Below are 61000 nucleotides of genomic sequence, written 5' to 3'. Positions count from 1 at the left end.
TTTTATTTAATATTGTCATTTATTTTGGTCCATATTTTACGATGTTTAAAGTGTTAGATTTTTGTATATACAAAAACCAATAAATATATGTCTAAAAATACATAATAACAAAATAATATCATTTATCAATTCATTGTATTATTATTACTACGTATTATTAATGTGATAACGGAGAGTGATATTGTGGGGGACATAAGACCTGGCTCCGTTTAGGTCAACTCGATTTTTTTTTTTACGCGAGTCAATAATCCGGAAGTGCAGTTCTGTGTGGTCAAATGAAAGATGCCGTCATCAGAGGAGGCAGCAGCAGCAGCAGCAGCAGCAGCCTGTGGACACAGCTGGAGTACGAGAAACTGAACCAACCGAGGAGGCAGCAGCAGAGCAGAGGACGGGACAGGAGGACTTCTCTCTCTCTCTCTCTCTCTCTGCAAAGCCTCTCCGTCCGTGGACACGCACACGCACACACACACACACACACACACACACACATACACACACACACACACATGCCCGGTGGCGGCGGCGGCAGCGGCGGCGGCGGTTTAACGGTCTAACCACCACCAGCACCGGCGGAGCTCCAGCAGCACCACACCGTAGTAGCCTGCTAACGGTAGCAGCAGCAGCGGGCTACACTGGTGGAGGGGAGGGGGAAAAAGGAAGAGCCGAGCCGAGCCGAGCCGTGCCGTGCTGAGCCGAGCTGGGTGCACAACGTGAACCCCAGAGGTGGAGTGGAGCTGGAGCTGGAGGTGCAGCAGCAGGAAGAGGAAGAAGCGTTTTTTAGTTAGTGGACTGGACCCCGCTGTTGTTGTGGAGAGGATGTGCAGTGAATGTGACACCGAGGGAAATGCACGGGTGGCTCCGGTCCACTAGCTACCGTTAGCGAGAGGTGAGTGACCGGCGGCGGCTGCCACATCCACCACGTCTCCGCTCAGGGTGGAGGAAAATCTACACACAGCTGCTTTTTTTTTTCTCTCTCTCTCATGCTCGGTGTTAGCCAGCCAACCAGCCAGTGTGCTTGCTAACTAACTAACTAGCTAACTCAACAGCTAGCCTGCTCTTGCTCTTGCTCTTTAAAGGGGTGGTTCAACATTTTTTTTTTTGCAGACTAGCCTATTGCCATAATCCCTATAGTCATAGCAGTAGGTTCATTAGCTTTGATTATCGGTGCATGTTGTTTTGAGATCAGCGGGGCAGAGACGTGAGCTGCTCAGTGAACACAATGGAGGTGAATGGTACAGGTCCCCTGTCCCTCATCAAACTCATCAAATACACAATCCAACAACTCCAAAAACACTGGTGGAGAAGTTGTGACCTGCACATTCACCATGCTATGAAATAATCATGTTTAATTCTGTAACATTACAACACATTTATACTCGGAACTACTTGCGCTTCAAGTCACTCCGCTGGGATGTAGTTCCGGCTACGCATTTGCCTAGAAAACAACTCTGTCTTGTAATGTTACATGATTATTTCATAGCGTGGTGAATGTGCAGGTCACAACTTCTCCACCAGAGAGTTTTGGAGTTGTTGGGATGAGTTTTATGAGGGACAGGGGACCTGTACCGTTCCCCTCCATTGTGTTCACTGAGCAGCTCATGTCTCTGCCCCACTGATCTCAAAACAACATGCACCGAATGCACTGAATCTACTGCTATGGCTATATGGATTATGGCAATAGGAGAATTTTACCAAAATGTTGAACTATCCCTTCCCTTTAAACATCCTCCCAAGTGCCCTGACGGCTGAGAGATGATGGAGGTGGAGAGACAGTGACGAGGCTCTGGCTGCATCCGACGTCCATTGTGTCCTGTGTTGTTGTGACGTAACTAATGGTCAGTTTGCTGTCAGCCAGCTCGACACCTTCAGAGAAGAAAGTATGCAGCAGGGCTCCAGACAGACGGCCCCTAAATGGAGCCATTTTGCCCCTAGAAATTTGGGATAGTGCAAGTAAACTTTTCATGTACTTGCACATGTGCAACCAGTACATTTGCTGTTGTTTTTTAACACTGGTGAAACTTGTAAGAGGGCGACTGTGTGTGAGGATCATGAGTGAAAAGGAAATGTGAATATTTGCTTTGCAAGTTGATTCACGGTGTGCGCCCCTAAATTTTCTGCTTGCACTCCTAAAATTTTAAGTTAGGGGCCTCTAAGCTCCTCCTAGTAAAAAAAAAAAAAAAAAAAAGTTAGTCTGGAGCCCTGGTATGTGAAGCGTAACAGCTGGGCTTCATCTCCACTAGTAGACCATACAAAAAATGTTATTATTTTAGTGTTTTGCAAACTTGGTCCACTCCACTGCCTTGGCTGAGTGGGTCGGTGGTGCTGCCGCAGGCTCCTCTGGATGTCCCTTCCCCTCCCCTCCCCTCCCCTCCCTACCAGTCAGTCAGCTCCACGTTGTCTGGTCGAGGGAGGGAGGAGGGGGTTAAAGAAGAATAGAGTTTCAGCTGGTACAGTTTGTTAAGAGGAGCAACAGTTCCCTCCCTCTCTGCCCACCACCACCATCTCTCTCTCTGTCTCTCTCTCTCTGTGTCCATAGTCAGCTCCGTCCTCTTGTATTGTCTTTTTAAACTCACTACACCGCTGAAGGGGGGAGAGGCATGGCAGGTTTGTAAAGCTGATCTGAGTTCAGGTTAGTTTTTTTTTCTCCCCTTTATATTCCTTAATTTACTGATAAGAGCATAAGAGTCTCTTTTACACGTTCGGTTTTCTTCTGTCCCTGAGGACTTGAAGTGTCCTGGCTGTGTCTCTTTTCCTTTTTTCCCCACACGGTTTTGACCTGTCTGCATTCATCGAGCCATTGTTACTTTAAGGTTTTGTTGTGTGTTTTCAGGGTATAAGTAACAACTTTTTAATTAAATTAATTAACAGATTTTTAAAATATGCACCCACTTGCCACAGCTGTAACTCCTACAGCCTGATATAACAGTCCTGCAATAAATCCCACTTTCATGAAGGCTCAGTTTTTGTTGAACTTGTTTTTAAAGATGTTGATTCATCTGCATGGTCAAATTAGATGTAGATTGTTCTCCTGTTGAATTATATGACGTAGATTAACACTTGTGCCTTCATTATACTGAGTCAGGGAAGGATCTATTAGACTGCACTGATCAGGTGTACCTAATAAACTGGCAACTGAGCGTACTCTATTTAGAAAGTAGAAACATTGAACACTTTGTCATGTAAATTTTAGGAGATGGTTTTGTGAATGAAGCCGAGCAGGCAGTCTGTCGATCGATCAGTCATTGATAGATATATCAATAGAACTTTATTCAGCTGTGATTGTGATTAGTCTTTTTATTTGTCTCATGTGAAAGTTTTGACATTTGAAAGGCATTTTATAGACCGAATGGTTGTTACTGAATATCACAATCAACAAATCAGTTGATTATCAGAGCGGTGCTTAGTTACATTTTTGTAAACTATGTTTTTTAATTCTTTTAAATTGTGTGTTGGTTGTATGCATATGAGTAAAGGTTAGAAAAAGTTAGAAAACGAATGGCATTTGTTAAAACTAGAGCTGAAACAATTAGTCACTTGATTAGAGTGAAGTCAAGCTTGGTTGAAACAATTGATTTTCTGGTGTTTGATGGACATAATGATTGATTAAGAAAAAAAAAAAACATTCTCATCAATAATGCAAATAATTGTCAGCAGGAAAAAACACACTTTATTTTGAAAACTGTGTGTGAAGACCCGAGTTGAAGGCTAGTTGTGAATATTCTGCAAATATTCTGTAAATTTTGACTTTGTTTTTTTTAAACACTCTCTTTCTAATCGTTCTTTCTCCAACTGAACTTAAGAAGTAGATAAGTATAAAAGTGCTTTTGTTGCTGTAGTGTGAGCACAGCCTTGGCACCACTTGCATTTGGTAAAACATATTACTGCTCTACAAAGTTTATACGGTGATGGTGACAGAAAGACAAACAGGCCTGATATGTTAATGCCCTGCAGAGCAAAGTCTGTCCTGTCCTGTCCTAGAGCGTTGAAGCGCGGCCAGGAAGACGCTCCTAATCAGAGCATCTGTTCCTCGTAGTCAAACATCCATCCTTACAAGATTATGGAGCACCGCCTATATTTATCGGCACTAATTGGTTTAGGCTTTTCTAAATCTGAGAAGCTCCGGTAGAGGAGTTTTTCTTCATCCCTCCGTCGGTTTACAACAACAAAATACAAAGTGAATCTTTTTTTTTCTTCTGTTGACACTGTTTGACTGGAGCAGCTCTGTTCAAGCTTTACTGGAGCCTTGTTTGTTCACGGGAAGTTGGACTTTGACTGCGCGGTGAAATGTCAGGTATTGGCAGACATTTAAATAGAGACCTTCTTTAAAGCAACCGCTCAGCCAGTTTGTAGAAAAGCTATTGTTTAGCCAGAGTTTTACGATATTTAGTCTCAAATTCCTGCACCCTCTGTAATTTAACAATCCAGCTCTGAATGTGTTTGTGTGTGTGTGTGTGTTTAGTACAGTCCTGTACCTGTCTATCCAGAATGTGTCAGTCGGGGTCAGGGGGTCAAATCAGATGTCGTCAAGAGATGTGCAGATCATTCCTTCTGTGAACATGTAGATAGAGATAAAATGCTTGCAAACAGATTTATGATGCTGAACCCAGAGTTGGTGTAAACTAAAGGCTGAAGATGTTGGGATCCATCACCGCAGCTTTTGATTGGCATTAAGATGATCTTGTCCAGTCAAATCACGTCCCTGTGACATGATGGGGTATGAATCTATTCCCTTAGTTAGCAAGGCGGTCCGAACTATTGTGATCTTACCAGTAATCCCCTCTTATGAGAATCCCCTTGATTAATGGAGAGTCACACATTCATAGACTCTACTTGTCCCTCGGTTTTCAGTCTAAGTAAATCTTAGAGTCTGGGACTTCATCTCCCTCTTTTCAAACTGACCAGTGTTGGCCACCAGCCTGTCTGAGTCACTTCAAGATGCACAGGACGTCCTGTCAGTCCTCAGTAGGCCTCTGGAAATAACGTTTCTTGCTGTTTATCTCCAGTTAAGAGGAGCAGCACTGCAACACTGCTGCTGCTGCTGCTGCTGCCTGATAACGTCGTGAGTTTTTGGATTTGGTCTCTGCAAAAAAAAAAAATCCCACAAACCTGAAAGTACCACTGAGATAAAGAGCTGATGTGCTTGTTTGATATTAGCCATCCTCGCCATGTAGGATAGGATGAGAGACTGTTGCAATGATCTATAACACTGTTGTGTCTAATACTGAGTGTTGGGTTTAAGTATTTGGATACCAGTCAGTGCCAATATTGAAGATTTGATTGAGCATACATTTTATAGAAAGTCTTAAACCGTCACTTTTTTTCCCCATTTTCATGTGTTAAGTTTTTGGCGTCATACCCAGAAAGGATTGAGGCCGTTATCACTGCAAATGTGCTTCAGCGGAGTCCTTAACTCTGTTTTTACTTTGTGATAACTTAAATGGTATAAGAGCAGCCTGGAAAAAAATGAAAATGTTGCATTAAACTACATCATGGCAAAATATGAAAAAGGAGGAGGTGTTTGAAGTGAATTATTTGTGAATATAATAAATTATTTGCCTGCTTCAATATTTAAGTTCATATGAGCTGCATTCATTGTGCTAATGGTTTGTTTTCCTGCTCTTTTCAGGATGATGGCTGAAGGATAACATACAAGCAGTGACATTCCCTCAACCTAAACTGACCCCATTTCCCCCTCCCTTTTTTTTTTTATAAACCTCCATCTGCACTTTTACAACCTCCCTCTGCTGAACTTCTTCAAGACCTGCCCCGTCTGTTTGGGATTTTTGATGGAATTCACCAAATCATTTTGAAATTGACTTTCCTCCTGATGCCCCTCTTTCCGAAAGACAGGATGATCCCAATGTTGAAGTGATTAACAATGTAACTGGACGTCAGATTCCTGCCCATCTGAGATCGCCTCCTCGGTCTGAAGGATTCTCACTCTGCTCCCCCTTTTTTTCCAGCCTTTTTCACAACCCCATCCCTTTTTCTTGTGTCATTGGGCCATGGTTCGCAAGAAAGGTTCTCTTATACTATGTGGTGCTTTCCTGTTTGTTGCCTGGAATGCTTTGCTTCTGCTTTATCTTTGGGGTCGCCCACCCATCGGCCGCCTGGGAGAAGGTGGTGGAGCTGAACCAGGAGGAAAGGAGGAGTGGGGCCTGGGGAGGGGGAAAGGAGGCCAAGCCAACCTGGCCGGCGAGGTGATCCGGCTGGCGGAGGAGGTGGAAGTTCAACTGGAGACCCAGAAGAAGCTCCTGAAGCAGATCGAGAGTCACAGGGCAGTGTGGATTCGGCAGAAAGATGTCGGGAAACGAGAAACGGATGATACGAAGGTCAACGTTAAGGTTGTCCACCAGACGACGAAGCCTCCACTTCCTGTCAAAGATGGCGGGGACGAGCGGCCCCAAACGGAGGCGCAACAAACAACACAGAAGCCTGTTCATACAGCAGCTCCAGACTCTAAGTCGGAGCAGGACCGGGCCATTGAAGTGAAGGAAGACAATGACGATAACAATAACTTGGCGACCACCGTTTCCATCCCAGAGGTCGTCATTCCCATTCTAGTCATCGCTTGTGACAGAGTGACGGTCAAACGAAGCCTTGACAGACTGATACAGTACCGCCCCTCCCCGCAACTGAACCCAATCATCGTCAGCCAGGACTGCGGCCACGCCGAGACGGCTCGCGTGATCGCCTCCTACGGAGATCAAGTGACGCACATAAGCCAGCCGGACCTGGCGGACATCAGGGTCCGGCCGGAGCACAGGAAGTTCCAAGGCTACTACAAAATCTCCCGACATTACCGCTGGGCTCTCAACCAAGTGTTCAACACCATGTCCCAGTCTGCCGTCGTCATAGTGGAGGATGACCTAGAGGTGAGTGTCCTTGGACTTCTACCTCACTGCGGTTGCATAACCATGCGTCACCGTAGGCCTCATCAGGCCAGATAGCCGGCTTTTATTGGGCTATGTTGCTTTTCATTGGACAGTTTCTCAGTAGAAACACAGGATACCCAGATAGGTACACTGGTTAAGACACAGTGAGGACATCCCAACACAGAAAGCCAGTCAAACCAGTGTTTGTATTTTTCTCTAGTCTTGTCATCGGTGGCTGTGACAAACTTTGAGTCATCTCTGGTATTTTCAGTCGGGTAGGCGCTTGTGGTTTGTTGGCTCATGCTTTTTTTTCCTGCATATTTCTCTTTTTCTAAACACTCAATGTTTGTGGTTGATGCCTTCTCTTCATTACACCTCATCTACAAATAAGCACATCACATGTCGTGATTTATGGTTAACCTTAAAACTCAGCGTGGAGCTACGCAAACCATCAGTTGCTATCAGGATGAGTTTCTGAAGTGCTGTATTTTTCATCCTGCTGAATGTCAGAGATGTGAGCATGCATACTAAACGGGTTTACAAATACAATGTTGTAAGACGCCACATATGGCTGGGAAGAATGAATCAAAGTGTCGACTGGTGAAGCTTTTATATTTGGGTCTTTGGATGGGATGGAAATGGAGAACCAGGCAAATGCGAGTCATCAGAATCATAGTATACATAGTATAGTATACTAAAATGATCATTCCAAGTAAGGTTAGAAACACCTATGTCCATTAACAAGGGTACATAGACTGTTGTAAATATACAGTTATTTTGGGATTGAGTGCTTACTGCCATTCTGTCCACACAGAAAATTGATCAAGAATCAATAGATCTGACCGATAAGCAGAGTTGATATTGGCAATAGTATCAATAAAATCTCATCAGTTCACACATCACAAGTGGTGATATTGATTAACTTGGCCAAGACAAAGCATTTTAAACACTGCCCTGAGGTTTTTTAAAAACCACAACAGAGTTACTCATCACTGTTTTCCTGATTCTTCACTCTCCTCTCAAGCCATGTTTCCATCAACATGCAGTCTAAAAATTATTTTAAAAAAACCAATCGCACATATCGTTTAAATAATGACATACGGTACATGTTTTTTTGCATTCAAGATCATTCAAAAATATGATGGCTCATATTAAATTGTGTAACTAATCGAATGTTTAACAGTCACTCTGAAGTCTGGGATCCACAGTTCTTGTATAAAATCATTGCAGACTCTAAAAAAATAAAATAAAATAAAAACCCGACACTCACTAATCATCAGAAAAGTTCTGTTTGGCAGGTCTGATGAGGTTGTGCAACCTTTCCATGGTCAAAGTGCAATTACATTTGGCTTACAGCGAAATGTGGGTTAATGATGACTGAAGCTGCTTCCACAGGTTCCACATTTGTCTCAAGTTGTCACCGAAGACTGTTTCCTCATTTGGCTGCAGCAGCAGCAGCAGCAGCAGCTTATTCAGACTGTGACTGACTCTACCCAGGATCCTTTTAGTGTGTTGTCACAAAGCCCAGAGTGGATGCTAGTCAGAACTGTTGCACAACTTGTATATATCATTTTAACTGCAGAGGTTTGTGTGTGTGCGAGTGCGTTTTGAATCACAACAGAAACAAAAACTCTTTCATGGGAGAGAGAACAAATACCAGATGATGACGATCATCATCATCATCATATGTAATCATCTTTAATCCCAGAACATTTAACTGGTGATACTATTAATTATATACGCTACTGCTGAACAGACGGGCTGTAGGCGGATGTGTGTAAAACTTCACCAACCAACCAGAGGTGGATAAAAAAAAAAAAAAAAACATTTTTAGTCTGAATATTCAGCTGGTAAAAAAAAGTGCCTCAGCAGCAAGAACCAAGTTACAGGAAATTCAAAGTAATTTTGACTTGAACCAGGAGCTAGAGGGGAAAAAACTGTGCCCTGTAAATCAGCAATTATTTTGCCAGTGAGCAGGGAAAATCTGGGTTCACTTATGTAACTGTTCTCCACTGGTTTCCTCTTTATATTACTGATAACTCGCTGTTTGTTTCCGGCTAATCTCTCTTTAAGTTTGCATTAAGGTTTATTTATTTAACCAAAAGTGGGCTCAACATACAGAGTCCTTCAGTCCTTCATGTATTTTTGCCCCTTTTTAATAGCTAACAGCACAGATATGTATAAAGGGAGAGGAGGAAAGGGGGGGTGACGTGTAGCAAATGTCCATGCATTTAAAAAATAATTCTTCAGGAAAGTTTTTTCTCCAAAACTAAAGACATGAATTCAATCCAGTTTTATTTGTGTAGCACCTAATCAACATAATCAACCAGCCTACATACATTATTTCAGAGTATTAATATTATAGCGCAAAATCCAATGGTTTCTGCAGTGGACAAGGACTTGGAGACTGGGTAGAGGAATGATCTAGGTGTAATTAAAAATGATAAAAGTCTTAAAGTGCACACAGATTTATCTAGCATCATTTTTTAGCAGACGTTTTTCCCTCTATCTTGGCCCACTGGATTTATTTTGTCATCTTTTTGGGGAACGCTTGTGTTTCCAATTTGAGTTATTAACTGATTTTTATGATCATCACTGGTAGGAATGATGGTCAAAACTAAGAAAATAAGAGACTTAAAGTGCAATTAATCTTGGGGCAGTGTTTAGCTCAGTTGGTAGAGCCCCCGCCCCATGTGTGAGGCTATAGTCCTCACTACAGGCGGCCCCGGTCCTATCCTGCGTGTCATTCCCCCCTCCCTGCCTCCCATTTCCTGTCTCTCTCTCAACTGTCCTGTACATTAAAGGCAAAAAAGCCCCCAAAAAATATACTTTAAAAAAAGTGCAATTATTTATTTGAACTGTATCTCTGCAGCAGCACAAGTGTCTCACCTCTGTGCATCTCTCTCCTCTCATGTAGGTGGCACCAGACTTCTTTGAGTATTTCAGAGCTCTGTACCCGATCTTGCGCTCCGACCCCACCCTGTGGTGCGTTTCCGCCTGGAACGACAACGGCAGAGATGCCTTGGTGGATCCGTCCAAGCCCGAGCTCCTCTACAGGACAGACTTCTTCCCCGGTCTCGGCTGGATGCTGCTTAAGGACATGTGGGCCGAACTGGAACCCAAATGGCCCTTGGCCTTCTGGGACGACTGGATGCGTCAGCCGCAGCAGCGCAAGGACCGCTCCTGCATCCGGCCCGAAATCTCACGGACTATCACTTTTGGCCGAAAGGGCGTGAGTTTAGGTCAATTCTTTGACCAGTATCTTCGATATATTAAGCTAAACACTCAATTTGTGCCTTTTACTAAACAGAATTTGTCTTATTTGCTAAAAGAAAAGTACGATGAAACGTTTATCAAAGAGGTTTACAGCGCACCACTGGTGAAAATTGAGGAACTGCAGCAAGGGGGCATCTTAAAAGGTCCCGGACCGTACAGGGTGCAGTACTCCAGCCGGGACAGTTTTAAAGTCTTCGCTCGAAACCTGGGAGTGATGGACGACTTGAAATCGGGAGTTCCTCGTACAGGCTACAGAGGAGTTGTCAGTTTCCTGTACCGGGGCCGGAGGGTGTTCCTGGCCCCGCCGGAGGGATGGATGCAGTACGACATCAGCTGGAGCTGAGAGACTGATCCGGGAAGTACAATGCAAATGGGGTTGAAGAGGGGAAGAGAGCCTTACTCAAGAGGAGCACCCTCTCAAACCAAAGAATATCAGCAGACGCAGTGGTTCGTGAAGGAGAGAAAGCAGCACGGGTGGTGGCTGCACATCAGTGGAGCTGTGAGATTGAGTGTTGAGTTGACCCAGGTCCTGTTGGTAGGTAGGGAGGCTTCGGAAAGCCGGGGTGCTCAATCAGGATCAGCAAGTTCAGGGCCGTACAGATTTCACATCGAGTTAAACCTTGTGGGAAAGGAAAATTCCACCCTTAACCACTGTTTCAAAACAGCTACTGGCAACGTGCCTTGCTTTCTGGGCCCTTTTTTTTTTCCTTTTAGTTTGTGTTTTTTATTCCTGTGAGTATCGGCCAAATGAAGACGTACGATCACTTTGTTTGCTGCAGCTGTAAATGGAGGTTGGTAGAAGATGAAGAAGAGGAAGAGTGTTTTTCAGTGTTAGTGAAGACCACACACAAACAGAGTCACTATATCAGAGAGATAAAAAGTCTAAGGATTAAAATCTTGGGTGATCTTTTTTTTATTTACTTTTAGGAAAGTTTTCGAAAACAGTTTTGACACTGACCCAACTCTTCGGATCGCGTTAGTGTTCAAGTCTATAAAACTAATCCGAAGCAGAGTTGTGTGCAAAGGAAAATGAGAAGCTTCTACTGCTGTGTCTTCGAGTTGGTAAACAACAGGTCATATCCAGCACTGAGCAGAGTCTCACGAGTTAAAACCACGTCAGTCACGGTCCTGATGGTTATCATTAAAGATGAAAGGCTTCTTCATCGATGATACAGAGAGAAGGAATTGCAATAGAAGCAGAGACACTAAACCTCCCAAACTGTTGTTGAGTTGATCTTGGACAAAACAAACAATCACTGAGACGTTCAGACTTTAGTTACTGAACCATTTCATGTATCGACTGTAGAAGGAGAGAGCCTACAGGTTGCTTAGAGCATTACCTAACCTTATGGTAATAAGGTGAGTATGAAGTTTTAAAATTCACCCCAAGGCAGACATAATGAGGTACGGGTGGAGCTGATGGGGTCCAGAATCAGGGTTTCACAAGACCAGATCTGTGAATATCATGCCCCAGATGTCGAGAAGTATTGTGTCTCCACAGGGGATTCAGCTTTGGTGGGAAAGTCGATAAAGGTGAAGTCCGAATTAAGCAACAACCTCAAAACTGAATGACACTTCCTAGCAAAAATGAGTCCTGTTAGTGTTTATTTTGCACAGGACATGTAGCAGACATGTAACAATGTAGGAGGTGAAAAAGGGTGGAGTTTTTCTTGAATTATCAGCACTGCAGTTCTCAGATCAGGTTGTGAATATTATGGACATGGCCGCTTGAAAGCAGTGTGGTGACGACGGCGTAGGGCGCTAACCTCAAAGCAGAGATTATCTCAAGGCGTTAAGGCCTCTGTATGCTTCAAACCAAGTAGGTCAGACTTACTTAAGTGTTACTACCTGTTCCCGAGGACCACACACTCGAAGAGACGCAAAAAAAAAAAAAAAACTGCAGCATTTTGCAATCTAGACACAATTGATTGTACAAACGGGGGATGAGGACACACACTTTAAGACCATCTCTCCTCCAAGGCATTATGCTGTTGTTCACGGGGGGAAAAGAGGAAGTTGTCAACCCCCTGACCACTTTTCACACATCCCCACACCTGCCCAATCACTGTGTACGGTGGGAGGGATCGACGGCCGAGGTGTCGGACTCGGCTCCTTCAGTCCAGCTGTCAGGTTTCTAGGTTTCTAGGTTTCTCTCTCGACCTGACGGGCACTTTGTTTGAAGCATACTGAGGCTTTACGGCTGGAGGGAGTGACTTTCTTGAAGGAAACACCACATGAATTCTCCAGCTCCTTTTTTTTTTTTTTTTTTTTTTTTTTTTACCCTTCAGAGGGTCATGGAAATCTGCGTTTTCCAGCACACGTCTCTGTTTGGGTGAACGAACTTGGCGTCTACATGTGTCGAAGGAAATGATTAATATGAAGGATGAAAGAGACTTTAATGGTAAGGCTATAATTGTGACATTATTTAACTATCTAGAACTTGAAGTTCTAACAGGTTTGCCAAGCTGCAAATGAGATTCAGATGTTGCTGAGTCTGCCATTTTTACTGATGAAGCCCTGAAGCCCTGGTACGGGGCAGAGTTGTAATTACGTGACATCCAAACCACGGTTTGGCCGGCTTAGGTTTGTTGAAAAACCAATGATTGTTTAATAGTTTTTATTTGTTTCTGCAACAGGAAGGCTGTGAGATGGCTGAAGAAATGATTATCACTGTACTGTAATTAGGTTTGGGAGGTGATCCACAAGATTGATTGATTCCCATGTCTGTATGGTGATGTGTAAAACCACTGCCTGACGTGTTTATAACTTTAACACAGTATAAATAAAATCAACTATTTTGATATTTGTCCACATGCTGAAGGAGTCGCTCTTTTCATTGACGCAGGTAGTTCAGCTTTCGTCCGCGCTACCGAGCAGACTCACTTTTATCTCACTGGAACATGAACCCCTTGAAAATGTGACCAGTTCAAGAAAACATTGATCAAAGTGAAGAGGAACTGCACAGGTTGAACCAGAACAAGGACTCCTTGATCCAGGGGTCACATTGGACCACATTTATTCCTTGAAGATGATGATTTCCACTATCCGTCCAGTTTTTAATAATGTGTTGGACAGTTCTTAACCCTATTTTAGTCTCAGCAATCTCCTTAGATGTTTTATTTGCTTGATACCAATAATTTGACCCTTCTGAAACAGATTAACATCTTCTCCACGACCACAGGATGCATCTTCCAACATGGTTGTTAAGAAATGAGACTGCATCAGTTAGGGTTAAATAAGTTGAAACATAGCTGAAACATAATCACCCATGCAGGCTCTTACCTATTAGCTTAGTTAAATCCAAGTGGTGACTTTTTCTTGGGACGGGCAGTGTATATAAACTGATGTTCACTGGACTGAGACAACTTCACATTTGTGGCATGGAGTATGAATATCCTGCTGGAAGTTGCAATTAGAAGATAGTCAGCAGCAACAATACTCTGTGGCATTCAGACCATGATTGATTGGTAACAAGGAGAAAACAAATCCCAACACCACTCCGAGAAAGTTGAATCTAGGTCAAATGGATTTGGTTTCTTGAAGAGGTTTCATGAATATATGTATAAACTTTATTTATTCTCGAAAGGCATTGAGGTTACCCTGATTTTCAATGTCGTTGAGTTGACAAGCACATTAAAAAACATTGACAATGATTACAAACAAACAATATATACTGTACATTTGACAAGGAGGAAAGAGAGAACCAACCAACCAACTTTTTCATAAGGAACACAATGGTGAGTATCATATTTAGCACCAGTAATAAATATAAGCGCTGAGTACACCGAGTCCAGATAGATTATATCTCCATAACATAACAATCTTCTTCAGTTTCTGAATTGAAGAACGATGTCTAATGTCTTAAAGGGATAGTTCACCCAAAATTCAAATTTCACTCATTATCTACTCACCCTCATGTCAACTAAGAGCTGTGAGAATTAGTCCTCCGTTCCTTCTCTGAGTTACGGGGGGGTCTGCGCAGCAGTATTTGTCCATATAATGGTTGTCAATGGACACCACGTTTCTTCGTCCAAAAAGACACACCAAAAAACATCCAAATACCTCCATGCTGCTCGTCTGTAATGTCCCTCTTGTATTGAAGCCCCGACATGAGAAATTGTTCCGCCGGTCAGTGCAAATCACGTGAGATTTGCACTTACACAGGCAGAGCAGTGAACTGAGACACTGGGAGCTTCCGCTACAAACAAGCTTAAAATATAGACTTATTTAATTTTTTTCGGAACAATTTCTCATGTCGGGGCTTCAATACAAGAGGGACATTACAGACGAGCAGTATGGAGGTATTTGGATGTTTTTTGGTGTGTCTTTTTGGACGAAGAAACGTGGTGTCCATTCACAACCATTATATGGACAAATACTGCTGCGCAGACCCCCCCGTAACTCAGAGAAGGAACGGAGGACTCTGAAAATTCTCACAGCTATTAGTTGACATGAGGGTGAGTAGATAATGAGTGAAATCTGAATTTTGGGTGAACTATCCCTTTAAAGAATCTACAACCAAGTCCATTTGACCTCGATTCCACTTTCTCATTGTCTCAGTCAGAGATAGAGTGAGCTGAGCTGGTGAAGACACATTTATTTACAGCGAAACCTCACATTTGGCGGTGAAAGGTTAGATAAGAGGTGACGAGTTTTCCCAGAGCAGTGACACGACAAAGGTAAAACAAACAAATCGAACAGAAGAGATAATGATTGTCTGTCCTACAAACCGAGCTGTGATCAGCACTTCTCTGCCCACTTCCTCTCTTCTCATCCTGTTGGATATCAGCTCCACTTCCTGTTTCACAAACATGCTATAAAGTCGGCTGAAACCAGCCCAGTCGGTGAGCCATGTGGGAAAGAAGCAGAAATGTTCTGGGGTTTTAAATTCAGGTTTTACAGCAGGATACGGCTGTACATTAATCAGCCGCTGATCATCAGTTCTCTCACCAACACGACTCAGACAGTGGAATAAAACCAAAGTAAGAAGCCCTGTCCACCCCCACCGACAACCAGGCTGTTTTCTTGGATGTGGCTTCCTTGCTAATCTCAGAATAGCATAAAATATACTGATGTAATACTTTGACAGTACAAAATAAGTATCTTAGGTATTTTTTCAGGCATGAGGTCACACTGTTGATCATGATAAGGGTGGAGATTTGCTCCTTGCTACCACTATCTGTCATCGATATCGATCATACTATCAGAATAAAACCTCTTCTAAAACCCTGAAACACCTGTTTCCTCATAAGATGTAATAATTTATTCTCTACTGATATTCATCTCTTAAAGGGATAGTGCAACATTTTGGCAAATTGGCCCATTGCCATAATCCCTATAGTCATAGCAGTAGGTTTGTTACCTTTAATTGTCGGTGCAAGTTATTTTTAGAACGGCGGAGCAGAGCCGCAAGCTGCTCAGAGCTACGCTACGGAGGCTCGTGGGATTTCTTGGTTTCCCTCATCAAACTCATCAAATACACAATCCAACAACTCCAGAACGCTCTGGTGGACAAGTTGTGACCTGCACATTCACCACGCTATGAGATGATAACGGAATGTTACGAGACAGAGTTGTTTTAGAGGTAAATTCATGCAAAACTGCTGATGCGCGTTCCTGTCAGGAGCAGTTTACCTCTAAAACAACTCTGTCTCATAACGTTCCGTTATTATCTCATAGCGTGGTGAATGTGCAGGTCACAACTTGTCCATGAGAGCGTTTTGGAGTCGTTGGATTGTTTATTTGATGAGTTTGATGAGGGAAACCAAGAACAAGGTTATACATAGTTTGTCCTGGTGTCCTTCCTCTCACCCCAGGTTTATTGTAGCCAGGACACAGTTGTCGCCTCTGATGGATTTAACAGGTTTACTACAAGGTTTAAACTACAACTACTTCACTACTTATTACAAGGAGAATACTAATGTCAGTAATTTCCCACCACAAACTGAAAGAGCAACAGATATGTATTTATCTACAACAAATATAAAACCTCCCCTGGTTTGAGCAGCGATTGATAAAAGGATGAGAGAGACGTTACCAAGCAAAAAACAGATTTATTAATCCACACAGCAGTGAATAGTTTTAGTCATATCCATTTCTCTACTGCCAGTCCTAGAACTACCTTTTATAACAAGTCAACTATCTAGAAAACTGGCTATCCTTCATAAAACAATAATATCAATATCAAAATTAAATAGTCATTAACAAATACTGACATTAGAAACTTAAATCAAACAAACATTATGAAACAAAGTCAGTCCTGATTTCTCCCTGCAGAGGGAGCTGTGCCACCACCGCCGCCACCACCACGGCTTCATTCTCTCAAAAAGCAAATGTCACAGGATTAAGAAAATATCTGCTGTCCGACATGCCAGGGTTTATATAGAAAGACGGTCTCCATCTGCCATCATCATGAAACTGGAGATATAAAGTGAGTGGAAGCCCCCGGGGGTATGAGGGGGGAGGAGCAGGTGCCTCATCTACCGGGCCGGTTCGACTGAAGGAGAAAACACACACACACACACACACACAGGAAGGGAGGGTCAGTGAGGGGGGAACTGAGTGAACAAGACTTCAATGAGAGAAGAATAACTTGAGATCTTACTGTAGGAGGAGATGTCGATCTCGTCCGGCAGCTCGCTGATGTTCACCTCGAAGCGATCCTGGACGTCGTTGAGCGTGCGGGCGTCGCCTTCGTCCGACACGAACGTGATGGCCAGGCCCTTTGTCCCGAACCGGCCGGCCCGGGCCACCTGCACCAACACACACCTTCATCACACCTTTGTCACACCTGCTGACCTCAAACATCTTAGGATGGCTACAGAGATTTCATTTGTTACAGTCGGTTTACTGGCACTTTTACTTGTTGAGAGATTCAGTCGGGATCTATTTTCATCACTTCATTTTAGTCTTTTTCATAGGGTAATTAATTCTCTTTTCTTTCTTTTTTCAGAAAAACAAATCTAATCTTGCTGAAATGAAGTACAACAACTTTAACAAACGTGTCTTGTTTTGTTTCTGATTAAAACTAAATTCCAATGGAAATTCTTCTGGAATATTTTTTTTTATAACCACAAGTTAGTGAGTTTTTCTGGCTCCTTCTCACAGTTTTGGGTCAACATTTTCAGCTGTTGAACTACCATATTCCTATGCACAAACACACCTACGCCTTGCTATGTCTCACTTGTGTGTAGTAATACTGTATTTCGGCAGTTTACAAAGTGTAGTTTAAAATAAAAAGACTTATACAGGCGTTCCTACATCTGAAGTTTGTTTTATTTAGTTGAATTCAGTTGATGAGTTTGCTAACTTGTAGCCGCTGGTTTGGTTTGGTTTCACATTGAGAAAATGAACCCAAATGCATCGGTATGAACAATGCCAGCCTTACCCTGTGCAGGTAGGTGTCAGAGTCCTCTGGCATGTCATAATTAAAGGCAATGTTGACTCTCTCGATGTCCATCCCTCGTCCAAACAGGTTGGTGGCCACAAGGATTCTCCTCTGGAAGTCCTTGAACTGCTGGTAGCGAGACAAACTACAGACACAATGGAGAGGAGTGGAGCTCATTAAACTGTGACATCCCACTGACTGCTGCACTACAACACAGCAAGGACGACCTCTGCACACAGGTCACATCCCTAAAAACACGACCTCGGTGGCGGAGGGAACAAACAGAACAGGAAGAGTCCGGAGGTCACAGCAGGTTCCTTAGATCCTGTTCAGAAACCCAACACTGAATGTGCTGAGAGCTGAACTGTATTAATCCTCGTTATTCGTTTGTTGTTCTTTCTCTAAAAGCTCCAAAGATAATTGAACTCCCTCGTTTGAAGGCAACGTCTTCATTGAGCCGGTGTCAGACCTCTGACCCGAGACATCTGCTGCATCAGCTGATGTTGGCACCGACAAATACGTTTTCACAATTCATTAAGGAAGGGTCAAGAATGGGACAATAGTTCCTCTCTTCACAGCCAAATACTGAGCTGCATCCATGACATACAGGAATAGAAAGTGGCCTCAAGAATAAACGAGGCTGCAGCTTTACAGACTTACAGAAATAACAACTATTAAACCAGCAGATTTCTTTGCAGCATCCTTCAGAGGCTGTGTTTGAAGACGGCATCAGAGCACTGCTCTGTTTCAAAGGCTCCTTCAAATGCTTTTCTGCTGAGAAAAGCGGACAATTACGGGGTGGATGCTTTGTGGCCCGACCAATCCCAAGATTCATTGCATGCCAGTAATGAAAAGAATAAGTTTCCGCTCAGTTCAACAGCCACAAGTGTTGAAAAAATTGATCTAAACCCCCAAGAAAGTTTTAGAAAATAACTACAAGTAGCCCAGTAAGAAAACAGTAGGGATGTGTCCCCTGACTTGGGGAAAAGGAGATGACATCATGCAGATAACACTTCCTCTGGGCTACCAATTAGATAACACTACTGTTTTCAATTGTGTTTCATTTGAAAGTGTGTTGTCTTGTTTTCATTTTCATTTATTGTATATTTGTAACGGGACTTGATATATTCATGAACATACAAAATGTAAATATGCCAGATTTAGCTCTAAAGTTAATTTCCATCCACAGTCCCGTGGTTCACACTAAAACAACATTTAGACAAGGACAAATTTGTTGCATTCAATGTTACATTCACACCTAATCTGTCAGTCACTGTCATCAGGCCTGTGTATCTATATCAGTCATATCATTCAATGAGTTGCACCAAATCAGTTTCGTCATGTAATCTCAATGGTTACGGTGTTTAATGCTGTTTTATTTCCTCTTTCTTCAGAAACCACACACCTAAACCTTCTGAAAAAAAAAGATGTCTGATTGTACACCTCAAGTCATTTAATTTGTAGTCCATGTCCGTGACCATTTAAAACAGGGATGTCAAACGGGACGAATTTGCCATGTGTGAAAATCAGATAGAAGCCAAAAGAGGCATAATATTGTTAAAAAAGTATTTTTCTCAAGAAATTCCAGGTTGCTCATTAGATGTTTTGTAAAACTAAGGGTTCATTTGCACTAAAACAAATGGAACATTTAGAGTTCTCGTTATTTATATGTTATTATGCTTTTATTTTACTGGTCCGTCCCACTTCAGATCAAATTGCACTGAATGCGGCCACAGAACTAAAATGAGTTTGACACCTCTAATTTAAAGGATAAGTCGTGATCTGAGCAGTCAATGGTCAATTTTGCAGCTTTCCCTGCATTGTAGCTATTTGGTAACACTTTATAATAATAGTGTGTGCTTATTATAAAGTGTTTCAAGCTATTTTAATATGTTATAACCTCTGTCGATGTGGAGATTGTGTTTGATTTTCACAGTTACCGTTCCTCCTGTGGCATCCCTCGATGGATGGCGATCGCTGGGAAGTTCTGCTCCACCAGCAGCTGAGCCAGAGCTACGCACCGCTGGACCGACTTCACGAAGATCACCACCTGAGCAACACGACGATACAGTCACTCAGCTGCCGTCGGCATCTCTATAGTCAATTTGTGCATCCACCTTTAAAAAAAAACACAGTACCTGATTGAACTCTAGCGCGTCCAGGAGGTCAAAGAGCTTTCTGTTTTTCTCATTGTCCTTCAGCTTGACGTAGTACTGCTGCAGCCCGTGCAGAGTCAGCTTGGTCTCATCATCCACAAAGATTTCCATCGGCTGGAGCAGGGCAGGAGTTGTAAAAGGGTTAGGAGGAGGGGGGACGGGGTCGAGGAGAATCGAAGGAGGGAACATGGGTGTGGGAATAAAGGGAATGTGGAAGTGGAAGTTTGTTAAAGCAGGTCAGACAGAACATGGCAGTGCAAGGGGGGGTGGGGTGGGGGGGGGGGCTTTAAAGGAGAGATTAACAGATTTATACACTATGGGGAAGGTTTGGGAGAGGGATGCAGAGAGAAATGTATCAGTGAGAGGGGAGGGGGAGGGGGGCTGAGTGACGGAGGGACTGAGACAGGAAATCGTCAAGAGAAGGTAGAAGATGGAGTGGAGAACAGGTGAGAGAGAGGAGACTGAGGGAGCGCACACACACACACACACACACACGCGCACACACACTCTCGGTAACACACCAAAGACACCAAACTGATTGGAAGTGCTCCTGACAAGATTAAAGTGACTGAAAACACAACAAAATCGATTCTGAGCTCTTTTTTTCTATTCTGCTTTAACTCCTCTGTTCAGGATCTCAGTAACTAATCCCTCTCTGCTTCTTGATCCAATTTAAGAACAAGGAAGAATCTGTCACATCGCTACAACACACAGATCTAAAGCTGCCGTCTTGTAATGATGCACGACTATCAGGCATTCAATGGAAAAGCTTTACAGAGCTTCGCCTGGACCTGGGCTGATCGACACAACGCTACCTTCCCAATTTGTATCCAATTCATCAATTAAAATCTTCAACAGCCAGATGAGACACCTAAATTAGGGATGTCACGATTACTTGTTTTCACAATTAATCGCGGTATTAAACGCCACAATTAATTAATCGTAAAGATTCCTAAATCACCGCCACTTTCCAAAATAGATTATGTTGGAAACACGGAGGCAGATGTGCACCAAAGTAAAGGTAAATTTAAGAAATATTGGTCCATTTACCTAACGTAACATACAAGTGGTAGGAATTTAAATGTTAGCATGTCATTTGTGATAAAAAACAAAACAAAAAAACAATTAAAATAAACTTAAACTTTTGGTATAGATGAGAATCAATGATTTGAATATTTAAACACTCTCCCTGGAGGATTAATAATTGGCTATATATTAACAGTAGCTACTTAAAATATTTAGTGTAAATAATTATTAAAGCAGAAGTGAGTGATATATTTGTGTTAATATAAGTCTTAAATAGTTATATCTTCCGACAGCAATCACTTACATAGAGTGTTTGGGCCGAAACACGGGTCTGTCAGTCACTCTGCTCTGCTCTGAGCCGAAGAGAAAACATTTATCGTATCCTACAGTTTTTATCCAATGAGGAGAGAGAACGACATGCAGGGCTGTGTGTGCAGCCAAGGAACGCCGTGAATGTGGTGACGTAGCGACGAGGACTGTTATGGTGCGTTCAAGGAAACTTGTATTTTTCCGACCGTGAAGTGGTACCAGTTCGATCTGGTACGAGTTCACCGGTCGGAAGTTACAAGTGGCCGTTATAGTGACTTTCACCGGTAAAACAGGTCGGAAAAACACGAGTGGGTTGCCTGAAACGCTACAAAGTCGTAAGTTGTGACTTGAAGCTGTAATTTACGATTTCAAAAGCCTGCCTGGAACGCAGCATTAGCGAAAACGACCGGACCACTCACTTCTGCTTTAATGTAATTATATTTTGACTGTATTTGATTTTACACTTTCATATGTTGTGAAATTAATTAATGCATAATAATCGTGATAATACGGTGATTATTTCTCTGACAATAATCGTACAAAGAAAATCTATAATCGTGACATCCCTAGACACCTTTGTTTGTCCCACTTAGTAATAACATGTCCAACTTAACCATCAAGCACACAGACAGGGCCACAAGCACTCAACACCACCCAGTGCCAACATAACACTGAGCATTTCCTCTCTTTTTGCTCCATGTTTGGTCTCCACCAGCTCATCTCTAACTGCCTGCTTGCTGTTTGCTGTTGGATCTATCTGAGCTTTTTCTGAGCTACTTCATCCCACCAAACAGTAAAATTACAGCCCATAAAAGCAAAAGAGGCTAAAATAAAATCCTCAACAGAGCTGAAGAGAGCTTCAGGTAAAAACCACTACAGTCTTCTCTGTTCTCATTGCTCAGCCTCGACATATACATAAAGCACAAGACGCCTCTCACTTTGATTTCTGTCTACCCCTATAAAATAAAAAGGGTTAAAGCCATCACATAAAACTACATTAACTTTACCTCAGACTCAGCTGCCAGTGAATCCAAACACTGAATTTCACACCTTTCTAACCAATAACAGACTACACTGTCTATAACACACCAAAACAACAATGAAGTTGTTCCTCAGCTGCCAACAACATTATCAGATGAATTATAGCTCAACATCGAGAGAAATTTTAAAATCTAATTTCCTTCAGAAAGATAAATGGTTTGGCTTTGAGGCATTTTGTTTTGTTTTTGTGTGTATTCATTGCTTTGGTATTGTTTATCATCTATTTGCTTTGGGTTTTTGTCTTTTTTTTCCCTTCATGGGATCTTTGTGTTGCAAATTAGAAAAATTATCTTCACCCCTCCTAAGTTGGATCTTGGTCCTGATCAGACATGGACCATCCCGAAGAGTTAAATGTACAACCTTTGACAGTTTCTGGGTCTATTTGTTTTGTCTACAGTATTTTATCTGAAAATTTAAAATATATATATATACACACTAGGAAACTATATTTGTGGTTTTAAGATCCAAAAAAACATCTCAGTGTAGTTTTACATCTCCCCTGCCAGGCTTCATCTGGAGCTCTAGTAACAACAGTTTAGTGAGCCAATCAGAAGAGAGGAGCCTCTGAGCCTCTGTTTTGATTGGCTCACTGTTTTCTGAGTGATCCAATAAAAAATATATCTGGTAAACACTCAGAGAAAGCAAAAATCCTGCAAGGTTGCACAGTGGATCAGGTGGGCGGGGCTTGGGGCATGAGTGGCGACTGCTTTGTTGTGACATCACAAAGTTACATAAGTCATACTAACATGCATGTGTATTTCTGTGTGAACTGAGGGTTTAATACTTAAACAGCATTAATATTGAACCTGGACCTGCTTTATAATCACACTACAGGAGGAGGTTAGGGTTAGGGATACTTTATACTGTATGGACCTTTAAAGTCACACATGTATAGTAATGGCTATTTCTGACATCTGGTCTTAAGGCTACAGTATAAAATGTGTGTTAAACTACAATTCCTCATAAATGTATCTATGGGATCTATGACTGTGTCCCTGTGCGTGAGTACCTGAAGCTCTAACACCTGTTCAAAATGTAGAGTTTAAACTATCTGTTATGGATGTGTGGCGCCACTGAAATCAGCCTGGCTAACACTTACACTCCCTGTGTTGAGACCAGATGTTGCATAAAGTAGCTCTAAGTCAGGATGAACTAGACTAATGCAGCGTGTTTACAGCCACATCAGCCTGAGGCACAGCAACGGCCAGTCGTAGCAGTAAAGGGCCACGGCGTGACGGTGCGGAAGTGGGCGGAAGCCTCCCCACGCTCCACACGCACTGAAGTGGCTGCTCGGAGCAAAAAACTTCTTTTCTTGCTCGTAACTTGGATTCGTGGAGGTCGCAGGGGCAGCGCGGGCTCTGTTAGCCGCCGTTCCAGCGGGCGCGGCGCAACAGAGGGAGGAGTAGTAGAGGTGTGGAGGGAGCGAGAGCGGGCATGGTGGATGCAAGTGGGGGAGTCGTATTTACGTCTTGCATGAACTTTCTGCAGACTGGACGGATCTCTTTGCTCAGGGTGGCGCTGAACATCATGACCTGCTTCTCATGTGGAGTCATGCGGAAAATCTCCTGGACGTCTCTGCGCATGTCTGCAGAGGAGAGTGAGACTCGGATCAGGATCGCACATTCACACACATTATGAATTTTAAAAGTTTAAGTTTAAAAGTTATTATATTAAATTACTAAGTGACTAAATTACAGATATACACTAGAGAATGCATTTCCTGAAGGAAATACGGGTGAATGCTGGAAGCTGGAAGCTGAATGAGCTGAATTAATGAGGGGAAGTGCTGAAGCAATCTTGAAGAGATGAAACAATTTATGAAGAGTATGAAATGGTTGGAAATTTAAGTCTACCCAGTTATTATATTAAATTACTAAGTGACTAAATTACAGATATACATTATAACTACAGAAAATAATGTAGAAATGCATCAGATGTATTATATATATATATATATATATAATACAATACAACATACAAATATAGGGCCATTAATTTTGAGAGAAACACAGAACATAAACAAATTGTGCTCTTTTTTCGCTTTTTTTTATCAGAGTTGAGCACATTAAAATGACATTAAGATATACTTCATATCAAACACAATATGCTAATATATGGAGGCTACTCTAAACTATAACTTAGATAACCTCTACTCCAAATGAAGTAATGAAGTAAAGTAAGTTAAGTAATAAAAAAAAAAGTTGAGATGAACATGATCAGAACCCTGTTTTTTGTCGTAATGCTGTCAAGTCTAATAGTTGGATTTTGCCTTTAGATATGAGAAGGTCTACGTGACGGTGTGTTTACTGACCGAGCTGCTCGAGCATCTTGTCGCACTCATCCAGGATGAAATGTTTGATGTGACGCAGGTTGAGGGTCTTGTTGCGTGTCAGTGCCAGGATCCTGCCTGGTGTTCCCACCACGATGTGAGGAGAGTCCTTCTTCAGCACCTCCTCGTCCTTCTTTATAGACAGCCCTCCGAAGAACACCGCCACCTGCAGCCGCACACACAGCACACAACAACAAGCTGTTAGACAGGTGAGATTCGGGTCGTGGGGGGGAGGGAGGGGTTGGAGCGGCAGAATCAGGAGGCGGTGCTTTACCTTGACAGTCGGCATGTACTTTGAAAATCTCTCGTACTCCTTGCTGATCTGAAAGGCCAGCTCTCTGGTGTGACACATCACCAGCACCGACACCTGGGGCAAAACAGTGGCCGTCATCATCAAGTAATTGCAGCCTTTTCTAAATCTCAATAAAAACACAGTCTGTGGAGATTATATGAGATATGAGTGGACATCCCTGCCCTCTTTCTCTCAAAGTATGCATGGTAATCATGAAAGGTATCTCAGAAGTGTACGTCTACATCAACATCATTTTGATCATCTGAGAGGATCACCTGTCCAGTGACGGGCTCCAGCTGCTGCAGCGTGGCGAGAACAAACACTGCAGTCTTCCCCATCCCAGACTTGGCCTGACAGAGCACATCCATACCGAGGATGGCCTGAGGGATGCATTCATGCTGAACTGTAACAAAAACATAAACATAAACATTGTTAAACTGGAAACAGGCAAACCCACCATCTTACACAATGTGGAGGAGAGATGCCATGCAACAGCTTGCTTCGGGGCTCTGAAAAGAGTTTCCACAAGACTTGGCGATTCTTTATAGAGCTAGTTGCTGGTTAGCCGATTAACTCTTATTCCCTTCTTTCAACTACTTTCTACCATGTAAACTGTACGGTTCTATTCTTACAAATGAATGAATGACTCATAGTAAAGAAAAGATGTAGTGTATACAGTATGTAACACTGGTAATTTTATAAATTGCTTTTTTTCCCCCTTCTTTTTCATTTTCCTTTGTTTAGGCTATATTCCTTGTCTGCGTGCTGTTTTTGACTTTTTTACTTTCTTGTGGGTTGTCATGTGAGTGTTTTATGTGTGATGAAAAACTAAAAAATAAACCAGGCCGGAAGGCTTTTCAAACTTAATAAAAACATAACCAACAAAGTCTCTGTTAAGGCATGAACTGACAGCAGTCAGTCTTTATATGGATAGAAGAGAGAGAATGAGAAGGAGAGTGAAAATCCTAAAAGGTTGAACCACTTGCACTCATAGATCTTAACGATTATTTTTTTATCAAAATAGTAAAAACATATTTGTTTGACTCACCCTCAGATGGATGCTCAAAGCCACAGTCCACTATGGCTCTGAGCAGCTCCGGTTTCAGCAGGAAGTCTCTGAACCCCGAGGAGTGAATGGACACGTAGGAGCCCTTCACTCCCTCCTTCCTGATCGACATGTCGCCTGCACCTCCCACATCTCCGACCCCTGCAGCCTCCACCTCATCGTCCTCGTAGTCCAACAGCTCGTTGTCCACGTCATTCTCAGTCATCCTGACACAACTGTAGAACACATGTGTTGTGTGAATGAAACTTTCTAAGTGTAATATTTATGACTGTACTGTTACATTAACAAAACATTATATTTCTGGGTAAACCACCTCTCTTTGGACACTACAGAACTTCTTTGATTTAGAGTAAATGATAGTGCTGAAACCCACTGAGACATGTTATTGATTAGTTCATTAACTAAAAAGTCTACTCATCCGTTAAGTGATTTATCCTGCACCAAACTAGTCTTTTGTTTATTCAGGAATAAGTCCACAGCCTCCAAAAATGACCCTGACAGCTGGTCTGAGCCTAAGCAGAAGGATTTATGCAGCGGTTGTGTTACAGCAGAGGTCTTCAGGGGGGTCGTGTAATCTTTGGTTGATGAGACACTTTTTAACAATATCTTTTCGTTTCTACATTTATGTTTGAAATAAAAACGTCAATCAGAATAGCTGAATTATTTGAATAGCTCAGTATTGAATGCACAATAACAAGGTACTTCTTTTTTTTCTTTTTCTTTTTTTACATGGCACTAGGTTCAGTTTGATGTAATACACCATTTTATGCAATATATGTAGTAGGGGGTCCCTGCTCCATCTCTCCATCACTTTGGGGGTGAAAGACCCCTGTGTTACAGCCGCTGATTGTGCAGCAGTACTGATTGTGACCTCCGTCCTCTTTAACTCTTTACCCCGTGCACTGCCCCTCAAAATGAAAAAAAAAACAGGCGTCATATTTCAATGTCAAGTTTTGCTCCTTTTATTTTGAAGGGAAAATCCGGAAGCTTATTTTCATATTACCTTAGTTGCGACAAGAAAGCAGCGATCAAAACACATGCATTTTGACAACAGAGGGATGGTTTCATTAATATATATATCTCTTTTCATGTTTTTTTTTTTTTGCATATAACTAATATTATTCTATCTGTAGAATTAAATACGGCACGATGCTCTCGCATACACGAGGAAATGCGTGATATTAGGTTGACTTATGCACATATTAGTGGGTAGTTACTGCAACATTAGCCTGTCACAAATAGCTGGACGGCTAACAAGCAACTCGTCAAGTTGCCTATTTAACCGGTTTCGGGTCGAAAATTGGACTTAAAACTTGACACACATATCTCGGCGAGTAAACTTAATGTTGTCGGTTAAAAAAATTCTAGTAAAAATCTACATACCTTTTCTACGAGGGATAAAAAATGAACCACAACAACAACGTCTGTTCAAAGTAAAGCGCTAACGTTGGTGCAGCGTAATGACGTAGCAGTGTGCGTCGATTCGTAGGAGAAGGACCCCGCAGTGAGTGCGACCGTGCAGATGCCGAAACTTTGAGTAACACCACAGAAACGCTTTGATATTTTTCGTCAAATTGCTGTGTTATTCGTCGGTGGCAACGCAGATCACACGTTACAAAAGGTAAGTCACTAAACTCTGGTCTGAAACTAACTTTTGTGGCTAAAAGTTCACTGTAACCGGAGCCAACAGAGGTAGATTTTAGTCCTGTTGCCTCTCACGTGTTTCAGTGACATGCTGTAACTTTGGTGTAAATATTTGTCACATTTAATCCTACAGACACGAATGCTAACATTTTGATTTATTTTGAAGGCAAGGTCTGAGAGCGTGTGCAATGAATCGATTAATAAATACGATCGCTTTCTAAGGTTTTGTTGGTAATGATGCTCCTTCTCTTCACACAGAGATGTCGTGTTTTGGTTGTGATCACAACTTCTGTCCAGAGTGTGGGAATGTCCTTCCTCTGCCAGGGATGCAGGACACAGTCCGGTGCCTTCGCTGCTCTTTCTCCATCCCTGTGACAGGTACTGAGTTTGGTCTATAGACTGCACACACTACTCTTTATATTCTTATTCTTTACATTCTTATACTATATGTTGTTATCGTCACTGTGTGTCTGTGTAATGCTGCTGCTCGGCTGCACTGTAATTTCCCAGCTTGGGATCAGTAAAGTCTATCTATCTATCTATCTATCTATCTATCTATCTATCTATCTATCTATCTATCTATCTATGATAATAATAAACTTTATTTATAGAGTACAAACTAAAGTACAAAGTGCTTAACAGAGAAAAATGAGGATAACAGATAAAACAAGAAAGTAAAATCATAGGGGATAAAATTAAACATTAAAACGACAATAAAACTAGCCGGGCTGTATAGAAACAAACAGGTAAAAACAGAGGAAATCAGCATCTCAGATAAACTCAGCTAATGCTAAACGGGAAAAAAAAGATGTTTTAAGTAAAGACTTAAAAGACGACACTGACTCCGACCACCTTATTTCCTCGGGCAGGTCATTCCTCTCACAGCAAAAGCTTTGTCCCCTTTAGTTTTTATTTACATGTGTATGTATTTCCTTGCTCAGAGTTCTCAGGTCAGGAGATCCGCTCCACAGTGATCTTTAACCCCGTGGAGCAGGCGTCTGTGGTCCTGGAGGATGAGGAGGGCTCTGAACTCAAGGGACCTGTGGTAAGAACAGACCAGCTGCTGCTCACTGACCGCTGGGTGTTAAGAGGCAACAGCTGTTTGTGGTATTAATGAGGGCATCCTCTTCCTCTAGATTGACAGACGCTGCTCTCGCTGCAATAAAGAGGGAATGGTTTACCACACCAGACAGATGAGATCTGCAGATGAGGGACAGACTGTCTTCTTCACCTGTATACACTGCAGGTAATCAATCTATCAGTTTTATTTACATTTGGCTGTTTCAAGGAAATATCATGTGGACAGGAAACCTTATTTGTTTAGGTAAAGCTCCTTTTCTCCCCTGGATTTCTCTGCAATGTTTACTGACCAATTTTGTAACTTACTTTTTATTAGTACACATGTGCATAACAAAAAGCTACAAACAAAACAAGGAGAGATATAGAGTAATGCGTCTTAAATCACAATTAAATCTAAAATCCAGCTGAAACAGAAACTTGCTCAAAGTTTAAATAAGTCTATCTTCACATTTGATTTTTGGTCTTTCAGGTATCAAGAGAAGGAGGACTCCTGAGGAGAAATCGGCTTTACCCTCTCCTGCCCTCCCCATGTCTGTCAGTGTTGCTTTGAGATGGTTGAATATATTGTAAATATAAGTTTGAAGATGTAAAGAGTCAGCAGACAGTTGACTCTAATTTCTCTAAAGAATCAGGAGATGAAGATCTAGATTGAAAGTCTAGGATTGGCAAAGAAGGAAATGTGTGTGACTGATGCTGACAGGATGAAAACTCCTCAGCAGGAGGATTTAATGCATTAGATAAAAGGAGGAAATTTGAAATGTGTCCTGTTCAAGTGCTGAGTTATACCATCAGTATAAAGAGTATGGGTTACAAAACTCCAGGATGTGACCTGTTGTCAAATCAATTGTTTTGTATGGCTTTTTATATATGTATTTGTTGAATTAATTAAAAAAAATACTTTCTATCCATTTATAGCTGTTGAATCATGAATGTTGTTTTTTTAATACATTTGAAGACATGGTCTATGTGACATGTTTAAAACCAGCTCAATACTTGACCCACAATTTGCCCATGCTGCTTTTAAAGTGTTGCTGTTATTGCTGAATGTATTGTAATATTTACTACATGTTTAGTGTGCCAGCATTAAGATCCGTTTTAAATAACATCTAACTTTGTGAGCCATAAATATTTGTCCTGTTCAGTGAACAGTCTGAAGCCTATAAACTGAATAGTAGAACAGAATAGAATAGTACTTTATTACTCCTTTATTGTGTCACAGCATACTATACTATACTATAATAATACTGGAAAAACTGGAAAGTAATTGTTGTACATATTCACATTCTGTTTTCCCCAGGTTTTCCCACTTCAATCTCCTATGATATTTTCTTTTTATATGTAATGATAAGCCCCGGACAGCAGGTGGCGCTGTTGCTCCCTTCGAGCTCCTCAATGAAAACAGCTGAAGAGCGCGAGGACCAATGAGAACCCGAACGTTGCATGACGTCACGTGACCCGGAAGACTTTACTCCAGTGGAAACGGAAACATGTCTGCGTAGCGACACAGAGCGAGGCTACACGAAGAAAACAATGCCATTATTTTGTATAAAAGAGGGATTTTAAAACCGGGAACTCCTTGATATTTCAAGCCAAACCCCCACGGTAAACAACCTTTCTGTCTGCGGTAGTTGCTGAGTTTTGGAGCAACATTTTGGAGCTCACTTAAGCTTAACTTTGCATGATGTGTTTTCAGGAAGAAAGAGTTGGTCCAAATAGTAAAATAAAATAAAAATCCATCTAGATAAGTCGCTCCGGCAACTGCAAGTGCCCTAAGAATATCGTTGTAAAGCCCCAGATGGCATTAAGCCAGTGAATGGGCTATATGCACAGCTCAACCACTTCCTGAATTTAAGGCAGCTCCTTTATTTCCTACAGTCTTACATTATTGGACAAACTGATTAATCCAGATGTGTCTGACCATTGTGACTACTCAGACACACCTGGATTGATCCGGTTGTCCAATAATGTAAGACAGGAAATAAAAGAGCTGCCTTAAATTCAGGAAGTAGTGGAGCTGTGCATAGAGCCCATTGTTTGTTTCTGGACGAGTTTAATACACTGTAAAACTTCATGAGAAACTGAATGTAATAAGTTCATCTGCCGTTTAAATGATCTATCTATCTATCTATCTATCTATCTATCTATCTATCTATCTATCTATCTATCTATCTATCTATCTATCAGTTGGAACTGACCACATTTTAAAGGAAATGTGGAACAACATTACATGATCTAATGCCACTGTTCTTCATTGTGGTAGATAATGAAGCTGCGGGTCCAGCTGCAGTGTAAGAACCTGCATGAATACCTGAGAGAGCTGAGCCCTGACATACTGGACAGACTGTACAACCATCCAGCAACATGTCTGGCTGTTTACAGGTATAATGGCTGTGGTTATGATGGCACATGACAGGTGTGACAGGTGTGTTGCTTAGTTTTTTATTACATATTATTGTATTTTATCCTCTGCAGGGAACTCCCCTCTCTGGCCAAGAATTATGTGATGCGCATGCTGTTCCTCGAACAGCCCCTACCTCAGGCAGCGGTGGCATTGTGGGTGAAAAAAGACAGTCAGAAGTAAGTTGTTAGTTTTATGCAGAGCGATTTATGTATCTGCAGCTTTTGGCAGCATGTGGTTGGTTTGTGTGTTATGGCTAAATGTGGTACTGGAGACACCTACTGTAGTGGGAATAACCACACAGGTGCTGTGATCCCATAAAGACGGCCTAGGGTGGTTATTCTTCTTTGTTTACATCCACTTCAATTCTCTGTAATGAATATGTGTTGTGTGTCAGCGTCACTCCTGCAGCCATAATACAATACCGTAGGTTTCTGGTATTCGTATTGTAACCAATCATTTCCTCTGATGTCTAATGTCAGATCTCTATTGAGACTAAATCTGATATCTGTAAGGGAAAAAAAGGAAACAAAAGTTAAATGTAGATGCACTGAAGTGAAACTACAGATTAGCAGGAGTCCCAGCACTGACCAACCACACAAATCATTCACATTAGATACACAATCTTTGGTTGATCCAGCGGATTAAATTCTTATTAACTAAACTTATTTTATGCATGTTACGTACATATGTATTTTTTTTTCAGGCTAACACAAAATGATCCTGTTAATTCTCATCCATTATATTTTGTTTTTAAATACAATCCGAGGTTAAAGGTATTGTTATAGTAGTAATGTACAAACAGCTTAACCATAAACACTGTTGAGGTGAAAGTGAAACTGTAAATGAAATTCCTCCAGGCGCAGCAGCCCTTTAAATGTCTGTTCAGCAGGAGAAAAACAATGGACACATCTCAGAGCGATAACCAGTTCACTTCATTGTGCGTGCGTGTGTGTTTTGTCTTTGACTTCTTCCTGCAGGGATCATGATGAATGTGTCTCAGTGCTGGCAGGACTCCGCCTCTGGCACAGCCCGCAGCTGCAGGGTGGTCTGCAGGGATACATATTAAATCCAGTGTTCAAAGACAACCTGAGGATCGCTCTGCTCGGCGGGTAGGTCCCCCTCCCTGTCAACACGCTGTTTAATCATAGGGCAGCAGCAGCAGCTTTCTCTCTCTCTCTCTCTCTCCCTCTTTTTTTCCCCACAAACGGTTCATTTCACAAAAGAAAAAAAAAACAGGTATTTCCCACAAAAATCTGTGTCACAGGACATTTAGTCTATATTGAATCCGATATTCATTTGCAGTTAAAATGAAAATTTTGGTGTCAGAATTTAGAATAACAAACATTGGATTAGACTGAATACAGTAATCTGTTTGTTTCTTTTTTGTAATCTGTGATTTAAAAAAAAGACTGTACATTTTTATAGAATAACACTTAAACTCCAACGCAGATCTTTCTTGGTTCAGTGGGTGGGACATTGTTACACAGCTAAGAGTGGTGATCTCAGGCAGAGAGAGAAAGGAGTGTGTTTTAGAAATACATTTATTTTATTGGTCAGATATCGGCCGATATTACCCGCCATGCTGATAATTGGTCCATACCTAATAAATGTACATATTGAATTACCATATATGACATACTATGATCAGGATTCATTCAGACGTAGTCTAGGCTTTATACTCATCTTGCTTTTTAACTTTTACTCCAACAACACAAATGTGAGACGGTTAAACAGCGGTTGTTTTCTAGTTAAAGACGGCCACTGTCCACACACAGGGGCCGGGCGTGGGCTGACGAGGGCAGCACTCTGGGTCCTGACCGCCATGCACGGGACATTGAGAGCCTTGACCGCTACGCCATGGAGCGCTGGGAGGTCATTCTGCATTTCATGGTGGGCTCACCCAGCGCTGCAGTCAGCCAGGATCTGGCTGAGCTCCTGGTTCAAGCAGGCCTCATGAAAAGGTACACACCACTAACGCACAGAGCGCTGATCTAGTTCCAGTCTGTTCTACTCTTTTCTTCCACTTAAAGGGATAGTTCAACATTTTGGCAAATTGGCCCATTGCCATAATCCCTTTAGTCATAGCAGTAGGTTCCTTACCTTTAATTGTCGGTGCAAGCTGTTTTTAGGACGGCGGAGCAGAGCCGCGAGCTGCTCAGAGCTACGCTACGGAGGCTAATGGGATTTCTTAGTTTCCCTCATCAAACTCAAAAAATACACAATCAAAGAACTCAAAAAAACGCTCTCATGGACAAGTTGTGACCTGCACATTCACCACGCTATGAGATAATAACGGAAAGTTACTAGACGGAGTTGTTTTCGAGGCAAATGCAGAGATGTTTTATTAGGGAAACCAAGAAATCCCATTAGCCTCCATAGCGTAGCTCTGAGCAGCTCACGGCTCTGCTCTGCCGTTCTAAAAATAGCTTGCACCAACAAATGAAGGTAACGAATCTACTTCTAAGGCTATAGGGATTATGGCAATGGGCCAATTTGCCAAAATGTTGAACGCTCCCTTTAATGCAGCGCTCCACAGCCTGATGCAGACACACAACCTTAAAAACACCAAGGAGCTTGATGAAGCTCAGGTTTTGTGCTGTGCCTCATGTTGTCCTGTTGTCATCTGCTCTGTTGGCCAGAGAGGCCGGAGAAGCGCCCTACATCACCTCAGCTGGTTTCCAGTTCCTCCTGCTGGACACAGCGTCTCAGCTGTGGTACTTCACCCTGCAGTACCTCAAAACTGCTCAGGTATCTTGTCTCTTATCTGCTGCTCTGACCTCATGAGGTTTAAACAAGCTCAGCTGCTGGTTGTTGTATGATCGTATCCATTGTCCTGACTGTTGAAGGAACCTCACTGGGCACAGGCAGACTCCAAAAGTCATAGTAAAAAAAAAAAAAGAATGAAAAATTTGACAACCTACTGTATGTATAAATCCACCAATTTTCCTCCAATTACCTAAGGTTCAGTCATGGTGGCATGTGATAGTTTTGAGTGCCTGCTGTTATTTGGGGATTTCTACTCACATTTGTGTTTCTCATACTTTGTCTTTCGCAGTCCAGGGGGATGGACCTGGTGGAGATCTTGTCGTTCTTATTCCAGCTCAGTTTCTCTACTCTGGGCAGGGTGAGTGTGCGGCAGTTTGCATCTGTGTGTATGTGTGTGTGTGTGCTGAGAAGTGGGAGGTGGTGTAATTTGAGTTCCCTCTTTGTTATTGATCATGTGTTGCCTCTGCACCTCAGGATTACTCAGTGGAGGGCATGAGCGAGTCATTACTCACCTTCCTGCAGCACCTGCGGGAGTTTGGACTGGTCTTCCAGAGGAAGGTGAGGCACTGAGAAAAACACTGTCAGCATCACTCGCCCCCGATCGCGTCCTTCAGATGAGAGGAGACTCGCTATCCTCATGGGGAGAGTGGGTGACTCCAAAATGCCCTTGCAGATACACATTCACCTCTAGGATGTCAGACATGAAACTATAAAACATTGACATTTACAAGTTGTAGCTTTAGCATAGTTTTTGACTGAGTCTGGTCTCCTGGATCCTACATTTCCTATAATGCAAATTTATAGCTGATCTTCATTTACTATTTTTCTCAGATCTGAGAGTGTTTCTTTAGATCACGGCCTCAGTGAGCTGATCTAAACCCTCATCCTACATGCACAAGTTCATTGACTTTTTTGTGACTCTTTCAGAATTTACAGCAGCTTATGTAATTATGATACATTTTTACATTTTTAGCAATTTGGTCAGTTTCATAATCAATATGAAACTGACCAAAAGTGATTTGGAATACTGAGTCTAGCTACTAGAAAAGCAATTACAAAAAAAAAAGAAATGGCTCAAGCCAGACATCCCATCTATAGATGAATGGTATGATATTATTTACGATGTGTATGGAAAATGTACATTTCCCTGAAACGCCCTTCTTTTGTTTAAAGGTACATTGTGTAGGAATTACTCCCATCTAGCGTTGCAGTTGTATATCGCAAGCAACTCAATCATATTTTTCATGCTGCATTCACGTGAAATTGGGCAGACGGACGACAGCCGCTGCACTTAACGGCATAAACAAGCCTCTATGTAAACAAGTGGTCCGTCAGCACGAGGCAAAACAATACACGTGACAATATGTTGTCATGGCAACGTCGTGTTGTTTACCTGACCCACGTTATACCGGCTTTCTCTCGACTTCTGTGACTGAAATGACATCTGGTTTGTTACCGACGGCCGTCTGTCCGACTGCACCTGAATGCAGCATCAGTGTAACGCTCCATTCCTCCTCACTGCGTCCGCTCGATGATATGAACGGCAAATTCAGAGCTTACCGGAGCACTTCAGTTTGTTGATGGGGGTGATTGGTGATTAATGAAAAACATACTTTTGAACGAAATAATCGATTTTCGTGAATAGATAACAGGAGAAGCTACACAATGTCCCTTTAAGTTTCTTTTCTATATCAAGATGTACTTGATTGGTTAATTATTTTTGCTGTAATATTGTGACAGAAAACACCCCATGTTCATGTTGTGTTACTTTATAAAATGCTTTGTAAAAGGAAAAACAATAAAAAAAAAGAAAGAAACTGACCAAAAGTGATAGAAATCAGCTTAGCTACACTGTATAGAGTTATATGTTTTTTCCTTTCGTCATCAGAGGAAGTCAAGACGCTACTACCCCACCAGGCTGGCCATCACTCTGGCAGCAGGGGTCACGACCAGCTCTTCGTTGTCCTCCTCCTCCTCCTCCTCCTCTTCTTCGTCCAACTTGACCTCCGCCACAGGTTCTGGAGATTCAGGCTTCATTGTGGTGGAAACCAATTATCGCATCTATGCCTACACAAGTATGTGAACACTGAAGCTTTTACGGTTCCATGTCATCACTGATAAATACACAATGCTAGTGATATCATCACACTGTAGAAATGGCGGGACATCCAGTTGCAGAGCACACACACACACCGTGTAAACTGGTAACACAGATCTTCACGTGTCCATATGAGATGTTTCAGTCAATAATTGTGTGTTATTGAAACTTATTGTGAGGCTGTTCATTCTTTCATCCTGGAGCGCAGTGTAGTCGCTGTTTGCTCATGTTTTAAAAGACGTCACAGAAGAAAAAGGGGTGAAAATGAACTGTTTGACTCGGAGTGTCAATCAGAGCTACAGCCACTAAGAACATTTGTCCACTGCCGAGTCATTCAACCGTGGTTTCGTTGTTCACAAAAGCCTGATGTTACGTCAGCAGGTCTTTCAACTAGTGGAAAAATGGCTTCAATAAGAAGACTTATAGGAAAAATTCAATGTTGTCTAACAATCATATTGTTATTTTACTGAGGGTGAGATGTTCAGATGGATCTCTGCATACATTTTATTCAGTTCCTTCAAAGTCTTGCATGTAAACTGCAGCTTGACTGGTTAGAGGCAGACATTTTAGTTCATATCATGTTTCTCTGATGATATCTTCATATTGTGTGTGTGTGTGTGTGTGTTTCCCTCGCTCAGACTCAGAGCTTCAGATCGCTCTGGTGGCTCTCTTCAGTGAAATGCTGTATCGCTTTCCCAACGTCGTGGTGGCTCATGTGACACGAGAGTCTGTGCAACAGGCCATCGCCAACGGCATCACTGCACAGCAGGTACTAAACAAAGTCTGCTGTAAATATAAGTTCATATCTCAGTCATTGGACAAAGAGGACAGGAAGTTTATGGGGTAAAAGAAGCAGGTTGAACTAAAGTAGTGAAAAGAAAGTACTTTATGTGCAGAACAGAGCGGGTAAACATGTTGAGGAGGTCGTTTGTGTGGATCAGATTTTCTTTGGAAACATCTGATATAAAGAGAAGTTAATGAATCATTTCTCTGCACCTACAGATCATCCACTTTCTAAGGACCAGAGCTCACCCTGTCATGCTCAAACAGGTACGTCACACCCACCTGTCCTGTAAGAATTGGGACTGTGCACAGTTATTTTCCTGTGTCTGTCTCATCCTCCGTCTCCTCCTCAGACCCCAGTGCTGCCTCCAACCATCACAGATCAGATCAGACTGTGGGAGCTGGAGAGAGATCGGCTGCAGTTCTCAGAGGGTGAGCGCGTTTGTTTTTCCGTGTGTGTGTGTGTGTGTGTGTGTATGTGTGAAACCGTGGCAGCATGTCTTTACTTTCTATGTAGTTATATTAGGAAGGGATTTTGTGCTGCTTCTGTTTTTACAGTTCATCACTACAACACCAGAGTTGTGTCCTTATTATCACCTCTGTTGTGTTGCTGTCCCTTATTAACACAAAAACAACTCATGTCGGTCACTTCTCAGCCCTCAGTAAGTGAGCATCTGAAAAAGAAAAGTTTTGAAGTCAGATGAAGTGGTTCATTTATTTCCCTACAAAAAGCCCTGTGTTTTTCTGCAAGGAACTGGAAAGTGTGTGCAATGAGACATGGACATGCTTTGAATGATCTTGCGCCATGTTTCAGACCCTGAACTTTGGACGTGGTAGAATAAACCGTCTGCAGGAAGATTTAGGTTTGACTGACAGCTTCACTGCAGTGATGAAAAACACAGCACATGGAAGCAACTGGGAGTAATTGGTGTTGAAATTAAAAAGAGACTGTGTTCTCAGCAGAGTGATGAGCGCGGCATGACGCTGTTGTTGTGGTGATGGAATTAATTCAGTGGAAATGTGCTTTATAAGCTTCAGTGACATTATGAAACATGATTCTTCTAGTTCTTTGTGTGTGTGTGTGTGTGTGTGTGTGTGTGTGTGTGTAGTTCCTGAGCTCTCTGTGAGACCGCTGCGAGCAGATTGATTTCTCAGAGCTTTTTCCATTTGTCCCGCCTGACGGTGATGACTGACAGATGTCAGCCTCGCTCGGTTGATGGAGCCGAGCTATTACAGCTGTTGTGCGTTGTCATTGAGAGGATGAGGATGAATGTTTTATCGGTCTTTTGAGTTGTTGCTGTCTGTGTTTCCCTCAGGTGTGCTCTACAACCAGTTCCTCTCCCAGGTGGACTTCGAGGTGCTGCGAGACAGAGCACAGGTCGGACTTTGTTTCCTAATAGATACTATAAACACATGCCACAACTAGCAGTTACCGTTTGTCATCTAACAATAGCACAGGAATTCTGGGATATATTCAATAAGGTCTGGTGTCAGAGTCCATCCCAGTGACAACATCATGGACGGGAGCTTGTCAGTACATTTAGGAATCAGTGAGATTATAGAGTTCAGATTGGGCCCACAAAACCAGCTGGACTTGACCCTTGCATGTGTTTTTTCTAATAAACTTATCATTTTTTAGATTTATCCTTTATTTTTATAGATTAAAGCTACAAATAGTTTTGACAGAAACAAGAAAAAAAACTGGAAGCCGCCTAGAGGTATTTATCTGTACATACAGGCTTTTATCTGGAAGCGAATTCGCTCCCGTGGGAGTCAGAGTATTAATGGACCTGGGCTCGCTTTAAATATGGCATTTTTTTATAAACTGGCTGTTATAATTAACGTTTAAAACTGTAATTTTAAAAGTTGTTAGAATGACATAAACCTGTTTGGTTGAGATTGCAAGGACAGTAACAGGCTACACAGGCTTGCCTTGGGATCGGGCAAAGAATCTAACCTTTAAGAGATTTTTTACTCTCTGCTGTTTTACATTCAGTTATTGCACATTTTACTAATGGATCCTACAGACCACAGCGGCAATTTTCCTAAAAACACACACACTTAAAAATACAGCACATGGACGCTTGTGTTTACATATTATCTTTGCACTTTTGCTCTTTAGCTCCTTGTTTCATCTTCTTCTGTAGCCTTGATATCACTTTTATCGATTATGATGACATTGTAGTCAACAGGAAATAACATGTGTGTCGTGTGATGAGATAACATCACTTACAATAGGTCCTTCAGGATGAAAACACATAAGCAAGAAAACATTTATATAGACCTACTGGTTGGTTGCTTCATTTACCAGGAGCACTGTGCTGCTTTTAGTTGATCAGAAAACCAGGTGCACTTCATTCAACCATTTTACAGAATGAGGAATAACCAAGTCTACAGCTGATACACTTCACAAGATGGTTAACAGTTACAGCAGCAATCGTTCAAAGTCCTCCACCTGGCCCTCAGAGAGGTGGCTCAAGGTTGACCTGGTCGTAGCCTCCACCTCTCAGGTCTAGGGTCAGGGAGGTTGCCCCAGATCCTGCAAAACCTTTGGACCTCTTTAATGAGATCGCTGTTGGTGAAGTGCTGATGCTATGTGCTGTTGTTGTGATGCAGGGCCTGGGCTGTCTGGTGTGGCAGGACGTGGCTCACAGGGTGATGGTGGTGACGCAGCAGGGACACAGCGAGGTCAAGAGGTTCTGGAAACGACAGAAATCTCACACGTGAATGGAGACGAGAAGGAAAACGTACTCCTTTGTTTTTTTCTTATATACTTTTTGAGTTGTGAAATACTGTTTTGTATACTGCAAATAAAAGAAATGATGTTAAAATAAGGGTGTGGATTGTGATATTCTGAGCATAATATCAACTAAAGGTGCTATACGGAAGCTTTGAAGTGCCGTGCATAGAAACTTTTTTGTACATTTTAACAAAGCAGCTGACTCTGCCTTAGATTTGTAGTTAGCATTTACTCATTTTCGTATGAAAATGCAGCATTGTTTTCTGCCAAAACCCAGGATCAAACCAAAGACCTTTAGATCTTCAGTCTAACGCTCTCCCAACTGAGCTATTTTGGCGTTAAAGCTGTCTGTAGAGGCTCTGGAGTGCCAAACATGGAAATGTTCACATAAAATTTTCATAGGGCACAAGAGTCGGAAATCAGATAACACACCTGACTCTACCTAAGATTTATAAACAGCATTTGCTAATCTCTGCTTCCCCCAATGGAGTCTTTGTTGTATCCACAGAACAAGTACCGGTAGTCGTCTAACATGTAGTGATCTACTGTAGGTGATATTTTCTTGTGAAAACACCAGACCGTTCTCTGCCAAAACCTGGGATCAAACCAGGGACCTTTAGATCTTCAGTGTAACGCTCTCCCAACTGAGTGATATTGGCGTAAAAGTTGTTATTATGGAGGCTCTGGGGTGCCAAACATTTAGGAAACACTTGCTTGTTAATGCTTCCACTACTTTGTTGTATTCACAGAACAAGGAGTAACATGTGATCTACTGTCGGAGAACCATCAGGGTATTGTCTCATGAAAACACTGCCCTGTTCTCTGCTGAAACCCAGGATCCTTTGGGCTCAGTCATGCACTTGGCCTTTTGCCTGGGTCCTGCGCGTAATCCATTCATTTTAATTTGGCCACCCATGCCAGCAGAAGTTGTCATGTTGATTTTACCTGCTTAGCCTTTACTGATTGAGATTCAGATTAAATGTAGGCTACATCTCAGCTGAGCCAATTTCTTACTTGTATCATTTCCCCATCTCTGTGTGTTTGTATGTCATGTATGTTCCTATATCAGGGGTGACGTTTTGCTACCTATCACTTTACATCCTCTGGATAGATGAAGATAGGCTGAAGTAGGAAAACCCATAGTTAAATTTACATTCACAATTAATTCAAATTAAAAATGTTTATATTTCTTAACATAATGCCAAAAATTCTATATGTTTACATAATGTTTTATCGTATGTTATGTATTTTTTTTATCTCATTATCTCAATATCAACATTTGGTGTATGTTGTATTTTTACAACATGATGACATAATTTTATGTAGACTATGTTTACGTCATAAACATATAGCCTACATAATATAGGCTATTCTCTATTCTCTAAACATCACTAACACTCTTATATTTCTTATTTCATGTATGTTTTATGTTTTTCATATGAATAGCAGAAGCGGGTAGGACCATTCTTGAACTTCAAGAAATTAAATGAATGCCTTAGACAGTTCTGGACAGAAAAATATATCTTACATAAACTTATTAACAGGCTAAAACACGTGTTATTATTTTTGGATAATCCGTCTCAAACACTGTGTGGAAAACCTCCTGAAGTCTTGGAGCAGCCTAGGCAACAACAGACTGTGGTTATTATAAGAACAATAACAATTTCAATAGCAGCACAAAACAATAGTTTATTATCAAATGAATGTGACTGAAGATGGCAAACAGAAGCAAAAGCAGCAGGCAAGAGAGCAGCGGAGCGGAGTGACAGTCTACTCTGTGCAGCCCGGATGACAGCGGTCAGGCTGGGGGGAGTGACGGCAGCGACAGCCGTGCGTGCTTCCTACCGCATGCACGATACGTACACACACAAACGTACTCGACACACACACACCGTGGCTGTTTAACACCGAAGTCCTCGACACGTTTCCCTTTTTTAGAGTAAACAGGATAGCTACTGCACCGGGAAGCTGAGCAGAGACAGGCCGCGCATGGAGCCAGGGACCTCGCGTGAGACTCCGAGCGGTCCGGCGGCGGGGGGCTGCGCGCGGGCCGCCGCCGGCATGCGCGAGGAGACCCCGGGGAAAGAGGCGCGAGGCGGAGACGGTGGCACCGGGATGATGATGAAGCGCCGAGGAGCGGACGCGGACATCGCGGAGGAGGTGAAGCCGGCGGCTCCCTGGGAGGAGGACGAAGAGGAAGAGGAGGAGGAGGATGGAGAGGCTGGGAACCAGAGGAAGCCTGAGGAGGGAGAGGAGGATGCCGGCAAATACGAGGAAGAGCTGGACCCAAGAATTCAGGCATGATGCAAAAAAATGTTATCACTGAATAGATGAAGCCTGTGTTTTACTGTAACCACACTATTCCCCCATAGGCCTGTTGGTAAAGCAGAATCTCTGCATGTCTTTAGACTGGTGTATGGGCTGCAGCATCCCTCCAATAACATCTAGGCTCATTAACTCCCAACATCTCTTCATACTTTCTGTTGATCTTCTGCCTTTAAAGGGATAGTTCAACATTTCGAGGGAAACCAAGAAATCCCATTAGCCTCCGTAGCGTAGCTCTGAGCAGCTTGCGGCTCTGCTCCGCCGTTCTAAAAATAGCTTGCACCGACAATTAAAGGTAACGAACCTACTGCTAAAACTACAGAGATTATGGCAATGGGCCAAGTTGCCAAATGTTGAACTCTCCCTTTAACATCTAGGCTTATTAACTCCAACATCTCTCCATACTTTCTGTTGATCTTCTGCCTTTAATCAACTCTGTCCACTGTGTTTCCAGGAGGAGCTGGAGCACCTCAACCAGGCCAGCGACGAGATCAACAAGCTGGAGCTGCAGCTGGACGTGAGAGAGAACTTGTTTAGTAGTGACACTGACTGACTTCACTTAGTTATCACAGCCCCTCAGCTGTCACACACACACACACACACACACACACAGACACACACACACTGCGTCGTGGCGGCGCTCTCACTGGATGTCACATCTGTAATGTTGTGTCATGTTGTGTGTGTGTGTGTGCTGCCTTCAGGATGCCAGGTCCAGCTACAGAAGGATTCTCACCGACTCTGCCAGGAAACTCAACGCTCAGGGCTGTCAGCTCGGCGCCTGCATCGAGAAAGCGAGGCCCTACTACGAAGCCCGCAGACTCGCCAAAGAGGTGAGGGTTTACTTGAACAGTCACAGAAAGGTGCTGTAGTTTGTGCTGTTATTGAACTATATTGTGCTTGTGATTTGTAGGCTAACCCACAGTGTTATTAGAAAATAATTATTGGATGTTTTCATTATTCAAATTCAGTGCAGTTGAATGGGAGAGTGTCCTGTAAAGTCCTCAGCATTGCTGCATTCATTAGGGCTGCATAACTCTTTTTTTCCACGATAACCGATAACATTTTTAATAGTTTATATACACAACTGAAGTAAAGAAAGGCTAAGATGTAGTGAGTAAAGATGAATTTAACATTATAGCTCTGTCTCTTAACCAACATCACTACTGTAATCACAACAAAAACAAAAATCAACATTTGTTATTGTTTCAAATCAACAAAGGGGGCAAATGGACTGAAAATGAGCAAAATCAAAGCAATGATGGCAAATTATAATTGGCTCTAGTAATCAGCAAAAAATGTAATTATCTGACTTTTCTGTGTATTTTGGCCGATAGCGATAGTTATTGTGCATCCTCAGCATTCATGAACAAAAACTTGACAGATCTCGGTTATAAAACAGAGCTTTTTATTTTCTCCATACAATTCGCAGTTGAACTTGATAAATTCAACATATATCACATATAATGATGATGCATGTGCAGTCTCTGTAATGCCACTAAGCGATCGCTGACAGTGAATGATTTGTCTGTAATGAAGCCAAATTGATTACGTAAAACTTCTAACCCTTGAAGGACTGGGGTCTGAGTGACAGTCATGTTTAATCAACATGCTGAGGAGTCACTTGAAACTGTAATTGAACTAATGGAAATTGTGTGGAGAAAGAGCAGAGGTCTAATTGAAAGCAATAAAGCAAATAATAGATTATTAATCTGAACCGTTAAGCAGTGTCATTTGCAGTTATAAAAATGCAAATTAGAAAACGAGGAAAGCGGCATTAGTATTACATCAGTGCAGTTTGCAGGTTTCAGCAGGTTTTGCATTTTTAATCGCACGTCATGTTAAGATTCTGTATGATAAAAAAGCATCAGCGATGAAGTCAGTGATCACTCAGCAGCGAGCGACCTCCGGTATCTGCCTGCCTCCCACCAGCCGGGCACTTCCCGCTGCTCCCTCACGCAGAGACGTCAGGCGAACCTTCCCGTGTGATCAGAGTAACCTTGACTGGAGCAGCTTTCTCACAAAGCAACACAGACACTGGCACAAGTCCCTGAACTGCTCGTCTGGGGTGACTTTGTTCTCAGTCAGGATAAACCCACATGACAGTGAGCTTTTATTTTAAAGGGAGACCTCAAGCACATAATATTACAACTAACCAAGCCATAAAATTATATTAAAGGGACAACAAGGAGTTTGCTTTTGGTTATAAAAGAGTCTCATATTAATGTGGATGAATTAAAAAAAACACACATGTTAATGTAGTCATTTTCGATAAATATATTGTTTTGTCTTTATAGTTATTTTGATATTATTATTTAGTGGTCGACTCGCCCAGCATTTCTTAGTTTCGGTTTCTCGGAAGCTGCCCGGCTGGTCATGAGAATAACGCCGCCAGATCGCTAGTTGGCATCGTTTATGGTCGGAACTGCGACGGTATCTGATCGTCTTCGAACCTCCGACTTTCATTCTTGATGAATGAAAACATTCTTGACAAATGTTTTTGCTTTCATCCGTCTTGCGCTGGTCGAAGAATTTCACTGTGCGCACGGAGGCTCATGGGAAATGTAGTGTGAAAACACTTCGCTTTCCGAAACTCCTCGTAGTCCCTTTAAAAATTATATAGAATTTCAAAGGAAAGGACAACAAAACACAAGAATATAAAATTGTAAAACATTCTCATTCTGCAAATTGTAAACTCTGAACTTATTTTTCATATTTAATTGCAGAAAGTAAGTCAGATGGCACAAAAGGGAAGATGTATTTCAAAATAAAAGTCTCTTCTCATGTAAATATCAATGTCCTCCTCTTCATATACAGTAGCCACTGTGATGCTGACAGGACCAGCTCCACTTTGTTTCTAGATCCAGTGATTGGTTGCAGTGTTTGTTAGCTGCTGCTCTTTGTTTTCCCCCCAGGCCCAACAGGAGACCCAGAAGGCAGCTCTGAGATATGAGAGGGCCGTATCCATGCACACTGCAGCCAGGGAGATGGTGTACGTGGCGGAGCAGGGCCTCCTGGCCGACAGGAACACCATGGATCCAACCTGGCAGGAGATGCTGAACCACGCCACCTCCAAGGTAAACTCCCCCTGACCCTGGAGCTTAGGTTTGAGAGGCCATGAGCGAATGTCATGCATGAGTTCACCGTCATAGAAAGGAGGTATCGTCCCAAATGTAAATACACGTTTGAATGTCTAAAAAACAACTAAACCTTTTAGACACGCGAAGAATTTCTAATACAGACATACAGTATAGGTCTACCCCATAAACAGTATAACAGAGTCATGTACAGTATTATGTGAATAAGCCTTTCAATACACATTGATATTATACACTGCAAAAACTCAAAATCTTACCAAGAATATTTGTATTATTTCTAGTCAAAATGTAATTTCTAGTCAAAACAAATCAGATTCTACTTAAAATAAGACTCATCACATTAAAAAGTAGCTTGTTTTTAGACACTTTTTACTTATTTCAAGCATATTAGAAAAATCTGATAGTGGAGCAAGTTTTTCTTTCTTATTACAAGCACAAAACACTTGCTTTCACTGGCAGATTTATTACTCATTTCAATTGAAAATTTGTTTGAAACAAGTGAAAATGATCTGAAAACAAGTTATTTTTAAGGTGATGAGTCTCATTTTAAGTGGAAAGAGATTAGTTTTGACTAGAAATGAGACAAATATTCTTGGAAAGATTTTGAGTTTTTGCAGTGTACATTTAGATTTAGTTAGTTTAGTTTGAAGTTATGTTACAGCTTGTAGTGAAAATGGATAATGAGCTTGATAATGATAATGAGCTTTATGAGTTTCGTCTTCTTTCCCATCTGTAATTTCCCATAAAGTCAATTCAGTCTTTGGTTTGTAGAGAATCTGAAAACTGTCCAAAGACCTGTTTTCACTTTGTGATAATGAATTATTGAATATACATTGAAAAAAATAATAATCTGCCTCATTAAGTCTGTCTCACAAAGATTTTAGCAAAATTGACTTCGGTCCTAATTATATTACAGGCAGATCAATAACAGCTTCTGAAGATATCACAGCACTTGAAACACACTCAGTATATAATATTACTAAAAACATTTACCTAAAGTCAAAGTGTAAATACCACAAGGCAGAGATGATTAATTATTAATCAGATTGGTTGGATTGTGTTATTGTATTTGTGTGCGTGTGTGTGTGTGTGTGTGCACTTACTTGCGTGTGTGTGTTTGAGAAAGCGAGCGGCGAGTGTGTATCTGCAGGACGGAGTGAGGACAGGGGACAGTGTGTGACAGTAAGCAGACAAAGGCTTTCTTATAATAGCTACAATGCTGTGCTGCTTTATAGAAGCACAGTGACTTTACACAACATGTCCCACAATCAACATGAGTTCATCACCTGTGCACTGAAGGTCTCAAACCACCAGATGGCGGTGTTTCAGTATCACCCACTTCCTGCAGTAGTTTTCGCCTTGTTGTTTACATAGGCTACTTCCGGGTAGAAAACCAGCATGAGAACAACAGTGACGGATGAGAGTTTCGCTATATCTCATTTTTCAAGTCACTATATCACCGTTTAGACTAATGTGATGTTTGTAAAGTCTATGAAACCAGTGACTGGACAAACATTACTATTTCTGTGTGTACGTTTTTGTAATGAGTCATGGTTATCGCAAATTGGTGGGGCTAACCGTTACCTGTTTAACTTTAATAACTCAGTGTCTCAATGAAATGGTCTATGAAAAAATATTTTTTCCAGCGGATATCTTAGTTACTGTACAACATGATTGAGCTAACTGCAGTAGTTTCACGTCGTGTCCGACAACAGGAGGGTTTTAACAGTTGACGTCCTGATGTTAGCTTAGCTGCTGCCGTTAGCTGTCCCTGTCAGCTACAGCTACTGATGCTTTCTAGACACTGTGATTCCTCAAACTGAATAAATACCAGACATAGCAACACAGAACTGCTTTGCTTGTGCACACAGAAATAGTAATATTTCTTCAATTATTTCAGATTTGTCTAAACGGTGATACTGGTGTGAAAAACGTGATAAGACGACTTGTATTGGCTGGTAGGCTATGTCTCGTGATGGAGTGGCGGTGCGTAGCGAAGTTTGCTAACCTTATTGCCACCTAGCCTGGGTGGAGGACTGGAGCAGGGTTAGGGTCTGTCTGAGTGGAGCCCAAGTGTCTGAGTGGGTTTTGTCCCCATGTGCAAAGACGTGCAGGTAAACTGGTGGCGACTGGTGAATCAGTGGTTGTTTGTATCCAGGTTTCAGTAGTAAGTATCCTGCCTGTCGTTCAGTGTCAGTGGGGATCAGCTGCAGCCCACTATCCCTCTGACAGGACGGGCTTGTAGCGCTGACGGATGGATATATCGATGGTGTTCACAGAGACTTGGAGGAGATTCTCCGCTGAATGACTCACCAGGACGAGCGGCTCCTCGAAACGAATATCTCGTATCCCACTGTAGCCGGAGGGAAAGTTATAGTAGCATGGATCAAAGGGGTTCAGTCTCCCCCTTTCAGTCTTTTCTTTCAGTATTAAACTTTAAAGGTCATTGTGCAGTTGCAATTTTAATGATAGATGGAAGTGGGAAAGGAGCCTGCAGAGTTCAGCCGAGTCTGCAGCTGCGGTTCCTTCTGTTCTTCAACCAGGCCTCCTGCTCTGGTCAGAAAATTTATGGAATATCGTGGAAAAGAGAAACCAAGTGAAGTGGATATTGAGGGAACATTGAACAAAAAAAACACATAGGCCTATTTTGGCTTTGAGGCCACAGTTCAGTGTCAAGTCTTTGGCCTGGGGTGGTAAAGAAATGAACATGGAGCAATTTTAAGTAACTTAAAGGGATAGTTCAACATTTGGCATTCTAAAAATAGCTTGCACTGACAATTAAAGGTAATGAACCTACTCCTAAAACTATAGGGATTATGGCAATGGGCCAATTTGCCAAAATGTTGAACTATCCCTTTAGATGGTCACTCATTGGATGTCATTTTTACTATAAGAATCATAGAAACTAGATGTTGACGTACAGTTATGAAAAAATGCAAGTAGCAACATTCAGTATTGGTTTATACAGCGGCTCAAAACAACACAAACGCAAATAAAGTCGCAATGGAAGTTCATCTACTCTATTGGTTCCCGTTGCCAGGGCAATATTATAGATTATTTTGACATTGTTTGAAAGTTTGAAACGTTGTTGCTTGGTAATTACAATTTAAATTTGATATGTTGTTCAATGTGTTCATATCTTCACATTTCTGTACACCAAAACAAGCATGTCCTCGCTCTTTTGCGATTGTTGACTTATGTTTTGTATTTCCAACTGTGTCCACTAGGTGTCACTAGAGAAAACACACCAAACGTTCATTATGTGGCCATAGATAAACCAGACTGTGAAATTGTGTGTAAACATGATAATTGGATCTCAAGGGTATCAACAATGTGTTGATTTCAGTGCAAGTCTGTCCAAAAACAACACGAGCATAATGAGCCAGAGAGCACAGCCCATAATTAATGATGTGTGATGAATGTGCATATTACGGTTTACAAGAGACATTTGTGCTGGCAGCAATGAACAACCCAGAATGACAGAGAGTTTGTGAGGAGCTCGATGTGAAGTAATGAGTGGGAAAAGTTTCTCAAGAAGGAAACATGCCTGTCAGAGACGGTTAGCTCCTCTCGTCTCGTCAGTGTGCCGTTACCTGCCAGAGCTGCCACACGTCTGTCTGTGAGGTAGAAATGAGGCGGTGTGGGGTCAAAAGAGGTACGCAACGTGTTTCATACTAGTTCACCTCTGAACAGTGATTTCCCTGCCACAGTTTTACTACTAAATAGTGAGAATTTCTGTGTAAAAGCTGCCGCGACACAGTGGAAGCATGTTTTCCAGCCCAGTGCTGCGAGCGCGCCGTGTTGACAGGAAAATCCATTAAAAAGTGTCACAGCTGGTGCAGCAGGGCAACAAACAGGACCCGAATGCAGATAGTGAAACACGGAGCTTCAGCTGCTCGTGACAGAGAGAAGATCAAATGGCCTCCAGGGTAGAGAGGCAGGGAGGACAGAGGTGGGTGCTAGCAAAATAAATAAATAGATAAATACGTAACATTTTTGTTGTGGTGGTGAAATGGGGGCAGAGATGGACGAAGAGGATGTAGACAAAATCATGTGAGGATAAGGTGAAATGTCAGAGAAATGGCCACTATAGATATACACTGAGGATACAGGTGAGACAGAAAAATACAAAGACAGGAAGAAAAGATAAATAATAAAACAAAAAGTTATGTCATTAAAGGGATCGTTCAACATTTTGGCAAATTGGCCATTATCCCTATAGTTTTTGGAGTAGGTTCGTTACCTTTAATTGTCTGTGCAAGCTATTTTTAGAACGGCGGAGCAGAGCTACGGAGGCTAATGGGATTTCTTGGTTTCCCTCATCAAACTCATCAAATACACAATCCAACAACTCCAAAATGCTCTAGTGGACAAGTTGTAACCTGCACATTCACCACGCTATGAGATAATAACAGAACATTACGAGACAGAGTTGTTTTCGAGGTAAATTCATGCAAAACTGCTGATGCACGTTCCCGTCGGGGGCAGTTTTTTGGCAAGCAGTCTCTGCATTTACCTCGAAAACAACTCTGTCTCTTCTCATAGTGTGGTGAATGTGCAGGTCACAACTTGTCAACGAGAGCGTTTTGGAGTTGTTGGATTGTGTATTTGATGAGTTTGATGGGGGAAACCAAGAAATCCCATTACTCTCCGTAGCGTAGCTCTGAGCAGCTCGAGGCTCTGCTCCGCCGTTATTTAATTAGGGTAACGAACCTACTACTAAAACTATAGGGATTATGGCAAGGGGCCAATTTGCCAAAATGTTGAACTATCCCTTTAAGTTAACACTTTCTTACACACAACTGCAATACAAACGACAAAAGGCAAAATACAAACCAGTGAAACAGCTGAAGAAACAAAAATCTAATAGAGAGAAAGACAAAAACATTCATAGATGGAGTCAGTGGTGGCTAATAAAGGGAAAAGGTTGTGTACAGGTCACCTCACTCACTTTCACAGCCAATTTAAAAGTCACCAATGACCCTGTGTGTATTAAGCTCAATGGTACAGCGACCTAATAACACGCTCTGCATCAAAGTGACACCACACAATATAAGAATTAAGTTTTTATGCCTTACAATCTTATAGAAATGTCGACCTTGTAGGAGGTTGTCTAATCTCACAGCGAAAAGCTTTTATATCATTTTCTTGAAGGAGAGATCGTACGTTTTACTGAAGTGTTTAACTTGTCATTTGAAAATGTTGAAAATCAAACCGTCTATTAGTCTGTCAGGCAGAAAGGCGTGTGTGTGTGTGTGTGTGTGTGTGTTACTCTCCTCCGGCGATCATCAGTCACGTCTGCTCTGCTGCGCTCCTCAGGTGAACGAGGCGGAGGAGGAGCGCCTCCACAGCGAGCGGGAGCACCAGAGAGTCACACAGCTGTGCCAGGACGCAGAGGCCCGAGTCCAGACCCTGCAGAAAGCCCTGAAGAAGGTCATCCTCAAGTCCAAACCCTACTTTGAACTCAAGGCTCAGTTCAACCACATCCTGGAGGTGTGTACCTGTTTGTGTGTGTGTGGATAGCAGAAAAAGCTGAGAGAGTCGAGGGGAGACTGAGAGTTGATGTGGTATTGATGTGTGTCCTGCAAACTCTGACATCATCATAATGTGATTTTATTTGGAAATATTGTTTTGTTTTGGTTTTTTTTCATTGAAAATAAATTAAAATCATGAGGATTTTATTTAATTTTTGTTTGGTCTTGGATGAAATAACTTAGAGAAGAGGATTGGTAGACGGGGGCGTGACGTCTCTGTAGCAACACAACACCAACAATGCACAACAACGTGACACATTATTACCTGAGTCACAGCTCGTGTGATTTCAACCGTGCACTCGGCCATATTACATAAACTGTGCCTCGCTATTTAAAATCGAGGGATGAATAATCGAGACTTTAGGTTCAAACCAAAGTATAATGACAGAGAAGTGAAAATGAGCGACTCTCGTCTGTTTAAAGACCCCTTCCGATGAAAATCATGTTTTTCATGTGGAATTTTTCTTTTCTTTTTTCTTTTTTTTTTAACAATCTGTTCATTGAATATTACATATTAGAAAAACAATAGTGTTCTAATTACACATATAAATTCAGCACCCCCACCCCCATCCCTCCGGCATCCAGCTCCAGCAGATGGACACATTAAAAGTAAAAAAAAAAAAGACCAACAAACGGAAAGAAAAAAAAAAGATGGGTTGATGTAGGAAGAGAAAAAGAGGGTAAATAAATAAACAAGTGAATAAATTAATGTATGAATAGATAAAAATAAATAAATCATAATATGTGGGAAACAGTGAGTCCTACTGTATATTACCCGTCATTTTTGTTGCACCAGGACTCAGAGGCGTATTGCTAATGAGCTACTGGCGCTCTGCAGAAGGAGAGCCCTGGGAAATGGCACAGGCTTTGTGATTTTGGCTAAAAACCTCATAATCACAATCTAAAGACCACTGAGAGCTGTTTAAAATAGCTCAAGAGGAGGACTGGAGTGGGTCTGTAGAGACACTTCTCTGACTTTTCTTCTGAACTGTTATTCTCAGGAACACAAGGCCAAAGTGGTGCAGCTGGAGCAGCAGGTGGCGAAAGTAAAAACGCGTTACTCGGTGGCGCTGAGGAACCTGGAGCAGATCAGCGAACAGATCCACGCGCAGAGGGGGCGGATCCGCGCCGGCAGGAAGGGGCGTCCTGCGGTCTGCGGAGGGCGGAGCTCCCCCGTGGGCGCCGAGGCCGAGGTCAGAGCCGCCGTCGGGGTCCACGTTGGCTCGGCGGCGGTGGCGGTGGGGGGCATGGAGAGCGACTGGGCCGACAGCGAGAAGACGCGGCTGTGGGTGGAGCGGCACAGGGAGAGCGGCTGGGGCCAGAGGGAGCGGCTGGAGGCGGAGCGCGCCGGCTCGGACAGCATGTCGGTCATCAGCCTGCAGACCATCGCCTCCGACCTGGAGAAGTGCGACTCGGTGGAGCACCTGGGCGACCTGAGCGACGCCGGCAGCGTGCTGGGCGAGGAGGTGCGCGTCCGCAGGAGGAAGCCCTGCAGCGAGAGGCCGGTCAGCACGGTGGTGGTGGTGGTGGTGCCCGAGGGGCCGCAGCCGCAGCCCGAGAGGCCGCAGCAGCCGGAGAAGAAGAGAGGGGCCAGTAAAGAGAAGCAGGAGGGTTTTGTGAAGCAGCACTACAGAAGTGTTAGTCTATGATAGTCAAGGAGGAAGAGGAGGAGGAGGATGAGTGATGATGATCATGGCGTATGATGAGGGATCAGAGAGGAAGTCAGAGGTGGGAGACGAGAGGCCGGCGGTGATTGACACGTCCCAACGCTGCAGTTAGAGGAGTAGCAGGGAGGGTCGGCGGGTCCGCTGGCAGCGCGCTAATGAATGAATCTCATCGTGACAGCAATACAGTGATGGAGCAGCCCTGCAGAGAGCACTGACCTCTCCTCACATGCACACATACTCTTCGTTGAAACTAAAAAGCAAGGCTGAGGGGAAAAAAACTAAACAAAACAACGATCACAGAAGAGTACGAGCAGGACATTTAAAAACGGCGCTAACCCGTGCTGATGTCTGTTTTCCACAGTCGCTCTCTCTGCATTGATTGTGCTCGTTGTTTTTATCGGTTCTGTGATTACATTAAACAACTGTAGATACGGGAGCTTCAACTTAAAGGGATACACCAACATTTTTTTTTTACGTGTCTTGCCTCACTCCCGAGGCCATCCACCATCCTTTCGACTGTGCGTGCAGTAATGAGGGAGAGCCCGTATCGCCCGTAATTAGCTTAGCTCAAACGCTGGAAGTGTATGGGTAATGGTAGCCTGCCTCCATCTAAAGTCATCAGAGAAACTCTTCAGCAACTCTAAACGGACCGATCTTCATCTCAGAGCTGACAAAACTCTCCGGTAAGGCATCTTGAGCGGTCAAATGCCGGTAACGGGACGAGATCGGTCAAAACGGAGGGTTCAAGCAAAGACAGTTTATTTTGGTTCCAGCTAGCCACATCGAGGGTAGGTTAGCTTCCTATTTCAAAGTAAAAGCACTTCTGTATGTAAAGGGCAACGGGTGTTTTATTTTGTGAAAGTAACCGGAAGTGCGTTGGTCACAACGGCTAGCTTGAGTAGCGCCGAATTCATCCGAACGAAATTGTAAACAGCTGGTATTTAGACAAATTAACGACACACTGCTGATCTAAACGGCTACTTTCTCACCTAAATATGTTTAAAATGGTGATAAAGTGATATATTTACAGAGTTTATGCTAAAATCAGCTTCTGACTGCTGATTTCGGCTTGGGTAGGAGGCAGGCTAACACTACCTATGCACTTCCAGCGTTTGAGCTAAGCTAATTACAGGCGATACGGGGCCCTATCTCCCTTGTCACTGCACACACAGTCAAAAGGATGGTGTCTATCTGCTTGTCATGGACTCGGGAGTGAGGCAAGACACACAAAAGAAATGTTGGCGTGTCACTTTAAAACAAGCCAACAGTTGATCCAGATTATCTAAACTGTACAACTTTAATGTCGCTAACCATCCCAACACCACGCAGAAACTGTGTGCATACTACCAAATGGATGACGGGCAGCATTTTCTCTATGAACTTGTTGACCACTCATTTCTAAAGCCTCGAGCTGTGAGTCACATTAACATCAAAGAGGTATTGAGGGGAGATGAGTTATGTTTTATTCAGCCAGATATTTTTTGGTTTGTTCCTCACCTGTCTGATCGGGTTGTCTCGATCTGTCACTTATTTTATTATCTTTAGTGAAGTTCCCACATCTCGTCCAAAAAGTGCAGTGAACAGGCCGAGACGTGGAAGGAAAAACAAGAAATGTAAAAGATACTAGAGTTAAATCTTTAATCTTAATTTAAATCATTAATGATCTCTAAATAATTAAATTCTTAAACATCTGAAAGGCACAAGCCACAAGTTACTTTTTTGGACAGTTTTCCTTTTAATTGGACAGTGACAGGAGGAAAGCCGGGTCGTATGGGTCAGACTGGAGCCCATAACAGCTGCGTTAAAGTGGTTTGCACTCAACCCGGTGAGACTTCCCTCAGCTATCTTTTAATGAACTTTTAATTGAACAGAAATGAACTTAGCATAAAACTGTTGAAAGGGTGAAAAGACTTTCTGAATGCTCCGTCTCCGGCTGCTTCGTTGTTGAAGTGACGGCTTCAGTTGCTTCCAAAACTTGGGTGTGGAGGTGTTTTTGCATTGGGAACATCTTGACCTGGTGTCATTGCATGATTAAAAACAGAGCCAGAGCTGCCAGGCCAGTATGTAAACTGATATAAACTTAGTGCCATTATATTAACAATTCATTAATTATCTATACCTGCTAACTTGTGATTGCCACAGATGTGGGGGGGTCGGACGGTATCCCAGTCAATCACTTGCAGATATATCAAACAAAACTAATTCATAGGATCCTATTGATAATAATTATGTTAATGTGATGTTTAAAAAAAAGAAAAGCTAATCAGATCAGTATTAGATTGTTAAATTTATTTGAAAACCTTAATTTCTTCAGATTTACATGGTTTAAGTCTCTGCCCAGAGTTCAATTCAATGCAATTCAAATTCAATTCAATTCAAAGATCTTTATTTTTCTATTAGGAACTTCATCGACAGAGAGCGACAGTGCATATTAAACCAAATAAATACAAATGGATAAATACAAATGTTAAAATACAAATACAAATGTTATAACGAGAGAAAAACACATACACACCTACAAGCATACACATACCAGATCAGATCAGCTGTTCAATAATCTGATCAAGAGTTATGTCACAAAGCAATGCCCAGGGCAGTAGCCATACGTTCAATTAGTTAGTGATGTATTTTATTTAATGTTAAGTGCCTCTGAGTTGGGTTTGGTTGGATCCAAGAGATGGATACCACAGATTTACAGCTCCATTGTACCAAAAGGAGCAGAAGTGAAAACAGTATTAGTCAATTCAACTGGAGAAAAGCTAAGAGTCTGTAATTAAAAGCAGACTAAGCTAGTTTTTAGCATGTAGCTCTACTGATCTCTGATTGTAGATGGATAAAAACAAATGCGGTCTGGTTAAGAGTTCAGTTTATTAGATGTGGAGTTGTGTGAGGTACTTTTCTGTATTCCTTCATGTATCGTCTGCAGTGGATTCACTTTAGAGGAGCAGAATTAACAAAAAATCTGCGTGATGGCAGATAAAGTGGTGAAAATATTCAAAATAAAGCAATACTTGTGCTGGTTCTCCTGCTGCTTCTCTAAAATGAGAACTGAATCTGCAGTGACTATAGGTAATATCCTCACTTTTAATTTAGTTATATCTATTTTTGAACTCTGGATAACTAGGCTAGCAGTTTCCTCATGCTTCCAGTTGTTATGCTAAGCTAGGCTAATCACACACTGACTCCAGCTCTGTACACATAGATATGAGACGTGAGACTGATATCTAATTTACATAATGTGAATAAAAAATGCAAAATAAATATTAATATTTATTGTGACTGACCAGGAATTAAAGGGTTGTTTGTTTTTTATAGGTGTGTTTTCTCATCTGACCTGTTACACTTAGCAGTGGAAGCACTTTTGATCTAAACAGTATTGTGAATACTTTGTTTTTGCAGATGTGTGGTCTGTGATTTCTTTCTTAGCAGCATGTTTGCAATGGATTTCTTTATGAGAGCATATTTAATTACTTGAGCCTAAACCCTTGTTTACAACTTCACTGTGGAAACCATTGTGCAAACTGTTTAACGTGAATGTACAGTTTCAGGAGAAACAGGTGTATAATATAATACGCTGATGTGCATTTAACTGAACATGTTATTTTGTGGAACCTCATTATTAAAAAGTTTTATTTAACAATATTTGGCTCACTTTATTAAAATGGGGGGAGACAGCTTTAAACAGCACCTCGAACTGATGACATAAAATAGAAGCGATTCACATAGTCCTCCATTTATATTTATGTAACTTATATAACTATACATTTATATAACTTTACATGACTGAAATGTAGGATGTCATGCAAAGAGCTGCTATAAGATATATTATATACTATAACAAAGTCTCACAGATGTTATATGGTCATTTAAGGTGTATTGGTTGGTTTCCGAAATTCATGTAAAATCTTGCATTGAATAGCAAACATACAAGAAAACATTACTTTTTGATTATTTATTGGTTCAATTCACAGGGACAACAATAATCAACAGTAGCCTATAGGAAATAACTGTGAGCCAGAGTTAGCCAATAAGGCTAATTTTCATCCTCTGTTCCTGACCAGATGTTAAGGGCAATCTGCCGGGCCTGCCGCCATCATAAATGATTGATAAATAAAGATGGGGAACCAGAGAACATATTTCCATTCATATTTCTTTATCTGTGACACTATTACATAGGAACGTGTCACAGTCTGTTTCAGTTGTGCTGCTTCCACAGCCTAACCTGTTAGCTTAGCATCGGCCTTCTCCATCCCATCTCCTCTGATTGTATCTTTCCATTGCAGCTTCGACACAACTCAGTAAATGAAATAATTCAAAACACAAACTGGTGTTTCTTCACCAGCTGCTTAATGCAGATAACATTGCGTGCTTGCAGAGTTCCATTACATACCTGGGTCATGTGATGATCTCCATGACAAATGCTGATTTTCAGATCAAAGTCCAGTCAGTGCAGATAAAGGGACCTTATAAGATTTCCTTTCAACACTGAATCATATGGTAGCAGGTAATAATATCTTTCAATGAATGTGGTATCTTCTCCATTATTACTTGGTTGTCCAGGGTCATTTTTCTGGATGTTCACTTCCTACACAACTGGAATAATATACATAAAGTGTAACTAACACGGGGGCTTTGCTGCTCTGTATGTAATGAATATAAATGAGAGGAGACGCAGAGATGGATTTCAGAAGCGAGCAATACATCACTGTTTCCTGCTGATAGAAAAATCACAGAAGGGCTGTGAGACAGTCGCTAATACATAACGCAGTACAGCTTCAGTTTATGCCCACACATACTGACGTGCACACTGATGCACTCTGGACAGATGTAGTTGGTGATATACAGGAGGTGTGGCTGGCAGTGTATTGGTGGTACAGTTATTAGTACTGTTAAGAGGGTTATGAGTGTAATTCCTGGTCTTTCTGGATGTACTTTGCATCTTCTCACTAGTGACTTTTAATTATTATATGTTGGCCTGGCAGGGTTGCCAGGTATGTGAGGCAAAAGCAGCCAAACAGCAACACAAAACCAGCCCAACTGGGTATTAAAAATGGCACAAAAACCAGCCAGAACTCAAAATATGCCCATGAAAATCCATATCTGTTGCTTTCAAAGTCCAATAGTATTGCTATAATTGCAAAATGTACTATGGTATCTATAAAAGGACACCATAAATATTTATAGAATGGAGAAGCTGACTTTCTCGGCTAGACTAAGAACAGAAAATTACTGGGAAAACTGGGTTGATTTTGTGTCTCCATTGAGAACAGACTTTGTGCAGTAAGGACACTGTGTATTGTAGATTATTATTGATCCCCATGGTTCAGGCTACAAACTTGTTCATTGTTCATGTTTATTTGATGTGTTCACCCTCCAACAGGAGAAAAGGGACAATGCAAGAGAGGTGTGAAAATAAGGACAGGAGTGAAAAGGTGTTTCATTTCTGTAACTTTATTTGAGAATTTATGTCTCTGTCTCTGCTCCCCGATGGAGAAGTAAAGATATGTTTTATACTGTTGGAAAATTGTATATGTAAAATTTGATGGAATTTTGATATGCAGAATCAATAAAAATAAAAGGACACCATAAACATTAAAGGTAGGTTATTACACCTATCCTAAAAGGGCCTAACCTATGTAACTCTTAGAGTATATTATCAGGACTTACATACTTAATACAATATGGAATACTCAGACGTTCACAGTATTTTATTCATATACTTACAGTAAGGAGTCAGTTTGACAGGATTTGGGTACACATAACATTTGTCATTCAAAATATGAATCTTCATCTGTATGCAATAGGTCTGCCCAAGCCCAACCTACTTAAAAAGTAGCCTGATACCGTGGGAGAACTGTGGACCTGGCAACCCCTGTGGCCAGGTGAAAGACTGGTAACCTGTCCGGGGTGCACCTCACCTTCGATGATGATGTGTCAGTCGGTTTGGCTCAGGCGTGGATGAGCAGTATTATAGCTGTCAGAGTCAGAGCCTGACACTGTGTCTCTCTCCAGCTGCACAACTCAACTCCCATCACACATCCCAGATTGATTCTTCTGGTAACTGCGTAACCGCTCACCTCTATCCATCAGCAAACCACTGAATCTATAATCACACTGGAGGCACTTGGAGCTGGGTGATTTGTGTAATTCTGTGTGGAGGTCAAAGGTCAAAAACCCAGTGAGATAACAAACAGTTTCTTCTTGTTCAGAGCTTCGGAGCTTCAGTTCAGTTCAGTTCAGTTCAGTTCAGTTCGCTCAGCGCGGTGAGAGATTGAGCGGAGAGTTGTAGAGCTGAGGAGTGAAAGGGCATAGGAGATGTGATAATTGATTATGATAGTGTAGGCTAGGAGGAGAAAAGAGATAGAGTGGTGGCAAGTCAAGACGGGGAAAATTGGCCATTCTCTGTAATTTTCGGGGCCGTGGTGAGGGAAGGTGATGCATGGTGGAGGAGGGGGCCGTGACACGGGGACGGGTGGAAGTGGGGAAGGAAAAACCGATGACAGCTCTGAAGATGGAGAGCAGACAGGATGCCCTTTGTCAAGCTCAGTATCTCAGTCATTTCCCACTGTAAATGGTGTCAAAGCAACGGTTAACGTGCACAGTAATGAAGCGCATCCATTTATAATCCTTTTATAATTGCAGTGTGAAAATGGAAAATAGTGCCGGGCCTGATGCTGGAAGAGAGGGAGGCAGCAGCTGTAGTAGCAGCAGGTCCTTGCTGTGTGTCAATAACCTTGAAATGGAGAGAGGAAAGGTGTTGTGTGTCACTGTACTGTATGTATGTTCATTCAAACTGCTGAATGTTTTTGAGGACATTTGTGCCATTAGTCAAAGGTTTTAATACCTTTTTTAAAATATACTATTTAAAACAAGAGTCAAGATGTCACCCACATGTTTCTGAAGAGCAGTTTGGAAGCTTGGAGTGAGTCGCTCCACCAGTGCCATCTTGGCAGAGTCGATTTGTGACAAGTATTGAAGTTTTACTAATTCAATCTGTGCTTTGAAATTACAGAAATCGCTGATTAAATTAATCAATCAACTGGTTCAGTTTGGTTCCTAATCAAGCGACTGGAAGGCTGTGTTTGTAGCCCTGAAGCCTAAACACAACATGGTGAAATCACACATCTTTGCAGTTTCTTTCAGAAGCTCTATATATATATATATATATATATATATATATATATATATATATATATATATATATATATATATAGCCAGAGGACAGCGCTCTTTTAATTGTAGGGAGGACTCACATGAACTAACACACACACACTGTTAGACTGTTTACAAAAACAAACTGAAGACCAGAGAAACCAGATAACAGGGCTTCATTCTGTGCTCAGGAAATCATTACGCCGCTGTATCTATACATGGAAAAAAGATTTATGCTGCTGTATTATTGTTTAAAATCTCAGACTTTGACATTACCATCAGAAAAAAAGACAGAAAGAGCTACTTGTCAATATCAATTCACTCTGGATTCAGCTCTGACAGTGTGGTGCATGCTCTTAGCCGGCCACCTCCGACATCCAATTTCTAATAAAGGCTGTTGTTAACATGTATTGGTCCGATGGCATTTTCAGTCAGGCCTGAGTGCACATGCACCTGTTCCAGGGTCCGACTGCTTGTGTATGAAGGAGGAAGCCTTTCCAAAACTGTTACCGTGTGAGCGGGGAAGGCTGGATTGCACATCCCATCCTAACACGCATGATAAAGCAGGAGATGAGCAGGGGACCGAGGCTGCGATGCGTCTGGAAGCAACAAAATTCATGGTCTGCACTGGGATCTTACAGACCGGTTATAGCAGGTAAGAACTGGATGAAAAATAATCCTCAGAGAACTGTTGTAGCCGACCCGGCCCGGTCTGGTCTGACACTTAACTTTACCACAAATTCAGTATTATGTTGGTGAATGTTATGCAACAAGGACTTTTGTCAGGCCAGGATTCATTCTCACAGGCTCTTTGTGCACTACAGTCATGTCAGTCCAGCAGCTTATTCTACATGAGTGGCACTGACTTTAGATTTGGAGGCTGGGGGGTTTGAATCCCTGTCATGGCGAGTGTGTTTCCTGCATCAGCAAGATCTGCAGAAGAAGAGCTTGCTTTGTTATAATGAACAGATGTGAAAAAAAAAGATTTGTTGTAATCGGTATGAGAGCATTTCAGTTATGTAGTTGTATCTTGTTCCATATCACAGGTTTCAAGCAACACAAAGAAACACATGTAATGTAAGATAAAAGTATGTTGGAGCAGAGGGCCCCACACACCAGCTGGATAGCTCAGTTGGTAAAGCCATTGGCTTTAGACTGGGAGGCTGCCAAGCTGCAGTTTGATTCACACACTCATGGCCGAAGAAGAAGAAGAAGGAGCTGCACAGTTTTTTGGACAGTAGAGCAGGTGATAAACACCACAAACGTTCAGGATGTTTTTCATAATCTCATTTAATCTATCTCCTAAATTTAAGATTACAATTTAAATATCATGACTGTTATCACGTAAAGTTACCTGTGTTTGTGTGTGTTTGTATGGGTCAGTGTGTGTGTGTGTGTGTGTGTGTCTGGTTTCACGGGGACTTCATATAAATTTATTGGAGATATGGGAGAAAACCTGTAGCATTAATTATCAATATAAAATGAATTCACATAACAAAATAACACTGGCGGAGCTCCCATACCTGTGTGTCCTACTTGGACTATTTGTCCATCCTGATTGGTGAAAGATGATGACTATATAATATTGTCTATTGGTGGCTGTTTTGGGTGATAAAAGCAGGTGGGCTACAGGGATTTTTCCCACAGTGGTGCTGGGCATTAGAAGCTGGATTGAATTGTGCACTTCCAATAATGGATGTCTGTTTTTCCACCACCTGTGTGACTCACCCTGCTCTCTCCTCCACAACTACCAGAAGGAACAAGTGATAAACCTGTTCATCAGGACAGGGCTGTGGGGACCAGCTGCTGCTGCTGCTTCCCTCACAGTAGAGCTGCAGAGGTCTGCTTGTACTGACTGACTACAAACAGCACTGCTCAATGCAGGGAGCTGACTGGTCAGCAGTTGGAGGTATCAACTATTTATCTAGTACAGAGCAGGCCATCTGTCTTTCTGT

General features: G+C 42.0%; 5 protein-coding genes across 6 annotated transcripts; 4 read left to right on the top strand and 1 right to left on the bottom strand.

The window, feature by feature from the left end:
- The first annotated feature begins 337 nt into the window (after nt 1-337).
- Nucleotides 338-12966, top strand: mgat1b (alpha-1,3-mannosyl-glycoprotein 2-beta-N-acetylglucosaminyltransferase b). 2 transcript variants are annotated; one of them, XM_083982225.1, is made up of 3 exons: nt 338-886; nt 5627-6875; nt 9793-12966. In XM_083982225.1, exons 2-3 carry the CDS (start codon nt 6006-6008, stop codon nt 10492-10494), a joined length of 1572 nt encoding a protein of 523 aa, XP_083838351.1. In that variant the 5' UTR covers nt 338-886; nt 5627-6005; the 3' UTR covers nt 10495-12966. The 2 variants fall into 2 exon arrangements, with proteins under 2 accessions (XP_083838351.1, XP_083838350.1); XM_083982224.1 differs by lacking the exon at nt 338-886 and adding an exon at nt 2421-2629.
- A 2559-nt stretch (nt 12967-15525) lies between these two features.
- Nucleotides 15526-27213, bottom strand: ddx39b (DEAD (Asp-Glu-Ala-Asp) box polypeptide 39B). The gene is made up of 11 exons (XM_083982437.1): nt 27141-27213; nt 25740-25972; nt 24967-25094; nt 24674-24766; nt 24382-24565; nt 23537-23655; nt 19677-19808; nt 19479-19588; nt 17539-17683; nt 16756-16903; nt 15526-16647 (listed from the first exon to the last, which is right to left on the bottom strand). The coding sequence occupies exons 2-11, from the start codon at nt 25960-25962 to the stop codon at nt 16631-16633; spliced, it is 1299 nt and encodes a 432-aa protein (XP_083838563.1). The 5' UTR covers nt 25963-25972; nt 27141-27213; the 3' UTR covers nt 15526-16630.
- Nucleotides 27214-27255: 42 nt separating this feature from the next.
- polr1h (RNA polymerase I subunit H) lies at nt 27256-29294 on the top strand. Its single transcript, XM_083981800.1, has 5 exons — nt 27256-27378; nt 27660-27779; nt 28343-28446; nt 28538-28647; nt 28951-29294. Exons 2-5 carry the CDS (start codon nt 27662-27664, stop codon nt 28973-28975), a joined length of 357 nt encoding a protein of 118 aa, XP_083837926.1. The 5' UTR covers nt 27256-27378; nt 27660-27661; the 3' UTR covers nt 28976-29294.
- A 667-nt stretch (nt 29295-29961) lies between these two features.
- On the top strand, nt 29962-39331 carry gtf2h4 (general transcription factor IIH, polypeptide 4). Its single transcript, XM_083981591.1, has 14 exons — nt 29962-30083; nt 30742-30860; nt 30954-31058; nt 31860-31991; nt 32658-32843; nt 33522-33630; nt 33938-34006; nt 34123-34206; nt 35537-35723; nt 36385-36515; nt 36749-36796; nt 36883-36961; nt 37846-37907; nt 39146-39331. The coding sequence occupies exons 2-14, from the start codon at nt 30745-30747 to the stop codon at nt 39254-39256; spliced, it is 1419 nt and encodes a 472-aa protein (XP_083837717.1). The 5' UTR covers nt 29962-30083; nt 30742-30744; the 3' UTR covers nt 39257-39331.
- Nucleotides 39332-44569: 5238 nt separating this feature from the next.
- Nucleotides 44570-52342, top strand: sh3bp5lb (SH3-binding domain protein 5-like, b). The gene is made up of 3 exons (XM_083981782.1): nt 44570-44671; nt 50012-50185; nt 51228-52342. The coding sequence occupies exons 1-3, from the start codon at nt 44582-44584 to the stop codon at nt 51873-51875; spliced, it is 912 nt and encodes a 303-aa protein (XP_083837908.1). The 5' UTR covers nt 44570-44581; the 3' UTR covers nt 51876-52342.
- Nucleotides 52343-61000: the final 8658 nt, after the last annotated feature.

This window comes from Trachurus trachurus, assembly GCF_905171665.1.
Source record: "Trachurus trachurus genome assembly, chromosome: 11".
NCBI lineage: Eukaryota > Metazoa > Chordata > Actinopteri > Carangiformes > Carangidae > Trachurus > Trachurus trachurus.
Note: the sequence above shows the minus strand (reverse complement) of the source record. Positions and strands in the feature narration are given on the sequence as shown.

Coding starts and splice junctions, on each gene's coding strand:
- mgat1b (XM_083982225.1), top strand. CDS start 6,006: ATGGTTCGCAAGAAAGGTTCTCTTATACTATGTGGTGCTTTCCTGTTT. Junction 6,876..9,792: donor TAGTGGAGGATGACCTAGAG/GTGAGTGTCCTT, acceptor CCTCTCATGTAG/GTGGCACCAGACTTCTTTGA.
- ddx39b (XM_083982437.1), bottom strand. CDS start 25,962: ATGACTGAGAATGACGTGGACAACGAGCTGTTGGACTACGAGGACGAT. Junction 24,566..24,673: donor AGTACATGCCGACTGTCAAG/GTAAAGCACCGC, acceptor GTGCGGCTGCAG/GTGGCGGTGTTCTTCGGAGG. Junction 17,684..19,478: donor GGGATGCCACAGGAGGAACG/GTAACTGTGAAA, acceptor TTGTGTCTGTAG/TTTGTCTCGCTACCAGCAGT.
- polr1h (XM_083981800.1), top strand. CDS start 27,662: ATGTCGTGTTTTGGTTGTGATCACAACTTCTGTCCAGAGTGTGGGAAT. Junction 28,447..28,537: donor CTGAACTCAAGGGACCTGTG/GTAAGAACAGAC, acceptor CTCTTCCTCTAG/ATTGACAGACGCTGCTCTCG. Junction 28,648..28,950: donor TTCACCTGTATACACTGCAG/GTAATCAATCTA, acceptor TTGGTCTTTCAG/GTATCAAGAGAAGGAGGACT.
- gtf2h4 (XM_083981591.1), top strand. CDS start 30,745: ATGAAGCTGCGGGTCCAGCTGCAGTGTAAGAACCTGCATGAATACCTG. Junction 31,059..31,859: donor GTGAAAAAAGACAGTCAGAA/GTAAGTTGTTAG, acceptor TTCTTCCTGCAG/GGATCATGATGAATGTGTCT. Junction 34,207..35,536: donor GACTGGTCTTCCAGAGGAAG/GTGAGGCACTGA, acceptor TTTCGTCATCAG/AGGAAGTCAAGACGCTACTA.
- sh3bp5lb (XM_083981782.1), top strand. CDS start 44,582: ATGGTGTACGTGGCGGAGCAGGGCCTCCTGGCCGACAGGAACACCATG. Junction 44,672..50,011: donor TGAACCACGCCACCTCCAAG/GTAAACTCCCCC, acceptor TGCGCTCCTCAG/GTGAACGAGGCGGAGGAGGA. Junction 50,186..51,227: donor AGTTCAACCACATCCTGGAG/GTGTGTACCTGT, acceptor TGTTATTCTCAG/GAACACAAGGCCAAAGTGGT.